This window comes from Hyaloscypha bicolor, assembly GCF_002865645.1.
Source record: "Hyaloscypha bicolor E unplaced genomic scaffold K444scaffold_182, whole genome shotgun sequence".
Taxonomy (NCBI): domain Eukaryota; kingdom Fungi; phylum Ascomycota; class Leotiomycetes; order Helotiales; family Hyaloscyphaceae; genus Hyaloscypha; species Hyaloscypha bicolor.
In genome coordinates, this window is record NW_020194684.1 from 2,353,586 (window position 1) to 2,425,674 (window position 72,089).

Genomic DNA, 72,089 nt, shown 5'->3' on the forward strand with positions numbered 1-72,089 from the left:
ATAACTTGATTATTAAAATAATACTACTATAAAGATTCTATTACGAATTAAAAGGGGACTTTATAGAATACAAAGCGTTCCTGCTAGAGGCTAGAGACTAGAGGTTGGGATCTATTAATCTGGTAGCTCTCCTTATTCTACGGGGTTTATATTATTAATAAACCGGGGCTATACCTAATTAGGAGTAGTAGTTCTCGTGAGTTATAATACCCTTTCTTAATATAGATAGGTTACTTGTAAGCTAATAGCTAATAATTACTAGGAAATATAATAATACCCTATTATCTATTACTGCCTTTAATTCTATTTATTCCTTATAAGTTATATTTATTACCTAAGGCTAAGCTTTTTAGTATTGTTTTTTATTAATCTTTTTATTTTATTATATAACTATAAACCGCTTTATAAGTAGATTATATCTTTATTTCTATTAAAGCAAGATAGTCTGATTTCAAATAACTTCCTCTTTAATATAAAATATATTACCTTATTATTTAACCTTTTTAAAATACAAATCCGTATAGTAAAGTTTTAAGTTATAAAGAGATATTATATACTCTCTCTATAATTAGGCTTACCTTTCCTTATTAAGCCGAAATAGTATTATATAATTAACTAACCCAATATATTTACCTTAGTAAACTCAGGCTATCTAATTTATTATTTATCCTTTTATAATTAATTATATTACTAAAAACCAATCTTTCTTAATATCTTTTATATTTATATTACTTGATTCGTATAATTATAAGTAATAAAAGTACTAGTTATAATATAGTAATAAACTCAAGCTTGTTTCTTATAAGTAGGATTAATAACCTTACTTATACCCAGCTATTAATTATTAGCTGTCTAGCTTAATTGAGCTAGTATCGGCATTCCCGAATTTCTCAGGGACCTCGAAATTACCTTATACAGGTCCTGTTATTATACTAAAAGTATATTATTAGCCTCTCTATTCTCATATACCCCTTATTCTTCTAACTATCCTAATTCATCTGACTCTAATCTCATACTTTTCATAAATTCTTTAGTAGCTCTCTTAAATATATAGTCCTTTCTAGCTTTATCTAGTTATAATAGAATTCTATTAGAATCCCCAGATAATAGATTTGTATTTTTAATACTCTCAGGGTTCTTTCCCAGTTCTCTTACCGAGATTTCCGCAAGCCAATCTCTTCTCTACTAATTATTCGGAATAAAGGCATCTACTTAATCCCAGTATCCTTTACTAAATCTTTACTTAACCCCTGGTAATATTACAATAAATACTAATACCGCTTTCCGGCCTATAAAGTTTATTAGCGGTAAACGCCTTACCTTAGAAGGCTGGGTCTCAAAGAGTATATCCGGATTCTTTACCAATACCAGAAAGGATAATACGAGTATAAAAAGGTAATAAACTAGCCAAATAATAGAGCCCCAGACCTATACTATAGGAGAACCAAAAAGGCTAGCTAGTATAGTAGCCTATATAATAAGAATAAGGCTTATAAAGTAAGAGATCCAGAAGACTATATACTATTATTTAATTCAAATAGGGATATTAGTTAATATATATAATTATAAAGAGTATCCTATTATAATATCTGTATCTGATATATTCCAGTCTTTAATAATAGTATATATATCTATAGCTATACCTCTACTAGTAGTCAGGGAGGTATCTTTCTTAATAGCCACCTTATTTATAAAGATTAAGGTTGTATTATACTATAGAAATAGAAGTAGAGCCGTATTAATAGCCAAATAGAGGAGAAGAACAGCTCCGATAGGTAAGCCGTATATAAATAACAAGGAGGAAAGACTAAGGATAGTAATAATTTCAGTAGCTATAATTACTTAAAAGAATATAATAGTATAGGATGGCCTGGATTAAGAAGTGGTTGGCAGAATATAAGTAATATATAACCTTATAATTCGAGAATAAAATTCCGTATTATTTGAATCTTTATTTAGTAGCCGGTGCCCGATTATCGAAGCTCGTTCTAAAAAGGCCTTATTAATAAGCGGAAAGGTATTCCCGTATTAAAGACTTGCTACTAAAGAGCCACTATATAGGTAAAAGCCTAATAGTATATCGAAAGGAGAGAGATACCAGATATAGCCAAAATCTTTAATATAGCCCATAAGCGGTATTAGTATTACAAGGCTGCTCCCGAAAGCAGAAATAAGTACAAAATTGAAATAAAGAGACTCTATATATAGTCCAAATGGAATATATAATAGAATTATTATAATATTTAAAGAACTAATAGAAAGAAATATTTTTATACTAGTGAATTTGGATAATCCATTATACTCCCGTATAAATATTTAGATATAGAATTAATAAGAAGAGTAAAGAGAGTAAAATAGTATTAAGAGCCGGGAGCTGCCTCTACTATAGTTGGTTAATAAGCTCGGCTATACTTAAGGAAGCCGTAGAACTTGGGCAAAAATCATATAGAATCCAATATATATAGCCCAGGGATTATAGTTGGCTTCTATTATATCTACTAATTATAGTATCGAGAGAGTAACTACGATTCAGGTAGTAGTAAAGGATATCGTCTAATAAATATTCTATATAATAGCAGAGTTTACTTTTATCCCTGGAGGTTACTAAGGCGGTTATTAAAAAACAAAGACTTTAATTTCACCCAAAAATACCTGGAATATTAGTAGTAGCTTATAAGTTAGACCTGTAAGCCTAACTTGCGGCCCGATTATCTCTCGTAAATATCCTACTATTAATAAACAAGTATTATTAACTATTTTAAGAAGAGTAGAAGAAGCTTAAACCAAAGATTTAGCAGTTATATATTAAAGAGGATAAAAGCTTATAATATGTGGTTAAATTGCTTGGTAAGAAGCAGGGTTTCGTTTTTATATAGGTTCTTCCAGATTCTTATCTTTCTTTACTATTTGGCTTTCTGGTATTTTAACCTAATAAGTAATAGGAAAAGACAATTAACTCGAAAAATAAATAAATAGAGATTCAAAAAGAATACCCGTATAGTTAAAAGATAGTCTTTTATCTATAATGGATCTCTATTTCCAAACTCATTACCTTATTTAATAATGGGTATTAAAGTTACAAATACTAAAATCAAGTATTAGAAGCGGAATACTAAAAAGGAAGCTATTAGGGCAGATAGTAGGAGTTATTCAAATCCAGTAATAGGTAAGAAAAGCTTTCTGTAATTCTATAATATTCCTAATCTTTAAGCAGGTATATTTGATAACGAACTCCTATTACTAACGGAACTTTCTTACTCTTAAACTAAAGACTCGCTTCATTTGGATAATAACTATCCAATTATAGATATCTTGCTCCGAAGTCCCGAGAGTAGCGGTATTTCATAGCCGTTTTCCCCCAATATAATAGATCCAGGTCCTGTTTTCTTATCAAGACTCTTTTTGGCCCTTTCTATTATACCTCCGGGTAATCTCTATTCCTATACCATGCAATTTCCGAAACCCAAGACCCCAGATCCTGCCGAATCCCAGTATTTATTATCGACTCAATATAATAACCTTACTAATAGTAATAATACATACCAGGGGTTAGTACTATATAACCGCCAGATAGTGAGTTTTACTACTTTATAGTCAGTTTTAATAAGTTCCTTTAAAGAAATCTGTTTGTTTTTATTATTTGAGCCGAGCCACTTGTCTTTATAATATACTCAAAAACTCTACTACTTAACGGAAATAACTATTAACTAATACTGGGTTCTTGAGTTTAAAGAAAGATTATTAAAGCTTTAAGGACTATTGCCTGAGACGCATCCTGCTATATTTGCAATTTTGGAAGGTCTCCGTAATATAAACGTATTAATGGGAATATATAAGCTTATAGAATACTAGTACTAGTATATTATTTCAATAAGATAAAGGATAGAAGAGATCTATTCTCCTTAGAACCTGCTTAATTATTTGAATCTTATATAAGTTCTTACTACTCAAGGAAGGCCTAAGGAAGCAAAAGAGGTATATAATTAGGTATATCCTGATATTAGGCTAAATAATTCTTTTATTTCTTTACTTATAGCTGAATCTCTTATAACCGAATTACTTAAGACCCAGATCCGAATAGCCTAGAGATTGGGATCTTATAAGAACCTTATAAGCTATTATAGTTAACTAATATAGTTGAGATTAAATACTCTTGGCCCGTATACTAGGGAATTACTATCTGCTATATTATTACTTACTAAGAGTTTAATCTTTTAGAGTATTTATAATAAGGATATATAAATTCTTTATTTATTATTTCAACTTTAAATATAATATAAATAGTTTTCTTACCTAAGGTAATATATAGGAATAAGAAGATTAGCTCTAGTACTTCATATATAAAAAGACTATAAAGAAAGTATAACTATTATATAACGGTCGGTAGAGTTAGTAGAGGAGTTCTTGGAAAACAAACAAAATACTATATTATATAATATAAAGGAATTGGGCTTATATCTCTATATAACAGGATTTCTTTTAGAAAGCAAAACTATATATAGAGAGGTTATAGCAAAACGAGCTGCCATACTTGGCAAAAATGATTTATATACTATAGATATAATAGAAGCATTAACTAGTATTCTTATAGAAAATAGCCATTATAAGGAAGCAACTATTTAGTATAAGAAAGCATTTCGCAGGCTATATAAAATTTCAGACTGGAATTATTATATAGCAGTTACCTGTTATAAATCCCTATAGAGGTACTATAAGATATAAGGATAATATATTAATAGTATAGCTTTATATAAAGAAGTTGTTTATAGAAATCAAACTTTAAAAGATATGATTCGGAATCGCAAATATTACTATTTCTTTATTTATTATCTTATAAAATACTACCTGTATAAGAGACAATATCCTCAGGCCATATATATATATATATAAACACCCTATAAGAGATTAGGGATATAAAGTTCCTATAAGGTCAAGACTAGAAGAGATAGATCTCTATTATACTTATAGAGGGCTATAAATATAAAGGGCAATATAGTAGTATAGCCTCCTTATACAAATAGAATATAGCCAAAATTCACGGAATAGAGCAATAGACCTATAGAAGATACATATACTACTCTTGTTATCTGGGAGTTTGCTACGAGAAGTTGAAGCGATATTATAATACTTTGGTACTTTATAAGCGGTTAATAGAGGAAATTCGGGACCTAAATGGGCCCGATAATCCAGTAATTACTGAAATTCAAGGCTGGATTAATTTCGTTTCCAATCAAATATCCGATACAGAGAGGGAACTGGATATGGGCAAAGATAGCTCGCCAAAGAATAGAGAAGACAACTAAGAAGCTGGGAAAGAAGAGGACATAGTACTAAATTAATTACGAAATATACTCTCAGATCGAAAATTCGATAAACTCTTCCAAAATCACTCAATGGCACCTCCAAAAATCTTCCTCTAAATAGGGTCTAAACAACTCGAGTATAGGGTGAGGCGAAGGTCAGTAGTACCCAATAAAGCGGTAATAGTAACTAATTGCACTAAATGCGAAGTAGGTTAGGTTTTGTCTATAAATACTAGAATATTTTATTTAATAATATTGTCTCTTGAATAATTCATAATCTTTAAGATGAGACGAGTAGCTAATTCAAAGATGTTTTAATTAATTTTATATCTCTTCAAGTAATTCTATATCTTATTATACCTCTAGAGATATCTATAGTCTCTCGGACAACTTACTTTATCGAATCCGTACTAGTTCTTGTAATAATAATTCAAATCGGGCCTCCTTAAACAGCTAATAGACTAGGATTCAAGGCATTAGATTAATACTTTATCTAGTATATTTAATTCTATTATTCATAAAATCTGATTATAGTAACCAGCTATAAATATAGTCTTTATTTATTTCGGGCGCTTAGTATACAGACCAGTAATTAATAGAAATACGGCCCTAACCTTATAAGGCCATTCCCCTGGTTCCTTTGCAGCCTTATATAATTATAGTATATGGCTATTTATAGAGGTATATATTAAATATGACCCACCCCAATAATGCTTTATCCTAAAAGGCAAGATAGTATATAAAAGAATTACTATATAAAATAGGGCTAACTTTTTAATAGATATAAACCACTCGTATTAGTAACTATTACTATAGGACAACTATAAAGGCATTAATAGTCTCTATATCATCCAAGTAATACCTTATATATATTCTTATAAATATAAGCGGCGATTTATATAAATAGTCTGGCTTAGTTACTACTACTTTCTCTATATATTCCTATATCAAGTTTGTTTTAAGAAGCGTGTGGCAGGGTTAGAGTTGCCTCCTTAACTCTACTATATCTTGAGGCTAATATAGTATTAGTCCAATAAATCAACTATAAGTACCGGTATTCGGTCGGTTATTAATACTTCTATTAAAGACATAATAAGGAATTTGTAAATTATCTTTCGGAGAGATAGGTCGGATACTACTATTACTACTGGCTACTTAATATGGGCGCAATATTTATACCCAGAAATTTATACCCATAGTTCTTAAACAAGCTAAACTTATAATATTCATGATAAGTTAGAATATTCGGATAGTATATAAGAGAAAACAGAAAAGCTATATAGTCTTAGCGGGTATACCAAATCACGGCCTATAATAGGCTAAAAGGCAAAGTCCCATTTCAATAAGCAATTATATAAAGCCCAGGATTCCAAATAATACCAAGCTCTACTAGTTAAGAAGTAGTCTTTCAGTCTTTTCTATTAAGAGCTGGTATTGAATTACTACAAGATATATGTATTCTGTTAACAGAATTTCTTTAGCTTATAAATTACCAGATTATTAAAAAATCAATACTATAAGGAACTTTTACATTTAGTAAGATCCCTGCTAAGGGATATTGAGAAGCCTTACTAATAGGAGTCGCCTGTATAATCAATAGTAAACTAATAGCAAAATTGCCTCAATAGCTGAAGCCTGCCAGAGGCTATATAAATAACCCCTTTCCTACTATTTCCATATAACTATACTCCTCCTTTCAATACTTCTGGTTAAATTCCTTGCAAGATTCCAATAAAACCTTTATTTCCTTTATCCTTTAACCTTATTTACCTATATATCTTCGATTTTACATTTTCCGAACTCTCTATATATTTACGAAGCTGCTATACCTCTCGCCTCTCCTTCTCTTACTCAGTCTGAATTATAGCAAAAATAAAATAGAGATTCTGCCCAAGTATACTTTATTTCCGCAAAGAGTCTTACTATTTAGAGAGTAATCATTTGGTTCGGATAGAGCTAGAGGCAGAAACGGATACCTTCTATACCTATAACAATAATCAGAAGCTCGATATTTCATTTTAATACCGAGATATTATAAAGATATTATTTATTAAAGATGATCCCCATTTCTCGTTTAATATATTAATCGACGAAAAGACAAATAGTATAGTTACCCTGGTGTTTCCGTTATATGATAATACAGATGTCTTTATAGAAATAGCAGGCAAGTATCTTGAAGCTTCTCCCTTGTTATTAGGACAACAAACTCCTCTCAGTATAGATGATTTGGATGCTATTCGGGAGGAATGCCGCCAATACGAGCTCGAGATAGAGTTTGATAGTACTACCTTAAAAGGTAGCGACTTTGGAGCCATCTTATGACATATTGAGAAATTGCTCCAGTATATCGACTATTTGGAGAACAAGGTAACATGGAATGTCTTTTATCAAGGTAAAATTAACTAATCAATTATTAGAATAAAGTCTCTCTGTATACTCGGATGCGGGAGGCTATCGCATTCTAACCTTGAGCTTACTGAGCTTGCTAAGCTTACTAGGCTTAATAAAGACCAGCTATCAAGTATGCCTAGAGGAAGTCTGCCGGTGGTTACTCAATTTGCTTCCGTCTTTGGCCAGCCGGCCCTTATACCTTTCGGGGCTACCAATATACGGCCATAATCAAGACAGATCCCGATGAACCGACACTCTCTGGCGACCGTATTGGCGAAATCATTAACCGGATGGGCTATATTTGGGACTGGGATATAGACGAGATAAACTGCAATATCCTGTCACCAAAATGGACCGCAGTAACAGGCATTCTATTCGATCCCACTATTGGAATATTTCCTAATACTAATTCGATATCAAATCTACGTCGCTAATTGTCTGGTGTTTGAGATTTCCTATATAAGGCCACTATTAGCATAACCAAAACACCTCCAGAAGAAAGAGACGGCAGTATACAAATGAGAGGAGTATATCAAACCTTATAAAAGAATTTGAGGTGCGTTCAAGACAATCCGACTGAGGAAAGAGTAAGGTGCCTTTGATCGAATGTCGGAGGCATTAAGAACGAGAAGAGGGGGAGTTGTTTGGAAACGCGGCCACGAGCTGGCGGTCTTTACGGCCGCAGATCCGCTAGGGTTGTATAGACGAAAATGAGTATAGTGGGTGGTAGGGTTAATGTTTGGGATGTGGATAAGGATAAGGTGAGATATTGAATCAAAACGAAAGCAAACGGACTATCGGCTTCACTGGTAATAATTATAACGGAGGGGCAAAGCTTGTACATAATTCCACGTCCTTTACAAAGTAATTTGTAAACCAGGTAAAAGAAGCTTGGAGCGACTCCTTTAAAAGCACAGTTTTACGAGAAATCTATTTAAAGATCGAACCATACATCTATCAATCCCATAATACTATCGCCTATAGATATTAACCCTGACTCTTATAGCCGGACAATTTGGAACCTGGTCCTAAAGGACCGTCTGGGAACCCTCGCTTATCTCTTGAGTCTTTTGGAACTATGACTTGGCTCAAGAACATGGTTCTGAAGGCCCTCGGCTATCTTCTTACGTTTCTTGGAAAGGGGACTTGGCTGAAGAGCATCGTTCTCAAGGAACGTCTAATAATCCCCGACTACCTCCTTGATTACCCGGTCTGGATCCACTTCGTTATCCTAACTACTAACTGGGAGTTTAATTATTTACCGCTTAGTATTATATATAACTATTAGGCTATAACTTCATCCGTCTTTCTACTAGGGAGTAGGCTGACCGCCAGATTAGTATACGGTAATATATTAGGGCTATATACTTACTGCCTCGGTATATCCCAAACCAAAGTACTTAAATTCCTCTTATAGTAGATTAGTACCGTCTTTTGAATAGTCTGTCTAAATCTACTTATCTCTACTACCCATCTTACTGGAATAGACTTTATTTTGCAGTAAATAATCCCATAGCTTGCTATTAAATTATAATAATATATTATCTTTATTTATTTATTAATCTCGAGTAATATAAAATAGTCGGTATTAATATTTAGCAAGTAAATATATACCTATAGGCCTTTGAAATTGCTCTTGCCTTCGTACTAGTCGCCGATCTGCTTTCTCTAGTAATATAAGGGATTTAAAAGAGGTATAACCTTGCCGTTTATATTTTTCTTATAAAATAAGATACTAAAACCGAGTCTTACAAATACTAGTCTATTAGTTATTTCTAGAGTAACTATAATATTACAAAAATTAAGCTATTCCCTGGAACGGAGCTTATTAAATATACTATATAAAAGTTCGATTATACTATTTACTATAATAGAATTATTATTACTGAATATATACTTACCGAGAATATAGCTAATTCCTTTAATAACTCGGTTAATAGTAGTATCCAAGTAGTCTTATAGTACCGGTTTCTATTAGTGAAATATATTACATTAGTATATATATTCAAAACCTAACTAGGGTACTAGCTTATTCTCTCGAGATTATATTTAGCCTATAGGCTTGAGATCTTTCCCGATAGTATAATATAATATAATTTAAGTGAGTTAAAGAAGTAAGAGAGGTCCGGCTACCCTTTTTCGGCTAATAGCTTTACCTATTTATTGAGGATAGAGAGAAACTCTATCTTTTGCGGATCTATTTAAAACGGTTTGGCTACCTTATTAATATTTTCTTTACTCGCTTTTATATAGCTCCTGGTAATATACTTAAGGTTAGTAGATATTATAATATATATATTATAGGATATATTATATATCTGGATTAAAGAGAATTCCCAGACAGGTTATCTGGATTAGTTTATATAATATTTGCCCTTAATAGAAAATTTTATTAAGCTTTTTCTTTCTTATATTAAAAATCCTTTTTTGGATTCCGGCCGAATTTGGTAATAAGGGATAATCTTTATTATTTTTTGAGGCAAGTTCTCCTGGGCTCTCTATAGCCCTAATATTATATAATTTTTTTTAGGTATTTATCCAGAACTATAATAGCTAGCCGTTTTCTAGGCATTCCTTATTTCGTTAGAAATAGGGCCTTCTTAGCTTATTCAAGCTCGGCATTATATTACTCTAAGGCGCCTATCTACTTTATTATATTAAAGATAGTTATTTCTTTAGAACAAGTATAACCTGCTTCTAGTATATTAATTTATATAGAGGCTAACTATATTATTGGGCTACTTGTGATTTATATAGAACCCGGCCGTTCCGCTATAGTAGTTATTACCGGTATTCCACTAAGGCTAGGTTATAGTATACTGAGGATTCCTGAATAGATTTCCGTTAGTATTTCCTGGTACCTGCTTATCTTATAAATAATATAAATTACTTTAGTAACCATATTAGCTAATATAGATGCCTCTCCGGGTAGGGAAGAGGGCAGTATAGTTTGGCTAGCTTAAGCTAGAAGCGGCTATTCTTTATTAACTTATTATACTTATATAGAAGCAGTATTATATAGACTTACCTGTTACTATTCCGTCTTGGATAGTAATAATAGGATTTTTCCTGGCAAGGTTATTTCTACCTTATCTAGTAGGGAGGCAGTTTAGTTATCTTTGGTTAGAGGTAATAGAACTTCTCCGTATACTATGGGTATAAATAGGGCCATATGTGGTATGGCGATTTAATTATTAGATAGAGGTAACTGGAATCCTCTGCCAATCTGTCCTACGGGTATAGAGGGGGTAGGACCTGGCAAGATAGCCCCTTGCGGTTCTGTTATATGTAGTAGGGAGGGGGCTAATATAGCTCGATCGTCGGATGCTTTGCTATCGATTTTTGGCAAGGTTATCTCTTGTTATTCTGTCTTGTTTGGCAAGGGAGGGTTGACTATAGTTTGACTACCTTTGGCCGACTTGTCGATGGCCACCGATAGTTGTCTGTAGATGGAATTCCTGTTTGCATTATCGCTATTATATATAGCCTTTAGCTAATACAGCTGTGACTCGCTATCCATGGACGATACTGAGTGGCCATAGGCAGAAGACTGGCCTTGTACTCCTTCTTGGGGAAGTTCCTTGACGGCGATCTCCGAAAGGTCTCCCTCGTATTTTAGAAGGGGTTTCTCTATCATGAGACTATTGCTGCTTTGGTTAATAGTTATCTCGTCGTAACCGGTTCGATATGTAACCGGGTCATTACTAACTAGGAAGTCGCCGGAAGCTCCATATAAATCTTCGGCTCCGTCTTTGCAAATATCCACCCGCGCCCTGGAGGACTTCGGAAGCCGATAAGTGGGGTCTAATTGCTTCCTTCTCCTTGATAGTCTTTTAGGGTTAATGCCTGACCCACGTTCTTGGGAGCCCTGAACTTCAGGTTCAGAGTCATCCCCAGAGTGTTTGAGGATTTCTTGGGCGAGAAATTGAGCAATAGTCGGTGCCTTCAAGCATAAATCCCGTACAAGTATTTCCTGAATAATCAGAATAATAGCTTTCGACTCACCTAATAGGGGTTGGATGTCCTCCAAAGCATCAGAAATTACAGCCGAGACAAATCGTCCAAACAGGCGTATAGGATCTTCGATCACCTTGCCAGATTTGACGATCTTATCCGGCCGAGAGCGGCTTGATAAGTTTTGCTAGACGTTCATTGTATGAGAGATGTCGAACCAAAATTCAGTAGATGAGGTGCAGGTTGTGCCTGTTCTGAAAAGAATGGTTGAGGCATGGCCACTGGGGATTTCCTGACATTATGTACTCAAGCCCCTTGGTCGGTAGGGTTGGATGCCGCGTTATCTTGCTCTCGGGCTGAATACTGGACAGGTGTTGTGGCCCAGCCTCTCAAGGCATCTCGGATCGTGATGCATTCCTTTGGGCGGACGAGATGGGTTTGCCCAATGCCCGAACCCCCCTGCAGACAATGCTCTAGTTGAGGTGAGGGTGCATGACGCCAGGGAGCTGCGGTGCCGAAGGAGGTTGTGTGCCGTCATTGGCTCTCTCTCGTCATGACCAGGACGCGGAAGTGTTGGTTCTGTCTGGTCCATGGTCATGCTGGTCGAATCAGCTGAAGTTGCCAGACACTCCTGTCGTTGTCGGATAACATGGATATATCTCATCACATGGATGGCATTGGATATACGGGGCTGATGGATGTGGGTTCCGTGGGGTTGATGGCCGCGAGACCCCCATGACAGAAAACGATAAGGCAGTTTCCGAGAGCCTGCGACCCCCTCTCTTGCTCCGATCGTCACTCCCTTCCCTTCCCCCTCAGCTTTTCGCGGCTTCGCCGACGATCGAGAGATGATGCTGAGATCGGCTGATTAGGATGCAGAGCGAAGTGGAGGTGGTGGTGGTGGCCGCGGATGGGCGTATTGCGGCATAAGAGCGCAGGATCAACTGTATCAGGGCCTTGCAGCTGCGGTGGAGATCTCTGCTCGAGACAGGAAGCATTGATGCCGAGGCGTTTTTCACGGAGGGGGCGTCAGAGGGGCATTTCGATCCTCTAGGCGGCCGAAATGCACAGCAAAGAAAACCAGGCAGGTTTGACACTCCATCCCACTGACGATCGTTTCTGAGTCTCCTAGATTTCCCGTCTTGAACGTGGACGAAGGACCAGACTCGATTGTTAAACATGTATCTAGGAAGGGTGGTGAACCTTTCGATCGTTCAGCCTCTTCCCTAATCGGTCTGTCAACTCTCGGATCAGCGTCGATATCGTGCAAAAAAAAAAAAAAAAAAAAAAAGGCGCCTAGTACGGAAAGCCGTAAGGATCAGAAGACCAAGCGATTTTCGAATCTGGTTTTCGACCTTCAATGTCTAATTTGTGGCACGTGCGCACCCTACCAAAAATCGCCTGTAACCAAAATACTATATTCTATAGGTATAACTATACCTAACTTAAGTCCCTTTATTACTATCTATTATAAGACTTATATATATAATTAAATTATATTTCTAAGTATAGATAATTTATAATATAATTAATTATAATACTTCTGAATTATTCTTATAAGATTATACTAGCCCTATATTATTACCTGTAATACTTCTTTGCTTCTTCTCTTTACTCTTACTAATATATAACTAGCTTTATATATATATAATATATATAAAAGGACGAAATTATATTAGATTAGAGAATTAATTATAGAGGATATACTTGGAATAGCTAGTTAATAGGAGGCATATTCAAAACCGGCAAAAATAAATCAAGATATATAAAGTTACTAGTTTATAGGAGGCATACCCGAAACCGGTAGTATTAAATAAGAATATATTTAAAATAGCCGGCCAGTAGGAAATATATCCGAAATCGGTAGTAATAAATAAGGATATATATAAAGTTATTAGTTAGTAAGAGATATATCCGAAGCTAGTAATAATAAGTAAAGATATATTATAAAATAACTTAGTATAAATCTATACCTAAAATAGAGATAAATAATCTTACTAATTCTTTAATATAAAGGAGTTTTCCTATTATATTCTTATTCTCTAAATTACTATCTTTATTTCCTTTTATTCCTATTTTTAATCTAATTTTTTTAAAACTACCTTATCTAAGACTTTATATATTATAATATTATGGCCTATTATAAAAAGTACTAAAAGTAAAAGGGTATTAGCTCTTTTTATAGCTACTATAATACTATTTTTCCCTCCTTAAGCCCGACTAAATTCACCTTAGAAAAGAAGTATTTATAGAAGGCCTATAAGCTAAAGCTAAAGCTAAAGCTTCTTACTTCTTGTTTTTCTAAGAATAATAAAAGGAATAATAATAATAATAGTATTAAAAAAATAAATACTAGAAATTAGTATACTTATTAGGCCAAGTTCTAAAAAGATAAGAAGAAAAGAGAGAAAGAGAGAAAAGAGAAGTAGGTAAAGAAAAAGAAAAAAAGTTTTTAAAGAACTATTATTAGGAATACTTTTTATAGTATATAGGAAGATAACCTCGCCTTTATTAGAAAGAAAAAGAAGAAATCGAGGCTTTAGGGAAATACTTTAATTAAAGCTTATAGTTAGCAAGAATTAAAAATAAAAAAAGATAATAAGAGAAAGTATAATAAAAAAGAACTAACTAGTAAATATTACTATAATCCTACTAATAAGCCTTTACTAATAGGCTTATTAATAATTATCTATTACTATATTAGTTACTTTAGGAAGCTATTTAAGCAAATTACCTCTTTAAAACTTCTATTTTTTCTTGATTCTTATGAGATATTTGTAAGACTTAGTAGCTAGATACTTAATTACTTCCTAGAATCTAATATCTAGAAAGGTATTAGAAAAGCTAAATATTATAAACTTAACCTTAAGAATTAAAGCCTAACTATAAGCTACCTTACTAGTAGAATTACTTGTTCTAAAGTTCCGAACTTCCCGGTTTTATTTAGAAAAAATCATATTTTTAAATAATTCCTTAAATATATAAAAAAGATATATCCTAGTATAAACTATTAAGAGCCCAAACTCTACTTTCTTATTTCCGTTAAAAAAAAGTAGCCTCTATAGAATTATTAATTATATAAAAAACTAATAATTAATTTAATAATAATCCCTAATACTAATAACTTATTAAAAACTCTTAATACTAATAACTTTAATAATAATATAATTAGAAATAATTATATATCTAAAGGAAAGCAATATTAGTATTAAAGTACTAGTAAATAACTTAGTATTATTTATTAAGAGAACTATAAGAGATCTAAGTTTCTATAAACTCTAGCTAGTAAGCCTATTCTAGTTACTAAAACTCTAGCCCGTAAGCTTATTCTAGCTATTAAAACTCTAGCCTATAAGTTTACTTTAGCTACTAAGCCTACTCTAGCTAGTAATTTAGAGAAGCCCTTTAATAAGATATTTAATAAATAATATAAGTAGTTAAGGGAATCTATAATAAAAGATTATATTAATAGGTATTAGTATATATTAAAAAAGGAGCTAGTAAATCTTAAGAAGGAAAAGAAGTAATTTAAGGCACGAAAATAGAGCTTTAAAAAAAAAAGAAATATAGTAATTAAAGAAAGTAATACCTATATAAATAGGCTTAATAAGGAAATATAGCTTTTAAAAGCTATAAGAAAGGAATTTAAAATTAAAAAATAAAGTCTTACTAAAATCTATATAAAGAATCTTAAAGAGCTAAATATAAAAATACTCTCTTTCTTTTTAGGAAATTCTTAAGGTAAGATAATTAAAGGAAAATAATTATTTATAAGTTTAAAGTATTTTAATAATCTTATAAAAAAGAATTTAAAGATTACGGACTTGCGAGAAAAGGTGAGGCTTATAATAGAGGCTCTTTAATAGAGTCTCGACTATATAGTATAAAATAAGAAAGGGCTTAGTAAGCTAGTTATTTAGTAAAATAAGAATAAAAACTTAATATCTATTATATAGAAAGCCTTTTAGGTAGTTATATAAGAGATCTAGGGCAAAAGCTTGGGGTTAGTAATACTAGTAATTTAGGAAGCTTAGAATAAAGGCTCTAGATTTCTCGAGATAGCTAGGCCTAATATTAATAAGAGCTTTCTATAATTTATTAAGGGTAAGGAAAAAGTATATAAGTAATAAGAAACTATCTAGATTTCCTAGTATTATTAAATTAGTTATATTAAGAATCTTATTATTCTAGTAACTAGTTAAATTAGAAATATAAAAAGTAATATTTACTTATTTCTAATTAACTAATTTCTAGTTAATTTCAAGAATTTAGGAATTATATAATTATATACCTTTTTTCTCTAGCTATATAATATCTCAAAAAATAGATATTATATATTTATTATAATAAAAGGCTTTATTATTAACCTAATTAGGTAAAATATAATACTATTTTATTATATTATTAGCTATTTATATAGCTATTTTATAAGTAATTCGAGTAAGCTTTAATATTCTTGAATCTTTATATATAGCCTAGTCTATAAACTAAAATAGCTTTATATCTAGTAATATTATAATTTAATTTTTAATATAAAAATAATTATCTTATTTTAGTATACTTAAATATATTAGGTTTAGTTTTTTTAATAGTATTATTATTAAATTATTATTTCCTAAAAATACTAAATAATACTTTTTCCTAAGAAATATATATTCTTAATAAATAGTAAAAGTAAATATGAAATTTAATAATATAATTACCCTATACTAGTATCTTTTTTTTATTTTTATAAAAATATAACTTTATTTTATTTTTATTCTAAAACCTTTATTTTTCTTTTATATTTTTTTAATTTTATTATTAATACTAAGAGCTAGTATCTTATTACTCTTTACTAATACCTTTATTAATACTAAAAGCTAGTATCTAACTACTTATAACCTCTCTTTTTTTCTCTAAATTCCTCTTTTTTCAAATTCTTTCTCTTTTAAATTCCTTCTCTTTTAATTTCTCTTTCTTTAACTTCTCTTTTTCTAAACTCTTTCTTTTTTAAACCCCTTCTCCTTTAAATCTCTTCTTTTTTAATTTCTCTTTCTCCGAATTTCTTTTTCTTTAATTCCTTTTTCTTTAAACCCCTTTTTCTTTAAATCCTCTACTAATAATACTAAGAGCTAGTACCTAACTACTACTTCCGGGTTACTTTTATTCGGAACTCTTATACTATAAGTCTTTAACTTACTTACTTCTTAGAAAGCTAAATTTTAGATTTCTTTTTTTCTTTTTTAATATCTCTTATATTTTTAAACTCTTTAGAAATACTTTTTCTTAAACTTCTAAAAAAAGGCTAACTTCTATTTAGATTTCTCTAAACTTTAATATCTTCTTTCTTTCTCTAATATCTTCTCTTCTTCTTTAATACTTATAAAAGCCTTTAGGCTATTACTAAGTACCTTTATTCTTTATCTTGAAATATATACTAATTTATTCTTATAAGAAATAGCCTTTCTCTTTCTAATCTCGATTTCTTTAATATATATTTCTTGCCTTTAGGCTATTTAAATATCTCCCTATTTTCTTTTATAAAATATATACTAACTTATTTTTCTTGTCTTATTTCTCTTACCTTATCTTTTCTTTAATATTACTATATATATATCTAGTTAGTACTAGTTCTTATAACCTATAATTAGGCTTTCTATTTATTAAATACCCGGATATTTTATTTTATTTTTATTTTATATATTTTATTTTATATATTTTACTTTCCTTTTATTATAAATTAAAACTCAAATAATATTTACTTTAAATACTTATATTCTCGGATATATAAGACTTTTATAGATTTTTCGGGATTATAAACTAGCCTATTTTAGTTTAGGAAAGCTTTCTTAAAAGTATTTCAGGAATTATAGTATTTATTATAACCTTTCCTAAAAATTAATATAATATAAGTAATTCTAATCTATTCTTTCTCTATAAAGTAAACCGCTACCCTAAGTCTATATAAAAGTCCTAATTATTTCTTAAGTTAAAGTATAGGCATTTCTTATTCCTATTAAATTAGGTATAAAAAATAGCAAGTACCTTTAGGCTAGACTATAGTACTAGTTAAATACTAAGACTCCCTATATTTTGCGAGATATTACTTATAGCTCTAGATATATTATATTTAATAGGGCTTCTATATCTAATTACTTTATATTATAATAAAATATATAATATTATAATTAGGGAAGTTCTGCTTTATAATCTTATTTATTACTTATAGATTTTCTAGCTAATAAGTCTTAGCTAATAGCTAAGAAACTTATTAGCTACTTTATCTAAAGCCTCTAGAAGCGGAAAGTTACCTTAATAAAGACTTAGTATTAAAAATAAGTTTAACTAATTAATCTAAATAAGAAGTTTATAATAGGAGTTTCTATATATAAGTAATTCTATATAATAAACTCAAGTCCCTATTTCTAGTTATATAAGTAAGCTATATAAGAAACTCTTTCTGGCCTATTAAAGTAGTTCCTATTCCTGGTTATATGAGTTATAATATATAATAAACTTAAACTTTTCTTGGGTTATTTTTAGAAGAATTAGTAAGCTTTTCTAAATAAACTTATTAAAGCCTTAGTTTTTAAAAATATTAGTTTAGCCTTCTTACTTTTTTTTTAAGTAATAATTTAGCTTTTAGGAATTATATATAAATATCGGAATAAATAAGAAGATATATTATATATACTTTCTAGATAAATTAGAATAAAACCTATAGGATTCCCGTAATGTTTATATTAAATCTATAATACTAGCTAGTAAAGACTTTAATAATCTTAATAAGACTTGAATTACGAGCCTAGCCCTTAGATTTCCCGCTTAACTTTAAGGTTAAATAGTTTATAATAAGTTACTTATTATGAAATATATTATACTTTTTTCTCAAAAAATACTAGATACTAGTAATAATTCAGATATCCTAAAGCCCTTAAGACTTTTCGTAAGTTTCCGGCTTTAGGGTATTTTTATAACTAGCTAATTCTATAGAGTTACGTGACTACGTAATCTCTTATATTAATTTAAAGGAATTATATCTTTATATATAGCTATAATATTACCTTTAAAAAGCTTAGTATAAATAAACTTTTATAGCCTAAATATTAGTTATTAAATAAGTTATCTAAGATTTCCTTATTCTCTAAATTCCCTAAATTATTCTTATATTATCTCTTATTATTTATAGAAATCTTATTATTAAGATTATTTTCTTTAATATTCCCTAGTTCTTAATTTATTATAATTATATTCTCTAGTCTTTATTTTACTTCTTAAACTATTTCTAATTACTTATTTTTCTTATAAGAAGGCTTAATATTAAATAAGAGCTTTCTAACTTTTTTCTTATAAAGTTTAAGGATATAATAAAGGAACTAATATACCCTAATATAGTCTTAATCTAGCCTTATTTTAAGCTTATTTATAGTATATATAATACCGGTATTTTTAAGGAAAGTTATATAAAGCTTTTTAATTTCGGGAATTTAATATACTATATAATTATATCCTATAATTTCCTTTTTAAGCTCAGAAAATAATTACTTAGTTACTTTTATTAGAGAAATACTATAATAATAAACTCCCTAGTAATAATTATATAGCTTTTCTAGAACTCTAGGCTAGAAATAATTAGTTCTTATTTACTAAAAGCAAATTAAACTAATATTATAAAAAAGAATAAAATTATTAATCTATTAGTAAAAAATATTTATATAAATAAATTAAATAGTAATTAGGTTATAGTCAAACTTCTTATTAAAGATACTTATATTATAAAAAGATTTAAAGAACTATTTCTAGGTCTTTATAAGCCTACTAGCTAAAGTATTTTATTATATCTCAATATACTAACTCTTTATTAAGGGCCTATAAGTAAAGGCCTTTTTCTATAATAAATTATAACCTTTTACTAACTGCCGGAGCTCGACTTATATAACTACTATAAGTAGTATCTCCTAGCCTTTATTAGCTTATAACTTTTTTAGAAAGTAATCCTATTTCCTAATATAAAGAAAATAAAACTTTAGAATAATAATTTATATATAATTTAATATACTAATAAAAATACTAATTATTATTCGAGAATATATATTAATAATATTATAGATCTAGAAGCTATAATAAGATAACTTATTATACTTATTTATAGACTAATATTAACCTGGCCTTTTAATAGTAAATCTCTTATATTTCTAATTCTTATATTTATCTTATATCTTTATTTCTATCTTATCTAATATTCTAAGTATTTATTATATCTTTTTATAGGATATAAATTTACTAGTATTTTTTTGGACCTAGTAATATATTCTTTTATAGCTATACTAGATTAATTAATTACTTTTTAGTTTCTTAAGAATAAATTCTTTAGCTTTCTTAAGAATATTAATATACTTAATATTAAATTAATTTCGTTTTAGCTAAAGCTTATAATAGTACCGAATTATTTTTAGAATATATATATTAAGCCTAGAATAATTGAGTTTATAATTAAAAATCCAAAATATATATTTAGGTAAATAATTCTAATATTAGAAATAATATATTATCTTAACTAGCTTCTTATTATAGAAATATGCCTTATATTTTACTTATTATTAATTCGGAAAAGGTTTAATATTTTATTATTATAATTAAATAATATAACTAGTCTTACTAGTATTAAATCTTTATAGTTATAAGATATATCTAATATCCTAAAAAGTTTTCTCTTAAATATAATAGAGTTTTTTAATTTGAGCTTAATATTATTTCTATAATTAAGAATTAATTCTATTAGTTCCTATAATATAATATAGTTTATAAGTTATAATAATAGTAATTAGAAATAAAGAATAAAAAGAAAAAGAAATATATAGTTTTTAAATATTAGTTTATACTAGTATAAAAACCCTACTTTTATATTTATATAAAATATAATATTATAATTACTAAAAATAGTCTTATTTTTATATTATATTATCTAGATATATTATATCTAGATTGTAAAATAATACTAATATTTTATTTCTTATATATAAAAAAAGCTTATTTTTAGTATTATATAATTATATAATTTCCTAGATCCAAGAAACTAATATAAAATTTAGAGAAGATAACTTACTATTTATATAATTCCAAAATTATTAGGCTTTCTAATCTAATTCTATATTTTTTAGGTTTAACTAGGAACTCTTTATTTATATCCTAGTATTATACTAGTAATAGACTCGTAAATATAATTTACTTAACTTGCTTATTTAGCCCGGGAATTATATTTTATAATTTCGCTTTATAAAAGTAATATTAATATAATAAATACTATTACTTATAAAATTAATCTTATTTTCTAATTAGCTTATTAATTCTATTATTATCTCTATTTGCGAATTTATTATTACTTTATAAAAAAGAAAGTTTAGGAAAGTTAATCTAATTTTCTAGTTTATTTATAAATTTGTTCTTTTATATTTTTTAGGCCTTTATAATATAAAAGTAATTCCGAATTCATAATTATTTCTCGAGAAAAAAATATTATAAAAAGGCCTTCTTTTTCTTCTAACTAACTCTTTTTCTCTTAATTATAATACTATATCTAATTTTTTTTTTTGCCTTTTTTCTTTTTCTTTTAAGTATTATTTAAGTCTTTTTTCCTATTATAAAATAAATATAATTCTTTATTATATTATTAAAGAAGTTTTTAAAAAAAGAGAAAAAATATAATATATATAGTATTAATAATATTAATAACCTATACTTATTTAGTAAAGATAAATAATATAATATAGCTTAAATATAAAGGCTTAAAGATTTAAGATATTATAGAAAAATAGTAAGTTATATTTTTCCTATATAAAAAGCTAGAATATAATACTAATTAAATATTAGAATAATAATTTATTAAATTTATTAAATCTTCCTTTTTTCTTAAATACTTATAAGGCATATAATAGTAGAGTAATATATAAGTAGTTAAGGTAATTAAGCTATAGAATAATACTTATAAATATAACTAATTCTAAGAATTAATTCTAATAAAAGACTAATTAATATCTCTTTCCAAAGCTAAGAGTATTTCCTTATATATTCCCTAGTACTTAACCAGGCATATAAAGCCTTTTACTTAATTAGGAAATCCCATATAATCTATATAATTCCGATTACAAGCTATACTCAAAATAGGAAACTAAATCTGTAATATCTAATACCTATTTATATACTATTATATATACCTATTATATTAATTCCCCCTCTAGACCCTTATTCCCAAGAGACCTGGGAAAACTGCAAATAGCTTTATAAAGGTTTCCCTGAAACTTTCCTAGCCACTGGCTTTCCCTAAAAACTCCCTATAATTATCCTATTATTATATTAGATAATAGAATTAAGGATATAGTTTACTAACCCTTCCTAGCTAGTTTGTAAATTGCCTCTGGCAATTCCTCCTTATAAAAGTAATATAAATATAATATATACTATTGGATATAAAGCTTATCCGACCTCCTAATTAGTTTATAAATCCTAACTTAGCCTTTATTTGCAAATAAATTATTATTTTATAGGCCCAAGAGCTTGGAAAAGTTAATCCGATCTTCTGGTTCGTTTATAAATCTCTTTTTTGGAATTTTCTGGATATTCCTGGTATAGAGCCGGTTCCGAATTCGTAATTACTATTCGGGGAGAGAATATTATAAAAAGGCCTCCCTTTTCTACTAACTAACCTTTCTTTTCTTTAACTATAATACTATATTCAGCTCTTTCTCGTTCCTTACCTTTCTTCTTTAAGCCTTCTTTAAGCTCCTTTAAGCCTTATTTAAGCTTTATTCAAGTTCCCTTCTAATTCCCTCTTCTATTTCTTTATCTATTAAGATAAATATTTCTCTTAATACTTATTAGCCTATTACTATCCGTTTGGCTAATACTCCTATATCCTTAATTTACTCTTACTATCTTTAATATTCCAAGAATATTACCAAGTTTCCTAATCTTACTTATATTAAAAGTAATAATTATTTAATATATAATTACTACTATTCTAAAAATAAGAAATATAATTCTATAAATTACAAATTCCTTCTTTTATTTCTTATTCTAATACTATTCAAGGTTCCTTAAATATATATAATATAGTTAAACTGCCTTTTTTAAATTATTAATATATATAAGTATCTTCCTTATTCTTTATCCAAAAGAAAAAAGGCTATTATTACCCTTTTTCTATATTAAACTATATATACTTCTTATATTAAAGCTATTATTTGAGGCTAATAGATTCCCTTAATAATCTAAGAAATAGGTTAAGTAATTCTTACTAGCTTAATATAAATATAAAATACTCTTAATAATATAGTTAATATTCTTCGGTATTAAGTAAACTTACTTCTTTCTTGTTTCTTATTAATAGCTAATAGCTTTATAGGCCAATTTACTATCTGTTTCTCGAAAGAATCCTAATAAAAATAATAATAAGAATAATAGAAAGTAGTTATAAGAGTAGAGTATTTATAGGATATAGAAATTAGAGTTTTTAATAATTTTTATATAGTTTTTCTAAGAATAAATATATGGTTTTTTAATAATTTCCTAATAAAAGCATTTATTTTTTATATTTCCGTTTAGCTAATAGTATTATAATATTATTCTTTTTCAAGTATTCTTGTAATTCTTAAACTATATTCTCTAGATTACTTAATAGTTCCTATATATTATCCGCTAGTAAATAGCCCTTCTAATAAATGAAATACTTCCTTTCTTTTCTGTTTTCCCTATAGGCTATAATAAATTCTATTTCGAATTCCTTTTTACCTTTAATCTCAACCGGCTCTGGTTCTACTATAGTACTAGTTTACAGGTACTATAGTTCCAAGAGAGAAATATAGAAAATATTATAGATCTGATATAATAGTAATAATTCCAAATAGTATACCTATCTATATATTCCTATAACTTCCAGAATTTTAAAAGGGCCAAAATATCTATTTACTAGCTTTATACTAGGTTATAGCTATTAAATATTCTTTATATAAAATATGATTTTATTATATATTTTAAATTTTTTATTAATATATTTCTTATTATAATACTTTTTCTATATATTTACTACTTCTTACTATTACTTCTCTAGTACCTTCTGTTTTATTTGAATCCTTTATACTCTTTCCTATATTACTAGTATTTCTTCTTTTAGAATATTATTTTTAATATATAGTTTAATACTAGAATAGAATCCGTATAAGATATAGAATAAGAATATTTCTATTATTAAATATATAGAATTATTATATATAAATTCTATAAGAGTAAGTTTTATTACTCAGTTATCCTATTAATAGCTAGTATAATACCTCAAATATTATTCTAGAGTTTGGTTTAGATTCTCTATTTATTTATTAGTTTATAAATAGAATACTATATTTAGCTATTATTAAACCTTTAAATAAAAATATAGACTTAACTAGAACTTATTTATAAAAACAGATCCTTTATTAAAGATTATACCTATAGGTATACCGAAGTCTTTAATAATATAGTATATAAATAGCTCTACTAGCTTAGAAGCCGAAACCTCCTTAATAGTCGGAATATATTATACTATTTTTATATATCTATTAATAATAATAAATATAGAATTATATATTTTATTATAAAACCTAGAAGGAAGTAGCCCTATAATAAAGTCTATAATAATTTCTTACTATAGCTTAGAAAGGAGGGGAAATAAATTAAATATACTATATAATAGATATCTCTTTACTTTAGTCTATTAATATATAAGATAAATTCTAATATAGTCTTTTATATTCTTTCTTATATTTTACTAGAAGTATTTTCTCTAGAAGATCTCTAGTATCTTACTAATACTAAAATACTTATCTATAGGATTATTATAATTAGCTTATAGTAATTCTTCTTTAAAAGCCGGTTTATTTAGTATATAGATAGTATTCCGATATCTTAATAACCCAGATATATTAAGTTCCCAAGTCTTAATAGCTCTAGTAGAGGTCCCTTTTAAGAACTATTTATACTACCGGTATTATACTAATAAATCGAGCTTTTAGTATTATAATAGTAGTTTAAGTAATATCTTTCTGTTTTTCTTATATATTATTTTGGACCTAGCTACCCATATAACTAGAATCCGTAATATATACTATTTATAACTAGCTATACTAGTAATAGGCTCAAGTAGTAGTATCTCCGGTACTATTCCGTTACTAAAATAGATTTCCTTTTCGGAATTCCTTAATATCTTACTAATTAAGAAATACCTATTTCCTCTTTCCTGGGCCTTATATTATAATATTACAGGAATAGTATAATATCCTATTACTATTACCTATAGGGTTCTCTATTCTGTATTCTATAGCTTATTATAAAATATAGGTAATAAAGTATTTTTTTCTATACCTACTATAAAGTCTGGCCTTCTTAATAGTCTATTAGTAGAATTACTATACTCCTGTTGGTATTCTAAGATAAAGTCGAAAATAGCTAGTTCCTCTATTTATCTTATCTATTAACTATTTAGTTTTCTTTTAGTTATAAAATATTTCAAGTTATTATAATTTATTTTAATAATAATAATATACCGGATATATATTAGGTAATACTACTAAGTATAGAATACCAGAATAATAGCTAAGAATTCAGAATTATATATCTTATATCTATTTTTAATTATAGTTATCTTTTTTAAATAGAAAGTAATAGGGTATTATCTGGCTTCTATTTCCTTACTAAAAAGCTAGGAAATTATATCTATAATTATAAATCCTAAAATATTCGTTTCTATATAAATCTTTAAGGCTAGATCGAAATAATAAAGGATTAGTACTATTATAAATATAATTTATAGCTCCCTAAAAGCCTTATTTACCTTATTTGTTTAGCTAAAATAATATTATAGGTTTCTATTAGTTTTTAATAAATCAGTTAATTCTTTTACTATCCTAGAATATCTATAGATAAACCTCTAGTAGAAGTTAATAAAACTCAGAAATACTTGGACTTCCCGGATATTATTCTTTGAAACCAGTCATTTCCTAATAGCTATAACCCGGCTTACTTCTATTTTTATATTATCTGAACTAATTATAAATTCCAGAAATTCTATTCTTTCTATATTAAACTTATATTTTACTAAGTTTATAAAAAGCTAGTATTATTATAACTATTCGAATATATATCGGATTACTATTATATACTATTCTGGGTCCTCTAAATAAATTAAAATATTATTCAAATAGACTATATAAATAATATCTATAAGGCCTATTAGTATATAATTAATATATACCTGAAATATTACCGGAATATTAGAAAGTTCAAAAAATATAATATAGTATTTAAAATATTATTTTTTACTTATTATTTTTCCGGATTTATAACTAATAATAAATATCTTTTAAATCTAGCTTTATATATACCTTTACTTTATAAAGCCTATCTATTATTTTACTAATAAGTAGTAATAGTATCTAGTTCTTAATAATAATCCTATTTAGATTCCGGTAATTAATATATAGATATAGGCCGCCTCTTTTCTTTGGAATAAATATAATTGGGATATTAGCTAAACTAGTAAAATAACGGATCTATTTCTTCTCTAAGCTAGTATTAAAATATTCCCGAAGGACTTTAAACTCTCTTTCTAATAAAATATATATAGTACTATATAATAGTTAGAATCCTGGTTCCAGATCTATATAATACTCTATTATATAATAGTTAGGTAATATATTTATAGCCTCTATAGAGAATACTTAGAAAAGGTTCTAATACTTCTTGGGAAATATAGCTGTCCTATTTATAGTAATAGTAGTAATTCTTCGGCTATCCGTTATAGGATAAATAATTAATAGAAAAACATATATTTTATACTTTACTATTTTAGTAAACTTTCTGGTATTTAGAACTTTAATCTTTTATAGTCAAATCTGATATCTCTATATTACTTCCCTAAAGGAAATCAGGGAATTAACCTAATAAAGCTATAGGAATCCAAATATTATATTAATATAGTTTAGATCGAAATTATATAATATAAAGTATATATTAGCCTTTTTTTGGTCTCCTAGTATATTTTCGGTAATAATCCCAAGAATATAATCTTTATATAAATAGATTCTTTTTCTTTCTAGTAAGATTAAAAGAGTTATTCTTAATATTAATAGAATACCTATATCTAAAGCTAGTTTTCTTTTTATATAATTAGCCTCTATACCCGAATTAACTAATACTCTAACCCTTTACTTACCTTTCCTTATCTTAATAGTAATCTTAATTACTATTCTCGTTTTAGGGGCCTTATTCTCTATAGTATAAATAAGTATAACTACTATAAAATATATCCGTTTCCCGGCTTCTTTAGTTCTAGATATTTATATATTTTATAGCCAGACTTATTATAGTTATAGTAAGTCGGTTTTCCCTAATTTAGGCAGGTAGTAGTATAGTAACTCTCCTTCTAATAGGTAAAGCAAGTTATATCCGGTCTTATAGATTCTAATATAAATATTATATTAGATCCTATTACTATATCTTTACTATCCCGGTTATATAAACCTTATAATAGGGATATACTTTTCTTCCGTTTCCCTTTATTATCTCCTTTTTCCTTTCTCTAATTTCCTTTCTTTTATTAACCTATTAGCTTATTATTATATTTCCGTTAAGTAAACTGGTTTAAGTTATTCTCGATTCTTATAGCTATAGAAATAAGCTTTTTCCTTTCTTATAGAATATTCCCTTAGTAATTAATCTCGTTCCGAATCTCCTATCTCAAGCTACTAAATAAGTCGTCCCGCTCTTATAATAAACCTGTATATTCCAAGTTATTTAATAGGCTATCCAAGTAGGATATAAAGCTTTGGATACTCTAACCTGGCTACTATTTTATATCCTTGAACTTAGTAAAGGTATTATTATTATAGTTCTCCGGATTTAAGATAGAATCTTTTATAAATTTAATAAAGGTCTCCCAATCCGTAATATTAATACCTACTAATTACTTCCTATATTTCCAGATATCCCTGGCTATATTCTTAAAGCAGGAAATATAATATATAACTTTTACTATATCTATAGCCCAGGTAATCCTGCTATTTTTATACTATTTTAGCTCTACCTAGTAAAAGAAGTTCTGGGCTTCCTTAATATTCTTCTCCTTATAAGTTAGTAATTCTCGGGTTTTTAGAGTTCTATAAACCAAATATACTACCGGTAATATAACAGGTTCTATAATAGGTATCCGAATATTCTTAAGATAATAAATCTAAGCTTCTATCTTCTCTAGATCCTCCCTCTATTATATCTCTACTTCTAACTTAGTAATATAATAACGAGCTACTACTAGCTTCTCTATTATTATTATCCTGCTAGCTAGTTCTGGGGATATCTGAATTCTATTTCCTTCTCCTAATTAGGTAATAGCTAGAGTAGCTAACTGGGTACTCCCCTGGATACCCGACTGGGTTACTCCGGCGGTAGTAAAAACACTTCTCCTGGTTAATACTCCAGCTATTAATAGTTTTATCTATTAATAGCTTGACTACCTTATAACGAACTGCTTTCCGAAGGTTGGATTAATTAGAATATAAGGTATATAATAGCAGGGTAATATATAAGTAGTTAAGGTAATTAAGCTATAGAGTAATACTTATAAATATAACTGATTCCAAGAATTAATTCTAATAAAAGACTAATTAATATTCCTTTCCAAAGCTAGGAGCGTCTCCCTATATATTCCCTAGTATTTAGCCAGGTATATAAAGCCTTTTACTTAATTAGGAAATCCTATATAATCTATATAATTCCGATTATAAGCTATACCCAAAATAGGAAACTAGATCCGTAATATCTAATACCTATCTATATACCATTATATATATCTATTATAATACCTTATAGCCTTTTCCTACTATTATTAATAAATAGTATTATTTCGAGCTTTTTAATATTTCTAATAAGATAATATAAGTTATAAAAAATATTTATAAAATACTAGAAATTTGAGATATAAAGTTTTATTCTAGAAAAAAGCTAGCTAACTTAGATAATCTAAAGATTATAGTAAATCTAGAAATAGTATATAATTAAACTTAAGGCTATTTAGTATTTATATCTTATATTAATTATATAAAAAAAGAATTCTAAAGGCCTATAATAAGAATATATATAAGTTTAGGGCAAATTTAACTAAGTCTATTATAATTATAGATATAATAATAGTAGTAAAGTATATATCTTATATTACCTTAATATAGTACTAAAAGATCTAGCTTCTTTTAAGTTAGCCTCTATAAAACCTTAATTTTTAAAATCACAAATACCCTTAAAATAAAGTAATAAAGTAAAGAAACTAATAAAGAAAAAGAGAAAGAAAAAGAAAGAAAATAAGAATAAGAATAAAAAGAATAATAAAAATAGAGATATTTCGAGTATTATAAAAAATAATAGTAAGAATAATAATAGTAAGAAAGATATACCTTATAATCTATAGGATTTATTATATGGATTATATAAGTTAAAAAAAGGTTAATAGTAGTTAAGAAGAGGGGGCAGAGGCAGGGGCGGGGATAGAGGAGATACTAGAGATATTATAGTAAAGATAAATAAAAATATTAGTATATTTAGTAATTGCAAATAGCTTTATTTTGGCTATCTCTATATAAGTTATATATATGAGTATAATAGTAGTTGCGCCCGCAGAATGCGGTATTTTGGTTACGGGCGATTTTTGGTGGGGTGCGCACATGCCACAAATCAGACATTGAAGGTCGAAAACCAGATTCGAAAATCGCTTGGTCTTCTGATCCTTACGGCTTTCCGTAGCCTAGCCTCGACCAGCCAGCATAACGAGGAACATTGCCACATGCGCGTCTTGATATAACCACCTGGGGAGAAACCGCTCCCACACCTCTTCCCTCCCTTTTCTTACATCACGATCGCCAAACTCCTTCCGTTGCCATCGCCGTCTCATGCCTATGGTATCGGCTAGGATTCCGCCAACCTGTGGTCATTGCCAGGCCTCTTCACAGCTGTTGGATGGGTCACCCCAACCGTGTAAGTGTGGCGCGTTCTCCTTCCATGCTTGTAGACTTCCGCACCTCCTGGGAAGTCCGTCGTTTATGTGTAGGTGGATCCACTTTCTTCTGCCATAGATCATGCTTATGGTCTGCAACTTCCTCCAATATTATTCTCTAAAGGTAGTTTACTGCTGCAGGCCACGAGCTTCCTCTTCTTTCCCCTTTTTATTCCAAAAGAATATCCTCAACAGCTAACTCGAGCCTGGCCAGCTCGCCTCTCATCAAGCCATGCAGGTAGCATTCGCCAATCAGGCGGTATCGGTTCCCAAGAGATCGCCTAAGAATGAACGGAACCCGCGCACCCTGAATGAAGCATATGAAATCACCTGGCTTCGCTTGATCCGATACGAGGCCAGTGTAACCGCGATCAGATACGCAGAGGTTGTTCCCCGTTCGATTGAACTCAGTGTGGTACTCGCATCGAATAAGATCTGCATTCATTGCCATCGTGTCCATAGTCAAGGCTGGTCTAGCTCCGGGTTGAACCGTTCCAGATTTTGAAGCAGTCTCTAACAGTTTGTTAAGTTGCTGCTTCACAATACTTATTGCCTCCCTAGATGGCAGGATACCTTCTCTTCTGGCTAGATGGTCATACCATATATGAGAAGGCCAGACGGATTCGTGGTTGATATGCGACTCCCGTTCGGCGTGGATATATTTCGTAGCCATGGTATATGCGATGAATTGACAAAAAGAGTTTTGGGCATCGTGGGTGGCTGGGTCGCTGAGGTTGTAGCGATCTGTGATAAGTGTCCTCCAGAGAATCTCTGTTCGGGAAGTTGGATAGGGCCACAATGGCTTCTGAACAATCCGACACCAAGAGTCAATCACGCAAGGCTCTGTCCAAGCAAGTGCAATCTCATCAATTCGACAACAAAGAATTGCCTTGACTCGGAGCAATGCCGATGAGGGGAAAACTCGTGCTACAAATTTGTTTCAGGATTACCTCGGTTTGGTGCTCACTATTACGGAAAAATAAGAATAGTTGGTCTTACCTTCATGATGTGGTCGATCTCCTTTATACAGAAAGTCGGTCGCGTTGAAATTCCTACGTTCCATCAAATATCCCATGCCTTTCGTATTATAGTCAGGAATCCAAGAAGGAAGGTTTGCCAGATCCGAGAGAGCATCTCCATTCACTTGCGATAATATAGCCAAGTCATCAGATGCGGTGATCATGAAAGTGGTGAAAGCGGTGAATAGCTGCTGTGGGGTTGACCGGCAGTCCATCAACTTTATCAGCTCCGTCTTCATTTCCGGCTTGACGCCCCACAAAAACTTGACTGCTAGTGAAAGGGGGGCCAATATCTTATCTGCCGGCTTCGTAACTTCTCGTATCCGAGTACACCGTATGAGTCGGTCGATCGTTCTAAGCCAGATCTCCTCTGGAGTAGGCTCACGAAATTCTCCAGAAGAGGTAATAGGTATAAAAGTCAGCATACCAAGCCCCTTCCCCGGCCAGTTGCTCCCTATCCACTCTAAAAGTGAAGCTGCTTCTCCAAACCCATTATTCCTTCCAAACGGCAAATGTTCTCCCATTGCGTATAAGTCTTGCATCCATCCGGATTTTATAGCAAAGTTGGCGAAGGATAGTGCGCAGCTAAGATCAAACTCTTCAGATCCGCAAATTGCTCGTGTGTTAAGTGCCAGTGATGCCTCCTGCAAAGTCCACACCCGCCTGAACCATCTGCGACGAAAGAATATCAGGATCGCTTTCCATTGAGTTTCGCTTAGTGGATACAAGCCATGGCTTTCCAGGTAGGTCCTATCATTGAAAGGAATGTGAGGTCCTTGTGCGAGCAACAATTGACGTCCAAATTTCTCAATGATAGGAATCGCCTCCTTCGATTCATCGTCGCCACATCCCAGCCAGATGATTACCTCCTTCGCCTTCGAATAAATGTCGGCCATCAACTGGATCTGCTTCGTCCTTTCGGAATCATCGCTCTGGTCAATACAGATAGCATCGATCCAAAGGTCCACAAAATATCTTCTTGCTGCAAGTTGAAGCAGGGCTTCGAACAGGTTTCTCTTGACCTTTAGTGGAATGCCATCACACACGATAATGGGGGATTTTCCGGTTGATGTTAGTTCAGTGCCATCTTCAGATTCGCCATAAGGATGGCCCCAAGTATATGAAAGAGCATAATACCGGGAGTCCCGTCGATCAAAATCCAGTGAGCAGACCGTAAGTGAAACACGTATGTCATCTCCAGTGCAAGTCTCGTGAAGCTTCAGAAGTCGGCATTCGTTTGGTCGAAGAGGCTTGTCAGTATAAGTGACCGACGAGAGGATATCGACTACATCAGCTGTAGTCTCAGCCATGACTTTTAGGTGTATTAAGAAAAGTGTGGGTGACCCTTGTACCACCAGCCTCCTTCTCAGGAGACAGGACAGAGAGGACAGGTTTGAGTTATCGTTTGGGAAATTAGTTGCTACTTCTAGCCCTGTAGATTTTGATTCGCGAAGAGAATAAGAAGAGCTCGATTGCGCCGCGCACAGGATGAAGAGAGTGGATCGAGTCACGTGCGGAGACGAATGCGCTTTTCCATTTTGGGCAAAGCTTGATCTTGAGCGAACTTAGCCGCTTTCCGTAGAGTACGCCTTTTTCGCAACGTCGCGTACTGTAGGAGTTTGGGATGGGTCGACATTTACTTCAGCGACTCTCAATTTAGCAGCTCATGCTCGTACGAAGTGCGACCAGTCATTCGGTAGCAAGCCCTCGAGCAGCATCTCAACTCACCAGCTCACATCTTCGAGTACGACGATCGGTCACGGCGGCAACATTCGGGTGTATCAATACCATTTGCAACAAATAGGATCATATCAAGGGGGAAGGGATATCCTGAAGGATTTTGAGGATGGCGTAATGGTCAGGAGAACTGTTTTTCTTTCAAGTCAATTTGCTACAAGACACCATAGGACGTGGAAGTATTCACTCCAATCTCTCCCACCTCTTTGTGATCCTCGTCTCTTTGGCCCCGCAACATAAGATATAATCCTTCAAATCTGCCAGCGTATCTTTCTGCTTGAGCAGTAGCTCGATGACTTGATTGAAATCAAAGCCCACCATATCCTCGAGCATCTCCTCATCCTCTAGCAACCCGAGAGCTTTCTTGTTAGTTTCCTCTGCAATTTGAATACCTTCCAAGGTGTTGCCCATCCACAGATTCTCAGTATTGGCATACGTCTTAACAGAGAGCTTTCGCAATTTGCGGGGTTGGAATGCTGGATTGATATCGCCAGTGCCCCCTCTGTTGTCGACAACAACAGGAACAGCTAACAAAGTGAGTTTTTATATCATAGTAGACGAATGATCAACATACCAGCACTTCCAACGTTCTTGCTGTCAGCACACTCCAAGGACGCCTTCCGCTTAGGCTGGCCATTGCTAGTACTGCGACTTGGACTCTGCCCATCTCGACTCAGCTGCTCCTCCCCTTCACAAGGCCGAGAACCTGTAGCAGGTTCGGTAACGGAATTGGGGGGCGGATCGTTTGTCGCAATGCCGACTGTGACTAACCCACTTACTTCGCCTAGAATAGGGTTGAACCCCCTGTCAACCCCTCGAGTGACCAGTGTCACGTGGCTAGCAAGAGCTCTGGGCTTGGATCTCGTCGATCCTGCGTCGTGCAAGCTCGGAGCAACCGTATCTGCTGGCACAGCAGCCTGGGACCCCTCGCTGGGCTTGTCTAAAGCTGACTGGTCGCCTGACCGACTGCAAACAGCGTCAAGGTCGGCACGGTTTGCAACAGGTGTCTTCAGCTTGGCTTTTGGAGGCTCTACTACTCGTGATGATCTGAGTAATACTATTTTTTCTGAGTTGGTTTTCGTTGCCGAATAGGAGTGATTGAAGTGTGGGAGTGGAAGGGTATGGAAAAAATAATGAAGATGAAGATGGTAAGTCGAGGTGATAATGGAAATGTCTTCGTACTTATACCCCTCTCCTGACCAGGCTGACCTGCTAATGCATAACCGACAGGTTACCCATGATCTTTTGAGAGGCCACTTGCCATTCATGGATGTGATGCTGCGCCTTTATCTAGATGTGCTCGATGCGTTCGTATCGGCTCACCGTCCCGCAACACCAATGAAAGCCCTGCAGTGTGAACAATATTCACAGCCGATCTGCTCCGCAGCTGGGATCCCCATATATAATAGCAAAGGGAGTATGCCCTCCGCCCTCCCCTTTTGCTCCACTGCTCTCAGAGGTATATCCGTGCTCGAAGCTGAGACAATCAGAATAATAAAACGGAACGCATAATGGTATGGCGATTGGCATGTGAACGAGGAGGAGAAGCATGGTTGCCCCTCGAGCCTGAAGTTGGAGTGCCTTCGCCGACCCCTTGGCCGCCACTCAACTGTATGAATCAAGAGAATGCTAGACTGCAGCAACCCCAAAGGCAGTCAATAGATCCACAGCTGAGCGCCCGTTTATGCATATGACCCCTTCAGACACGAGGTATGGGCCACTGCGGCGTCCCTACTGGTGTGTATGGTCAAGATGGTGCTATCATCAGGGGGTGAACGCCGACGAAATGGCCTGGTCCAAGGCACAGCGCAGCTGCACAATACCTGTGCTGCGTCAGCTGCTCAAGGGGGGAACACAGCAACTACCATAAAGCCTGTATGTGCATACGCATGGAGGTGATGAACAGGGGCGGAAGGTTTGAAGGGGGTTCAGCAGTGGAAGCCAGGCCCAATCTGACACCTCAAGGCAGACTCGATCCTCGGCAGAAGGGTCTTCCAACAGCATAAAAAGGAGTAGACTCCCGTGTCATATATATGTTGCTTTGAGTTCTGGGATACAACCATCTCACAAGCCGGACTTCGAGCCGGGACACTCGCGATGATCAATCTGATCCCACTGTTTGCAGTTCCTCACCTTAGTACCCTCGCAGATCTACTAGGTGTGACCCTCAGCACGTTTCGGCAGATCCATCGGTCGGCAGGCGTGATGGCGGTTATGCTCACCATCTTCCACCTGTTAGTCATGATAGCCTCGCAGCCCTCCTTTCCTTTGGACCTGCCCCAGAACAAGTTCGCAGTTATCGTAAGTAGTCTCTTCGCCACATGTCTCCGCTAACGCTCTATATAGGGAGTATCATTACTAGGGTTCATTATTCTGCTCTCTCTGTCTCTCTTCCGCTGGCCCTCCTACGAACTCTTCCTCCGCACCCATCAGGCCTTGGCTACGCTCGCTGCCTATTCCATCTGGCGACACCTGCCCTCCGAGAAGGCCTTCCCCCGCATATACCTATACATCTCGGCAGGGCTGCTTCTGTTCATGTGCATTGCCCAGGGTTATATGGTCATCCGCCGAAACGGTGTCTTCCGTTACGGTGGCGCGCGAGCCCACATTACCCACGAATATGTTGCGGTCAGGGTCCGCATCCAGCTTCAGAAGCCACTTGACGTCAAAGCCGGGCAGGCCGTCAACCTTTGGATATGGATGCCTTCCGTCAGTTTCTGGTCCTTCTTATAAAGTCATCTATTCGTAGTCATCTCGTAGGCAGAGAAGCCGCAAGATCATCTAGATCTCTTTATCGAGCCTCGGAGAGGCCTGACCCGAGAACTCTTATACCATACCAAGAGTGGGCATGCCATGAACCCCTGGGTACTGTTCAGTGGACCTTACGGGAATAGCATTCCCATAGACAACTGTGAGAACATCCTTATGGTAGCTAGTGGCTTCGGAATCGCAGTACATTTGCCATACCTGAAGCAGCTCATTCACGGGTACAATGCCCGTAAGGTTCGTACTCGTCGAATCCATCTGGTTTGGCAGGTTCGGGACATCGGTAAGTCGTGACCCCTCTCACCTCCTTTAGAACAGAGATCTGACCGAGCCAGACGTTACAATCGCGGCCCAGCCGCTCCTTAACGGTGCATTAAACGAGGATACGCTGGATAATGGCTGGGTACGTCTTACAAGGGCTGTCATCTTCTTGGTCTCGCTAACAGCAGAGAACAGATTCTAGCCATCTCGATCTACTGCGAATCAAGCGATATTGGCGAAAAATCCTTTGGGAAGCGTGCAAAGGTCTATCCGGGCAAAGCTCCATTGCGAGAGATCCTTCAGGCAGAAGTTGCAGGAGAGCATATTGAGAAGAAGCCAGTAGACAACATTGACTGCGATACAAAGACGCCCGTGGAGGGGGAACTTGAATCTCTGGCAGTATGACTTCACCGGGGCAACAGGAAACGGGGCCTCTCTCTCACGGGCCTCCCCCTGAATCATCTATCACGGTAAGTTATGAGTGGGACTCGAGTACAAGCATGTGAGCTAACCGGATAGGATTCTGCCTCAGCAACAAACGCGGCGATAGATCATGTGGAAGATGATTCTGCCATCGCGGCGTAAGTCGACATCATCTAATTCATATGAAGCAAACCTTTAATCCGCATGGACTAACATCTCTTCTAGTAGTATACTTCAAGGCCTTGCTCAAGGTCATACTCCAAGCAGAGAGACTGACCCCGCCGCTGAGCCGGTTCAAGGTAATGACGGGCAGAATCCCATACCATCCGGGGACGAAGATTCTCAAATTAGACGACTCCGAAGTTAATACACTCTGTTCTCCTTATCTCACCCTTCACTGATTTTTTTAGTGTTATCTTCAGTGTTGAAGATGTTTTGCGAAATGCTAAATTTGAATGCCTCCGACGGCCGTTCAACTGTTCAAGTTGAGACCCTAGAGCTCCTTTCCAATATCATGGAAGGCGCCTTTCGTAGGTTCCCCCTGCTACAAAGCTCCAACTGGGTTCTAGGCTCACTTCTCGCAGAATGTTCTGCGAACCTACAAGCAAATAACAGACAAACGCAAGGCAGGTCATTCGGATATCCTGCAGAATCTTCATATTAACTGACTTTCATTCCAGAACGTATAAACTTGCTCCAAATGGAGAATCAAAGGCTACATGGTATGCAAGATATATTCCTTGTGAAGCTGTGAGGATATCATGGCTGAAATATCTCTTCTACAGAGAACATCAAACAGCTCCGCGAAGAGAAAAAGGAACTCAATGGTATGGGCTTCTCTTCTACCATCTATCTGTTTATTTACATTGGACAGGTAAATACATAAGGCTCGAGCATATCGCAATCCGGGTAGAAGCCGACAATCGAACGCTAAGAATGGAGAAGGAAGTTTTGCAGGGCGAGACGGTTGCTACAGATCACGGATCTATGACGGAAGCAGACGAGGAGGGCCCGAGTAAGAAGAGAAGCAGACGAGGGACGTAAGAGATCTTTTGTGATTACCGTATTTCTATTTCCTATTTTACTGCTTGCTTTGAGAGAGCCGATATTTCTTGGTTAGATTTGCTTGATTTTGCTTGATTTTGCTTGCTTGGTTGTCTGTTTTCTACTGATTTTTTACTTGCTCATATCAGCCGTCACCTATATATCTGTCTCACACTCCACCCAAGTTTCCACTATTCTTTCTTGCAACGGGAATTGCCGCATAGCCAGACAAACCCTCTGTCTTGTCGTGATCCTTCGAATTGCCTTACCACTTCCCCCTTTCCAATTCTGGTCTGGCCTTCGGCACGACTACAATGGCCTTAGTACCTGAGGTAACACAAATGGAGTCTACGTTATTACATAGGGTGGTCTTATGTAGTCACGTGGCCAAACTCACTTAATGCGGATCATCTCTTGAGGCCACCTCACTGTGGATCATTCACCCGAAACGACCTCCATTATTCCAATACATTGACCCGAAGACCTTGAGTAACCTTAGGGGATGAGTATTAGGCATACCTCGGGGCGTAACAGAAACGTTGCGCTGTCGGGCGTGTATCGCTTGGCCGTAAAATCGGCCTCCGCTACGATTGGCTGTTGCAGCAGGTGTGGTTATATACAATAATACATCTCTACATTATACAAAAAAACAAAAAGGCGTAATGATACAAAGAATAATCGCTTTGTTGATTCATGTATAGCTCTTGCCTGTTACAAACGGGTTCATTAATCTATATATCGTCTCGTCCTGTTTTACATCTAGACCACAGTTAAAGCAAAAATAGGAGTATGCGTTCTGGGTTACTCTGAACATTGATCCGTAATAAATGTACTGCTTGTTTGGGACCTTAAGGTACTTCGATTGCTATAAATGTATTTGAAATATTATCATCTGTGTAGTACCCCAAATGGAGAGAGCTGCCTTGATCTCGATTCTGGACGGTGACAATTCATCTACCGTAATAATCGAGTGTGAATAGTGAAACTCCTTTAACCCCACCCTCTTGGCCAAACCAATCCTTATTCAAGCAATCCCTGAGCCCGTTCTAAGCTACCCTTTAAGGCGGACAAGGTTGCCTCCGAGACGTCAAGCATACCGTTGATATCAAGTAACAAAACATGGTCCGAGCCAAATTCGTCAAGCCTTTGGCATATACAAGAATTCAGTTGTGAGGCCGTTTCAATTATACAGCAGGCTCGGCAAAAATTCCTTAATTTCCGGTATCGATAGGTATCGATGCCAGAATCGTAAGGTATCGATAGTATCGATAGTAGTATCGATTCCCCGAACCCAATTCCCCCCTTTAATTGCAATTAACTTTAGAAACACTTCTCTTATAAGAAAACTTTTGGTAGCGCAAATATTCTACTTGATTTAGGCTTTCTATTTAGCTACTTATCTTATATTTTAGACCAAAACTTATCTCAATGCGGCTATTTTAAGTAAAAATAAGCTTTTGAGATTTTCGTGAGGCTCGCTTATATATTTAGCGTCTTGATAAGAAATACGAATACGGGGCTTAATTCTCCGAATACGAGGGCTATTTTAAATTTAAGATATTATTAACTTTTATTAATAATAGTAAGTATTTCTTTTAATAGAAAGACTAGAAATTAAAGGAATTATATAATTTAAATAATAAAAGAAAGAGTTAATTTTTGGGGTAAGAATCGATTCTGGTATCGATACTATCGATTCCTTGCGATACCTGAAAAATACCTCTACTATCGATACCGGTATCGATGCCTCAGGTATTATTGCCGAGCCTGTTATACAGAGATGAAGCTTCGGCCGGGCAGAGAATATTGGCCTAGTGTACTCGTACCCAGCTTCGTCTCGGAGTTTATTATTCTTGGGCTGAGTTGAAGTGTCATCCTTATTCCTGCCACACTTTGGATTGGTCTTAGGCACAAAAATCCCAGATTGGGCTCCCGATGTCAATATCGGCGAAGTCTGATGCTGGCTGTGCCTTGGGCGATGACTTGGTATAGCCTGGGAGACGTGGGAAGGCATGGAGACTCTAGATTTCTGTTTGGTCGTTTGAGAGACTTGGGGTGTTCCGGAGGCTCGGGTTGTTAATATGCCCTTTTGTTTGACTGTTTGAACTCGACCTGTCGTGGAGTTTGTACTATCATCGACGGTTGCCCCATCGTCTTTATCTTCTTTGGTTTTGCTAGTGATGGGAAAAATGTCTTCTTGGCTGCCGTTTTGGCTGAATGAGAAGCAGCGAGGCATAGTACCACAGGATTTTATTGCGGTTCGTTTAGTGGTAGTTCCGTCATCGTATGTAATATAGTTATTGCTGCCGTCGCTATCGTCGCTGCCGTCGTCTCCGCCGTCGTTATTGCTGGTATTTTCTACGGAGGTACGAACTTTAATACCTGTAACGGCAGTACTTGAAGTCGTTGAGTTCGTAGAAGGGAGTTTGACGCTGGCAACTGAGTTCCGGATGCTACTACTAATTCGAAATACAGGGTCGTGTGACATTTCCGTACTAATAACTTTCGACTGAAGGATATCAAGTATCTGTTTGAATACCGTCGTATCAAATGATTGAGGGGAAGATTGATAATAGGGATAAGAGATGGGAGAAACTTTGACCTTGATAATTCCATCGGAGTACTGGGGCACTGGTGCACCTTATAAAGGTTGGGTAAGGGCGGGTGTATGGTAGGCAGCTACTTTATTTGAGGAGGTTCCAAAGGACCCTATATAGTACTAGTGAGAAGTCGTAGAAATTTTCGGGACTCCCGGTCCTTGAGATCAGTATTATCATTCGGTCTCTCTGAAAAGCCACGGTAATCGTTGTATGGCGGGGCGATCTCCGATTGAGCCAGTACCTTTGGCTTACCTCAAAATCATGGTAAGGTATATATATGGCCTCTAGCCAGGCAGATTTGGATATTGCTAATACAAACTGCTCCTTCCACCCTTATACAGGCGCAGCTCCAAAATAAAACGACTAGGGGAGCGTATATAGGAGGTGCTTTAGCTCAACCCAATAAAACCTGTAGCAGGAGGAGGGAACATCTCGCTTAGAAGAAAAGGGGGAAATGTTAAAAATAAGGTAATAAGGCAGTACTTTTCTTTATATACGAGGGTGTTATTATATTTCGACTCCTAGTAGAGTTATTATCAATTGTGTAATAAATAGTGTGGGAGGGAAACTGCGACAAGACAAAAACCCACATAAAGTACACCAGAGCGCAAAACGTGACTTGATAGCAAAATAACAAATCAAAAGCGTAAATAGTAAAGCATAAACAGTATGTAGTGTGCAAAAGCTCAATTAATTAAATACTCATGAAGGATTCTTCTCTAAGTCTACAGAAAAACCAGCTTTCTTATGTGATTTCCGCAAGTCACGTGCAAAAGGCCGCGGCCTTTGCCATGTGACCTAAACCTCAAAACCGCCAAAACAACATGATTTTCGACGAGTACGGCCTGCCGTACCACAATAGGCAGGTTCTTTGTATTAAAGAAAGGGACTTACAATATCATTTTTTGGTATAGGATGGGCTATATCCCTACTTCCTCACACCCCAGAATGGCGCCGAATCTTGCAGAGTCTCAATACCCAGTGATTGGCGATATGATCCATAGTAAGTCATTTAAGGCTGACGAGACATTGCGGTATTAATCCAAAGATTATGGTGCTTGAGGAGACACATAAAGAGCTGGAGACAGTATAGGTATAAGGTCGTTATTATCCAGAGCCTGTAGCGAAGTAAGTATACTCGCCTTAGATGCGAGAAGCTTTGTAAAGTGGAGGCTTTATTAGATACGGTAGGTTAAGGCGATCGTGAGAACGATCGCTTCGCAGTATTACCTGCAGACTGGCGAATACAGCTGTAACGGATCAAGAGTATAGAGGTACTGGAAGATTGTTAGCGTTTCTGCTATATAGTACGCCACCCGGTTACTTCCATTGATATTAGGCCCGATCAGGATACCTTGGAACGAAGTGGAGGAACGGACAAAGTCCCAACCTTGGATCGACGGCTGAAGCAGCTCAAATTCCTAATTGAAGATGGGTGAGAAAAAGAAAAGTCTCTCAAGGCACCGAAATGGGTTCTCTAAGTCTCAAAGAGAGTATACCTGGCGGAACTAAGAGCCAAGTATAAGGAGGAAATTGAAGCCGAGAAAGCTATACCTAAAAAGCGAGGCACACTATCTATTAAGCAGAGATTTACTAACCTCCTCTTCCCCTATACGATTAAGTATAAGAGGAAGAAGGCTGGGAAGGGGAAGAAGGGGAAGAAAGGGAAGAAGGCTAAGAACGGGAAGAAAGGCAGGAAGGTGAGTAATCAGAAAGGTTAGCAGGTGAGTAAGGAAGAGGTGCGTAAAAGAGCAGAGGATATATTCGAGTATTGGATACGGGTGGGAAAGCCGCTATAGAGAATGTCTCAGTACTACGGCCTCCCCATCCTAGTTATACTTCCTAAGGAGGTAACAGAAACGAGGTAGGTTCTTGCTTCCCTAGTCCGGATGGAACTCGTTACTCTGGTTTGCTAATTATTAGTCTTTATATACTTAAACTCGGGAAGAATCAGGATCAAGATATCATCGACTACATTGACTTATATTATCCAGGGTTAAAGGAGCAGATTAGCAATCTGTCCTCCCTTCTTCCAGGTATAATTGCAAGTGGGCTCCCATTAAAATGGCTAATAATCGAAATAATTCCGTATTACGAATTATCAGATTATCCCTTCGAGGAGCTATTCCAGTTCTCTAATAATCGCAAATCGTTATAACTCGGTAACCTCCCCTCGGAGGAGCCATCTTAGCTATCTCAGATACCTATAGAGACTATTAACGCCAAACAGGCGGATACGGCAGCTGGGCCTTCTAATCAGGAGTATACTAACGAGCAGCTATCTTATACCCAAGGTACCATAGAGTTAGTCCAGAGTATGCATCCGGACCATACTTCTGAAAACCCTTAGTCATACTCCCTCAGTATTAAAATTGAGGATAGAAATCCATCTAATTCTACTACGGATTATAGCAAGTTCGTATACCTATTAGCATATTACGAGAAATTCGGTTATTACCAAGAGCTTAATAAGCAATTCTAGAGCTATATAGAAAATCCCTCTTATTTTAAGGGTACTAATCCGTCTATACAAATATAGCCAGGTTATGGTAAGGGATTTCCTAATCCCTAAGACTATTATATCCAGGATAATAATTGGTATATATAATAGCCGTTTACTAATTGCAAGAGAGAATTTCCCAACTCCCAAGATAGTAACTTACAGAGATCAGGTCCAAGTAAGGCAAAGTTCTCTGATTTAGATTCGTTAATTAACTGTTCTCCCCAAATTATACCCAGTATTATATTAACTACTTATTCCATTCTGGCTACTGAGCCTAATATAAAACCCCAGCTCTTATTAATATCTGGCAAAATAAAGACATAACTAATTATATAATGGTATGAACTGCTTATAATCAAGGCACCGGAATAGTTAGTCCCAAAGATCTCTTCCGAGTATCTGTTTAGTATTTAGTACAAAACAAATAATTTTTCGGTAAAGCTTTAGGCTCCAAGAATATTATAAAGAACAGTAATATTATATAGCATTACTTATAGTAGCGAATACGGTATTAGTATAGGCATATACAATTTGTTTTGACTTTTGATCCTCTGCTTCTTGGGATACAAGCAAGAGGCACTACCCTAGTACGGCAGCTAGCCTGCCAAGGGTGCAAAGACAGGGTATAGAGACAGGGGGCAGAGGATAGTACAAAAATTTACTATTGATCTGGCTCCCCTATATCGGCCTAATTATAGCCTGGGGATTTGCAGGGAGCCGCATCGGGTACTATAACCGTTAAATTCTGTATTATGTCTCTATACGTATCGTAAGGCTTTACTATAGTATATTTGATATAATAATATCACTAAATCCCCTAACCTGGATTTCGCTATTAGACTCTCTTCTACTCTCTCAAGCATTTTATAAGGGAAAGAAGGGGTTTAATTAAGATTTTTTTTTTTGGAGTTCATACTTTCTAGTATAGCACCTGACTAATATAGGTACTAGATATGCGAACGAATAAAATAAAATAAGAATTAAAGTCTGGAACATTTTGTAATTTAATAAAAGTATAATTTAATAAGTTTTTGGATTCAATATAACTTCTATTACTAAATCAGGAATTACTCTTTTAGTATATACTTGTAATATCCACTATATATATAGAACTGGGCCAAAGATATAATACTAATAAGTAACTTCTTCTGGTATAAACGACCCAGGAGTAGGTACTACAACTATTAGGGTAGATCTCTTAGAGAGTCAAAAGAGTATGAGAAATAACATATCTTAAGTAGCTCTATTATAGAGCTGGCAGATATTATTACAGAAAGGAATTTAATAGCATCTGAGTTTAAAGGCTAGTAATCTAGATTATTAATACTAATAGCTCTATTCTCTTTAATATACTTCTGTATTAATTCTATTATAATTAATAAGAGGGCCTTAATATTATAAGGTTTACTCTTTAACTCTAATATTATATTAATTTATTATAAGACCGGATTAACTTATATATTACTTATATTAGGAGAGCTACTTACTAATCTTTATATTACTATCTGTATTTAGTAGAATATTCGAGTAAGTAAGAGACTCGTATTTGAATTCTTCTGCTATAAGATAGGCTATACCGGTTATAACCTGCTATAATTAGTATATATTCTTAAAGGAATTACGGAAGCTTACTTATCCAAGAATAGCCGCAAGTTATTATTTATTGAAATAAGCTAGTAACCTTATAATCTGTTTAAGAGAGAGGGGCATATACTTGAGGATAATATAGAGGCCGTTATTAGTTATAAAAGCTTTAAGGGCAATAATAATATTTTGGTACTAAAGTTATTAAAATAGGTATAGTATCTTTGCGGCCGCCTAGGTTATAAATACTCTTATATAAATAAGTTTAATAAGAGAAGCCTTTTAAATAGCTACTTTTATAGGGCTACTAAGTTTAGTATTATAGATCTTCTCAAACTTCTCCTATAGGAATTCCTATATTACTCTGAGTTAGAGGGGGCTACTTATTATAGATCTAATAGTCCTTAATAATACCTTTTTAGTTCTGGTTAAGGTATTTAAAGCACCTTTTCGAAAGCTAGCTCTCTTCTTACTTAAGGCATCTATCTTGGAAGTTGAGCCAAGTAAGTTATATATAATAGTATATTTCATAACCTTATTTAGTAATTTGGCCTCTACTAATATAAGTATATTAATCTATATATAACAATTATTAGAAAGATCTATCTTGAGAGACTAGGTAATTAATAAAATTAGGGAACTCGGTACTAGTATAAGGTAAGGTATATATAATAAGGATATGAAAGAAGAAGAGGTTAAATAGAGAACCAGATAAGAAATAGGTTATATAGTTTTATTATATATAATTTAAAAAGTATTTAAAAACTCGAATAGGTTAAGAGGCTTTAACTAAATAGGCTTTAACTAAATTAAAGATAGAAGGTAATAGAATTTAGCTCTCTTATCTTACTTTAAATAGATAACCCTACCCTATATCTATTTCTTTTTACTCTTTCTCTAAATACTTTCTATTACTATCCCAGGATATAATAAACTTCTATTATAGCTGAAATAAATATTTATAAAATATATTAATCTCGGTTCTCTAAATAGAGGCTCGAGGCAGAGTAATTTATTAAGTATAGAGATACTATATATATTAGGCTCAAAATATTTAATTTCTAATAGAATAAGCCAAGAGAGCTTAATTAGAAGAATATTAATAGGCTAAAGGAAATCTTCCGAGAAAAGAAGATATTATATAAGGATATTTATTAGCTAGATCCTCGAAACTATATTCTTGCTATAGTTAAGTAATCTGACCTTAATAATACTATTCTTGCTTCTAAGATATTATTAGAAAAATTACTAAATAATTCTGATAATAACTCTCTTATACTAAAATTTGCCGAGGGTTATTACCTAATATATTTATATAAATATTACTATATTTAGGCCGCTCGAGAGATCCTATTTCTAATAGATATATAATAAATAGTTAATTTATATTTTATAGGTATAAGTATTTTATAAAGATATAATAATAAGACTTACTAATACTTTTCCAGATATTAATAAGAAGCTCAGAATAACCCTAGTTAAAGAATATTTAAATAAGGAGAAATCGTCTAATAAAGAAATCTATTATAAGATCTAGTAATATAAGCGAGAAAGTAATATCTGCTTTAAGAAATAGTAGAAGGCTTTTCTTTCCGACTACGGGCGGCAGGGCCTTTAATAGCTCTATAACTATAGGAATAGAGAGTTCATTATTATATTTAATAAGTTACTAGATATTTCCGGGATACGGAATAATATAAGAATTAGTATACTATATAAAATACTTAATATAAAGTATAATAAGGTAAATCTGCTCTCGCTTAGGGCTTTATTTACTTATACTATATATAGGAGGCTCTATAATATCTCGAGCTTATCCCTAAGACCTTATATAGAATCTTTAAGAGAGTTTTTTATAGAGATAAAGCTGCCTTTTAGAAAGTAGATTAGATTACTATTAAAGTATTCGAGCTTAAGGCTCCGAAATACTCTAAGCAGGATACCCGAGACTTATAAGGGAAAATACCAAGTAGCCAGATCTATAGCTTATTTAGCTAAGAAAAGTATAAAGTAATCTAAAATAAGTTGTATTCTATTAACTATCTTATTTCTTTATTCTTTATTTTTTTTAAGAATTTCAAGTACTTCCGTATATATATTAACTATTTAAAGTAGCTAGTAAAGCTATTATATAGAAATATAGTCTATATAATACTAAAGCGGAAATTCTCTTATAAGAATAAGGCAAGTAACTAATATATTATTGAGATTACCGAATCTACTTTTATAAATAGATTAGGATAAGCTATAAATTATATTAATTTAGGATATTAGTACTTATAGCTCTTTATAATACGGGATTATATAGAGATACTAAGGGATACTAAAAAAAGTAATAAAGACCTACTTACTAAAGCTAGAGTTTAGAGAGCAAATAAGGAGATCTTATTAAGAGTAGTAAACTTAGCTAACTAGATAGGATTTATATCTAATGAGATTAATGCCTTAAAGTAATAATTATTAGATAAGGAGATTATATATAATACTTTATTTAAGGCTCGGAAACCCGATTATTACTAGTATAACCAGACCGTCTTAGAAGCTAATATAATACAAATTATAAGGTTATTTATAATAGCTATTTTGCTTTCTTCTAAGTATTTGAGCCTAGCTCTCATTTATAATAATCCTAATATAGCCAGAAAGTAATACGGGTTTCTAGATAAGAATACTTAGTAATAGAATAATAAGTATCTCTTTATACTATATATATATTATAAGAATAAGGAGTAGGGCAAGGAGATTATATTATTCTTTATATATTAATCTATATACTTGGCTTTTTTTAGTAAATTAGTAAATCTCGGTATAAATAGTAGTCCTAATCTCTCCTAATTCCCGTAATACCGTATTTAATAAACCGGACTATTAGTATCTTAAGAATTAAATATAAATGAAATAAAGTAATTTAGGTAATAGGGGCTTAATTAAAAGAGGCTTAAACGGGAAAGGCTCAAATAAGAGAGACTTAAACGGGAGAGGCTTAAATAATAAAGACTTAAATAAGAGAGGCTTAACTAAGAGAGGCTTAAATAAGAGAGGCTTGAATAAAAAAGACTTAAATAAGAGAGACTTAAATAAGAAAGATTAAAGCTATAGAGAATAAAGAAGATAATAAAGTAGAAAAACTTATAAGAAAGATTAATATAAGCTTTATAGGTATAATAAAACTTAGAATAAGAGAAATTATTATAAAACCGGGCTCTGGGCTTGGAAAGCAGATAAAGTAGCTCTTAATCCGAGGATTCTAAACTAAGGAGGAAAGCTCTAAATATAGGAGCTTTAGTATTCTAAATACTAGCTAGCTATATATGTTATTATATAATTACGTAATACTAAATTTCCTAGTAAAGTAGTAAAGTATAATATTACCTTTTCTTTTTAAGAAAGCTTATTCCGAATACTCGAAAATAAGCCCTTTATAGCTTCTATAAATTATATAATCTTATATGCCCTTATATGCCCTACTTCCGGTATTTCTTATTTATATAATCTACTAGTTCCTAATATACTAGTTTCTCTAAATCTGAATCTGAATTAGAATCGGGGCTATAAGATCTAATTAAGTAATTAGAATTATAGCTACTATTAGAATTAGATTTATTAATTATATAAATTCTAACTTTTCTACTATTCTTACTTACTATAACCTTTAGTTCTAGTAAAGGCACCTTTTTCTTATATGATTTAATATTATAGTTCTTTATCTAGTATTTATTACTTTTATAATATATATACTTGCCCTATTTATAAAGCTATTAGTACTTTACTAGAAATATAGATTATACTTAACGATTTATATAGAAAAGAAAGAAGAATTATAAAGGAAAGTATTATAGAAAGGAGAATTATAGAGTTTTAGTAATTATACTAATAGTATTAATAATTAATATATTTATAATATTATCTTTACTTAAATAATAAGGCTTCTTTTTAGGATTATAGTATTTATATATACTAGAGTATTTAGCTAGTTATTATATTATCTTAATAAACTTAGTATAGGTATAAGAGAGGTTTAGCTATTAAGCTAGCCTATTCTTAATTATAGTATTAAGCCCTTAGTAGAAAGCTATAATTTTATTAATATTATTCTAGTTTTATTCTTATATCTTATATAGAATTCGTTTAAACTTAGTAATAAATATATAAAGCGAATTAGTATCTTATTTAAGAGAATATAGCTTGTCTTCTGCCTTCTATACCTTATTTGAATTCAAATAAATACGAGAGAATTAATTAAGAATCGAGAAATAGAATCAGATTTAATTATTTTTAGCCTGGAAAAACTAAGAAAGAATTATAGCTTAAATATAAGATTCGAGATTTAAGTAAATATAGTAGAACTAAGTAGTAGTATTACTAATAGCCTTATAATTAACTTATAGCTTGACCTTAATTAAGAAAAGCTAGGTATTAAACTTATAGACTTAGTTATTGAATTTTTCGGGATATAAAAAAAAGAATTTTAGTTTCATATTTATAAAAGGGCAAGTTTATAAAAAAACAAGCTTATTACCTTATTACTAGATAATCTTAGCCTGTTTTTATATCTTTATTTAAAGCTTAGTAATTATATTAGTAATCTGGGTTTATAAAAATTACTTTATAGTATTATAATCTTAAAATAAGAAAGAGCCTAATAAGCTCTTAATCTCTCTAGTAAATATATAATTCCATAACTATATATATTAATAGTACTATTATTAAATAAATTACTATAAAATTATACTTATATATAAGATATAAGAATGGTTTTACTTTTTTTATAAGAATAAAAATAAGTTTAGAATAATATTATAAAACCAGGTTCTAGGCTTAGAAAGCAGGTAAAGTAGCTTTTAATTCGAGGATTCTAAACTAAAAAGAGAAGCTCTAAATATAGAAGCTTTAGTATTCTAAATACTAGCTAGTTATATATATTATTATATAATTATATAATACTAAATTTCCTAGTAAAGTAGTAAAGTATAATATTATTCTCTTTTTTTAGGAAAGCTTATTTCAAATACTCAAAAATAAGCCTTCTATAGCTTTTATAAATTATATAATCTCATATATTCTTATATATTTTATTTCCGGTATTTCCTATTTATATAATTTACTAGTTTCTAATATACTAGTTTCTCTAAATCTGAATCTAAATTAGAATTAGGGCTATAGAATCTAATTAAGTAATTAGAATTATAGCTACTATTAGAATTAGATTTATTAATTATATAGATTCTGACTTTTCTATTATTCTTATTTATTATAATCTTTAGTTCTAGTAAAGGTATTTTTTTCTTATATAATTTAATATTATAGTTCTTTATCTAGTATTTATTACTTCTATAGTATATATACTTACTCTATTTATAAAGCTACTAGTACTTTACTAGAGATATAAATTATATTTAATTATTTATATAAAAGAAAGAGAAGAGTTATAGAGAAAAGTATTATAAAGAGAAGAATTATAGAATCTTAGTAATTATACTAATAGTATTAATAGTTAATATATCTATAGTATTATTTTTACTTAAGTAATAAGGCTTCTTTCTAGGATTATAGTATTTATATATACTAGAGTATCTAGCTAGCTATTATATTATCTTAATAAACTTAGTATAGGTATAAGAAAGGTTTAGCTATTAAGCTAACCTATTCTTAATTATAATATTAAGCCCTTAGCAAAAAGCTATAATCTTATTAATATTATTTTAGTCTTATTCTCGTATCTTATATAGGATTTATTTAAACTTAGTAATAAATATATAAAGCGAATTAGTATCTTATTTAAGAGAATATAGCTTATTTTCTGCCTTCTATATCTTATTTGAATTTAAATAAATATAAGAGAGTTAATCGAGAATTAAGAGATAGGACTAGGTTTAATTATCTTTAGTTTAGGAAAGCTAAGAAAGAACTATAGCTTAAATATAAGATTCGAGATTTAGGTAAATATAATAGAACTAAATAATAGTATTACTAATAGCCTTATAATTAACTTATAGCTTGGCCTTAATTAAGGGAAGCCAGGTATTAAACTTATAGACTTAGTTATTGAATTTTTCGGGATATAGAAGAGAGGATTTCGGTTTTATATTTATAGAAAAGCAAGTTTATAAAAGAATAAGCTTATTACTTTATTACTAGATAACCTTAGCCTGTTTTTATATCTTTATTTAAAGCTCGGTAATTATATTAGTAATCTGGATTTATAAAGATTATTTTATAGTATTATAATCTTAAAGTAAGAGAGAGCCTAATAAGCTTTTAATTTCTCTAATAAGTATATAGTTCTATAACTATATATATTAATAATACTATTATTAAATCAATTACTATAAAATCGCATTTATATATAAGATATAAAAGTAATTTTATTTTCTTTATAGAAATAAGAATGAGTTTAAAATAATATTATAAAACCGGGCTTTAGGCTTAAAAAGCAAGTAAAGTAGCTTTTAATCCGAGGATTCTAAACTAAGAAAGGAAGCTCTAAATATAGGAGCTTTAGTATTCTAAATACTAGCTAGCTATATATATTATTATATGGTTATATAATACTAAATTTCCTAGTAAAGTAGTAAAATATAATAGAAATAATATTATTAGTAATATAAGAAGTAAAAATAAGAAAGGCAAGAGAAGAAAAAGTAATAGTAAGAGACTCGGGAATAAGAAAGGCGGGAATAAGAGATACTATTATAAGAGAAAATACTTAAGGATTTAGAATAGACTAGAAAGTAGTATATATAAATTAATATAGAGAATATTATTATTAGTACTATTAGAAATTAGAGAAGTCTCTTTACTACGGGCCTATAATTAGGTTAAGAGCTAGTAGTAGTAAATCCTAGCTCAAATACTATTTGTAATCTAGAGGAGAGGTTAGAGCAGGAAAGATAATAGAGATTAGAATAAGAGAGGTTAAAGTAAGAGAGATTAGAATAGGAAAGACTAGAGTAGGAGAGACTAGTATAGGAAAAATTAGAGTAAGAAAGACTAGAGCGGGAAAGATTAGAGAGATTAGAGCAGGAGAGACTAGAATAGGAAAGACTAGAGAGGCTAGAGTAGGAAAGACTAGATAGATTAGAATAAGAGAGACTAGAGTAAAAAAGACTAGAGTAGGAGAGGTTAGAGTAAGAGAAATTAGAATAAGAGAGATTAGAGTAAAAGAAATTAAAGCAAGAGAGGTTAGAGTAAGAGAGATTAGAGTAAGAGAAGTTAGAGCAAGAGAGGTTAGAATAAGAGAGGTTAGAGCGGGAGAGACTAAAGCAGGAGAGATTAGATTAGGAAAGACTAGAGAGGCTAGAGTAAGAGAAACTAGACTAGGAAATATTAGAGAAATTAGAATAAGAAAGACTAAAGCGGGAGAAGTTAGGAAAAAGCTTTATATAGAAGCTATAAGAGCAAGAAAAATTAGATTAAGAAAAGTAAGAATAAAAAAAGCAGGAATAAGAATAAGAAAAGCGAGAACTAGATAGGTAAAAAAGAGAGAAGTAGTAATAAAAAAGGCAAGAATAAGAGAAATAGAAATAAGAAGAGATAATTAAGTTAGAGGGAGGTCTAGTAGCAGAAAATACTAAATCAAGACCTAGGAAGTAGTAAGTAAGGTTATATTCTCTATTACTTATTTTAGTAAGCTTATTTCTATAAGATTTGACTTTATTAGCTCAGATACTAGACTTTATCTAGATTATATTCAAGATTTAGGAATGAGGTATTTAGAGAATTATTTAAAGTTTTTATATTTATTTTATAAATCTATTTGAGATTAAGTAAATAGTAGTAAAATATATAAGGAAAAGAAAATAAATAAAAATATATAATACTAACTTAAATATTTTAATCTTATAAATATATTTTCAAGTTATAATTACTAATAAAAGTAATATATTACTTTTAATACCGAAAAAAGAAATTAATATTAATAAAAAGCTAGAGGCCTCTATTTCTTAACTATTATCTAAATTAAACTCGTAAATAAAAGCTAGTATTAAGTAAAGTTATTAGGTTATATTAGTAGTAAATAAATACTTTTTAAAATTAGTAATATATAAATAATATATAAGATATTTATTAATAAGTAATAAGATAATAGAATAAATTAATATATTATAAAACTATAGTATTAAATTTAGTATAGAACTAATTTCTATTTCTCCTATAAGGTTTAGGAAAGCCCTTTCTAAATAGGAGGCCCTAATAATATATATATAATTAGTAATTTATAAGCCTAATACTTATAATATAAATAGTAATTAGTTATAAAATTAAAGAACTACTAATCTCTCTAATTAATACCTGTAATATCTAAGGTTTATTATATATCCTTAAGTTATATATAATCCTATATATATTATAATTATATTTTCTTTCTAGGATCTTATTCCCAAGATCTATTAATCTATTCTAGTAAATATTTAATTAATTAATTATTTAATTAAGATAAACTTCTAGTATTTTAGGAAGTAGTTTTACTAATATAATCTAGATAATAGATATAAAAATTATCTAATTAGATTAGGGCTAAGTAAATAAGAAAAAAGGATAATTATATTTTAGATATAAAGGCTAGCTAGTAATTATAATTTTATTTAGGATCTAAGTATTCTAATTAGCTTAATCCAAAGTATTAAGGTATTATCCTATAAAATTAATACTATTTATTAGATCTTATATTAGAATAATCTAAATAGCTATATAGAAATAATTTAATAAATATTTATATAAGAAACCCATATAAATATTTCTGAAATTCTAGAGATTATTTATAGGCTTCTAGAAGTATATATTAATTAGTTATATTAATTTCTAATTAGGACTAGTATAAAAACTAGTAATTAATTTAGGTAGTTCTCTATTTCTATAAAAGAACTTCTTTATATTACTATATACTTTCTTCTTTTCTAATAATTATATATATAATAACTTTTTTTATTATTATTTTCTAGTTTCTTTTTCTGCTTTTCTCTAAGTCTTTTTTAATTATTTTTAATTAATTTTATAATATTTTCTTTTAGCTTTATTATTTATTTATATAATAATAAGTATAAAAGTAATCTTATAGTCTTTTTTTCTATTACTAGTAAATACTTGAAATATTTTAAATATTTACTTATTAATTTCTTTACTTTATATATTATAGTATCTAGTAAAAAGAATTATAACTATTATAATAAGGGTTCTAAGTCTTATATATTAGTAAGTTCTTTAGCTTTAATATTTATTAAAGCTAATATAATTTCAGGTTCCTTATTACTTATTAGAGGCTTACTAGTTCTAGGAAAATACTATTATAATTTTTAAGAAATTTCTTATAATATATCCTAAATAGTATTATACTAATAAGAATAATATTATTAATTAGGTTTTTAAAAACTAGAAAAATACTAATAAGCTTTAGAATTCTTCTTCTTATCTTAATAAGGCAAATAATAATACTACTTGGGTTAGTATTTTAAAAATAAGTTTTTTCTAATATATTTAGGTATTTACTAATTTCTTAAAGAAATATTATAATATTTACTTTTAAGATATTAATCTTATTATTAAGATTATTACTAAGATTACTAAGTAATCTATTATTAGTACTTTAAGTACTAATAATATAATATTTATAATTATTTAAGACCTGATTTTAGAAGTTTGGGCCTTTTATAAGATATATATAGCTATTATAAGTTCCTTATTTACTTTTCTTAATATTCTTAATACTAATATTATTATAGTATAACTATATCTTATTAAGAAATAAGCGAATTCTAGAAAGTATTAGCTAATTCTTTACTAAGTTCTAAATAGGGCTAGTATTTAGTATTCTTGCTTTAGAAATTAGGAATTTATAGGAATTAAAGTTTATTTATTTAAGATATCTATAGCTAGTTTATTTATAATAAATCTTTCTTAATTCTAAACCTTTTTCTAATAATTTAAATATAATTTTTATAAGCCTTAATAAAATTCTAGAAAACCTTTATAAATAAAAAAACTCTAGAGAAAAAATATCTCTATTATTATTCCGGGCCTTTTCTTAGCTATCCAGGTTCTTTCTTTTTTTTAAATAGCTTTTTTCTTAGTAATCTAGAATTCTTTTTAATCTTAAAAGGCTATTAAAAAGTAATTTTGGATTCTAAATTATAATTTTAGTTATATAATTTTAGAAATTCCTTAAAATTTTTAAGATTAGAGAAAATAAATAACTAGATATTATAATCTTTAGGCCAGGCTTTCTATTTAATTAAATATTATTACTTCTTATTTCTATTATCTTATTAGTAATTAATAATAGCTTCTATTTCTTATTTTTATTTTTTATTATTATTTACTAATTTCGGAAATTCTTTAGAAAAGTATAAATATAGCTTCTAATTCTTTTTTATTATATATTTTTTAAAGAAAGAAATATAGAAAGTTAGATATAAATAATTATATATATTTAGTAGTTCTAACTTATATACTAAATTACTAATATATTTAAGAATCCTAAATAAACTTATAAATTTTGATTTAAGCTTCTTTATTTTAAGTTTAATATTTTTTATTAATAATATTATTTAGGCTCCTTTAGAATAGTATTTAGCTAACTAGTACTTATTATAATAGATTTCTCGATTATTTTATATATAATACTATAAATCTTTAAGCTTTCTCTATTTTATTTTAAGAATTTCTAGCCTCTTATATATAGCTAGTACTTCTTTTATAATTCTATTCTCAGGATTTTATAGAAATTAAGAGTAATATTTATAATATATATAAAAAAGTATATTCTATAAAACCTAATATTTTAAGTTATTATATATAAATTCCGTAAAAAATAACTTCTTAAACTAGTTATTTTTTTAGATATTATAATAATATCTTAGGTAATATTTTAGGGCCTAGTTCTATTTTTCTATCTAACTATTTATCTAAGAATAATAAGCTATACTTAAATACTATTTATATATTAAGTAAAAATAAAAAGTAAACCAGAACTAGCTAGTAAATACTATTTCTTAATTAGAAATAATTTTATTAGAGGAACTAAAAATTAAGAAAATATATTCTTATATAATCTTAGTAAGCTCCAGAAAGTTAATAGTCTTATAATATATAATATATCTTACTATTTTAGAATACTAGTTAATAATTATAAGAATTATATTAAAATCGGGATCTTTTATTAGGTTCTTATATAATAGTAAACCTGTAATAAAATCTATAGAAATCTCATTTCGAGGTCTTTTAGGCTATAATAAACTACTAAGTAGATTATATAGTAAATACCTCTTTACTTTAATTCTCTAGTAAATATTATATTCTTAATAATAATTATAAATATTTCCTTTTATATTTTTCTAATACTAAGATTTTCTAAGAAGCTCGAGAGTTTTCTTTACTTTATAATATCCTATTATTAGGTTATTATAATAAAGCTTTATAACTTCTTAATATAAAGCAGGATTATTAGATATAATAATTCTGGAATAATACCTAAATAGGCTCGAATTATTTTTCTAGATTTCTTTTTTCTTAATATCTTTTTTACTAAGCCTCTATTTTATAATATTCTAATATTAAGAATTATTTCTTTGAATTACTTAGATAATATCTAGAAGAAATTTAGATAAAGGAGCTAGTATTATAGCTTTTTTAGTAATTATATATATCTATATATAGGGAATTAGATATTTATAATTATCTAATTCAAAAACTCAGGAAACCAAGAAATCTTTAGTTTTATTAAATAATATAGTTATAGATATTTCTATTACCTTAGCTATAATAGCAGAGCCTTTAAGGCATTTCTCTATATTTTATTTCTTAACTAATTCTATAATTAGGGAATTTATAAGATAATTTATTTACTTGTCTTATAATAAATATTTCTTCTTAGCTATTATAAATATAATAAGTATTAAATAATACTTATTTTAAAGAGAAAACTTTTTAGACATTTATAAGAACCTCTAAATTATAATTATAAAAGCTTTCTTTAGCTTATTCTAAAAGATTAGAAGCCAAGTTATATTAATAGGACCTTTTTTATAATTAGATCTTTTATTAGATTTATTTGCTAGATTTGAGACACTTCTATAATAAATAATATTAAAATTATATATTATAAGATATATTACCTAATATACTTAATAGCTTTCTAAATACTTTATTTTTATAAAATATTAGAGATTATTATAGTTTATAATAACCTTAATTATAAACCTGAACTCTTTAAGGTAATAATACTAATATTTAAAGGCTTTAATAATTATAAGTAGTTCCTTATTATAAGTATTATAGTTATATTTGGCTCTAGAGAGTTTCTGTAACTAGAATACTACTAGATACTAGTATTTTTTCGGGCTATTACTAGGATTAACTTATTATAAAATAGTACTAGTAATTACGAATTTTAATATATTAGTTTTAATATAAATCTTCTTAGAAAAATTAAAATAAACTAGAATAGGTATTATAGTAAAAGCTTTTTTTAAAGTTTTAAAGCTTTTAGCCGCTTTATTTATTTATATAAAGGAACCGGATTTCCGGTTCTTTTCTATTTCTTTTAAAAGATCTATTAAGCCTATAGTTACTTGAAAATAATAGTAAATAAACCTATAATAGAAATTAGTAAATCTAAGAAATACTTAAATATTATAAAATAATTCTGGTTCTAGCTATTTAATAATACTATAGATTTATTTAGGATCCGTATAAATACTTTCTATTCTAATAAAAAAGCCCAAAAATTCGATTTCCTTAATATTAAATTTGTATTTATTAAGTTTATAAAACAGATTATTTTTATATAGTCTAGTAAGTATCTAGTAAATATAATTATAGTATTTACTTTTATTTCGGGAATAAATAAGGATATTATCTAAATAAATAATTACGAAATAATTTAGGAGTCTTATAAATATAATATTAATATATATTTAAAATATAACTAGTATATTAGCTAGCCTAAAAGATATTATAAAATATTTAAAATAGTTATAGTAGATCCTAAAAGCCGTTTTCTATTTATATTCTTTATAAATTCTTATCTAATAATATATATTCTTAAGATCTAGCTTTATAAAAATCTTGATTTCTTAGAGCTAGTTAAGAGTCTTATTAATAAGAGAAAGCAAATACTAATTCTTAATTATAACTTAATTAAGTCTATAATAATTAATATAAAGATATAGCTCTTTATCTTTCTTAAAAATAAAAAGAATAAGTATTCTTACTAGGCTTTTACTAGGCCTTATCTAATATTTATAAAGTATATCTTATAAATATAGATATAATACTTCTAATTAGGTCTCTAATAGATTATATAAAGACCTATATGAGATTATATTATTTATATTAATAAAATATTTAATACTACTAAGATTAGGAAGTTCCGAAACTTTATTAGAATTAAAAACTTCTAAGAAGTCTTTATATTTATTATTTCGGAAATAAATAGATATTTTTAAGGCCTCTTTCCGGAAGATATTAATTTACTATATTAGGAACTCTAATTTAGTATTATTAGAACTATATAATAAAGTAAAGACCTAGTAATTATTATAAATATATAAAGCCTATTATCTAGAATAATTATATTTGCCTTTAGTTAAGAATAAGACTTAAGATACTAGTTTAGAATACTAATTAAGCTTTTTATTAAATTCTTTTAGTATTAGAATCTTAATATTATTAGGCTATATAGATATATATATCTATTATTTCTTAATATAATTTATATATTATATAAGAATTACTTTATAAAATTTCATATTAAAAATAAGGCTATAAGAGCTAATATTTTTATATTTATAGAACCGGAGCTTAAAAGAATATATTTTATTCTAATTATCTATAATAAATATTTTAAGATTATAGGCTTAATAAACCTTAAATCTATTTCTATAAAAGGTTATAAATTCTTAGTTATATTTAGCTAAGATAATAAAGCCCTGGCTTTAAATCTAATTATTATTAATAAAGTTATAATCTAATCCGGTATTACCGAATTTACTATATATCTCTAAGGTACTTATTTCTGGCTATATTAATCTTACTTAAATAGTTATATAAAATAATTTTTTTTTATTATAGCTAAAATTATTAATATTTAAGATTTGGCCTTTTCTTTTCTTTATTTCTTAGAAAAGTTTTCTCTAAAGTACTTCTTTATAATAATAATATTAACCTGCTTCTATAGATATCTTAGTTCTTCTATAGTTTTAGCCTTATTAGGGTTTTACTAAGCCTATTTAGTATATTTAAAATACTTTATATTTCCTAAAAAGTACTCTTTCTATTTATAAGTTTAATAAATTATATTTAAAGTAGAACTAGTATTTTATTAAGGCCTTAAAGAAGCTAAAGTATTATCTAAAGGTTTCTTATATAATTTTCGGAACTTATTCTTCCTTTTTTAATAGCCTTATAAATTAGAATTTACTAAGTTAGAGTTCTTGGAAGCAAAATTACTCTTATTAGACTTCTCTGCCTTTACTTTCCTTAATTTAGAATAAGTAGTATATTCTGCTTTCTAAGCTTTCTTAAGCTATTCGGAAATAAATACTACCTTATCTCCTAAGAAAATAAATATAAGTATCTAGTAAGTTTTATAATTAGATAAAGTAGTATTAAGAGTCTAAATCCGGTCTCTCTTAGGATATAAGTCTTAGTTAATTTCGAGACTAATTATCCGAGTATATAACTTAGTAATTATCTTACTATTTTTCTAATAAAGATCTTGGAGCTTCTTAAAAATATCTTATTAATAGATTTAAGATACTTGAAATATATTAGTCAAATAGGCCTTAAATTACTTTTAATAGACCTTATATAATAGTAGGCTTTATTTTATTATAGCCTCTTAAATATTATAAGATTTGTTCCTAAGAGTACTTATAGTAAAGTTAACTCTAGAAAAGTATTTATTATAAGTTTAAGATTAGGTTCTAAAGACTACTTTCTAGGAAGATATAAATATTCTTTATTTCTTAAGAGACTTTCTATAATATAAGTCAGATATCCGGACCTTAAGAAGTTTCTTTTAGTTTAAATATATTTTTAGAATATTATATAATAGCTTCTAATAAATAGTATTAAGATTATTCTTAAAGCTTATTATATTAGGAAAGGGAATAGGTTCTAATCCTATTTTAGGAAGTTTTCTAGTAGGAATTACTAAGGAAAATAAAATAAACTTATAAATAGAGTTTCTATAAGATATAGTAAACCGTAAGGTATTTCTGAGAATATTCTTATATTACTCTAGCTATAGGATATATTAGTTAATTATATTTACTAATTCTCACTTTTATTAGAGTATTTCGATTTTAGTATATAATTTCTATTCTATAGCTTGGGTAATAGTAACTTAAATATTAATTTTGGTATCTTAATTATTGCCGGGATTATTTCTATTATTATTACTGGCTCTCGGAGGCTCCTAAGGGGCCCTGTTAAAAGTATTAGACGAGCCTTTACTATTACCCGTATTAGAGTTAATCTAGTCGACTTCCTCTATAGGAATAGCTCTAGTAAGAGATTATATATTTTGCAGATTTCGAGATATAATTACTTATTAAACTACCTTCTTTAATAATAGAGAGATTAGCTTATAAGATATTTATTAGTAAGTAATAAGATAATAAAATAAATTAGTATATTATAAAATTATAGTATTAAATTTAGTATAAAACTAATCTCTATTCCTCCTATAAGGTTCAGGGAAGCCCCCTCTAAATAGGAGGCCCCGATAACGTATATATAATTAGTAATTTATAAGCCTAATACTTATAATATAAATAGTAGTTAGTTATAAAATCAAAGAACTACTAATTTCCCTAATTAATACCTGTAATATCCGAAGTTCGTTATATATTCTTAAATTACATATAACCCTATATATATTATAAAAAGTAATAAGCTATGTTTTTTATATAATAATATTATAAATAGAATAATTATAGTAATAAAAGAATGAAATTTGAGGCTGGCCGAGGGATAGGCTTCTAATAGAGGTTATAGACTTTTTATTTAGCTATGAGTTATTTATTAGCAAGGTAATAGTTTCCAAGATACTTTAGGTAATAACTTATATAGCATATAAAAATATATATAAGGTTGCGGTACTTACTAATGAATTAAATAGGCAAAAGTAATATTAAGTAACGGGTACTAATCCTATTAGATAGTAAGGCAGGAATACTTTATATTACTATACTTTATATAATAACCTTAATTTACTCGACCAGTTAACTAATTTCATTATATCGAGGTTTCTGCAGGGCTCGGTCGCCTAAACTATACCTAATTTGGCCAATACGGCTCCAAACCACATAGAAAAGTAATATGGGTTCGAATTATACTAATATTAAATAAAAACATCGGAATCCTCTTCTAGACTCTCCCTCCAGCCATTTCTCTTCCAGTTTCCCAAGTCCACCCTCAACTAATACAGCTTCTAAATTACGATAAGGGTTAGAGAAAAGGGTTTCACACATTTGCTAATAGTTATAAAGGTATTACGAAAATAATTGAGCTACTATATTATCTTTATATTACTATTACGCTTATTATAGGAGCTTCTGCTCTATATCTTAGGATATCTTGGGTCGTCCTTTTTCTGTAAAGAAACCCGTTGTCTGGCAGTCTATAAGTAATAGTTCGCATTAGTATATATTATATTTCTAGTAGATATTTATCTCTTATTAAATACTCTAGAACGGCTTCTAAATATATAGACAGGAATGAGACTATCCTAGCTTAAATATAATTTCCGATATATTAGCCTATATCTCCAGGGATTTACAGACTAGGAGGCTAGAGTAACGGGCGATCCGATTAATCTAGAGACCCTAGATATATAGATAACTAACTTGAATTATAAGATTACTGACTTTATTAATATTCTCCGAAACTATAAGAAGTTAGAAGCTATCTAGCTTAAAGCTTTCCGTAAATATTATCCTTAATTTACGAATTATCCCTAATAGGATTACCTATATACCGGAATATTAGCTAATCTCCTAGTAATAAATAACCTTACTACTCTGGAACTAGATATATAAAGCACTTACCTTATTACAAGAAATAGTAATAAAGAAAACATTTATATCTATTTATCTATAAGTATTCTCTTAGCCAATTTATATTATTTATAGTTACGGATATATAGTATTTGCCCTATTGCCTTATATACTCCTCCGAGTAATAGCAGTATATACCTTACTAAGCTTATAATTAACCTTAGCCTCTATAGAGATTTACTAACTAATATATTAATTATATTCTTGAGGCAATATAATACTATAGGTAGAGGTTTATTCTAGCTCAGGAGGGGTATAGAGGAACGGACAAATATACTAGTTACCTATATAAGCTACCTAAAGATTATAAGAATCTTATTATATTCTTTCCTGGCTCTATAAATATAGTCTTGGGATGCCTTAATAGAAAAGCGAATAATCCTTAGAGATAGTATAGCCTGGGATAATAATAGGAGAACCAAAGAAACTAGAGGTTCAGACCAAAAAACGGATCTTTCTAATAATAAATCCTCTACTTCTGAGGAATAGAGAAAATATATAAATATATTCTTATAGTATTACCGGATTCGGCTTCCGGTACGGCTCTTTATAGAACTTAAGACAATCTATAAAGATAATACAGAAGAAGGTAAGGAAAAAAATAAATAATTAGATACTTAATAGAGCCTTTATATTTAATATACTATAGAAGCGACTTCTTTGGTACTTATATTACTATAAGCTTTAATAGAGAGAACTGTCCCTAGACCCAATATTAAATTATATAAGAGTTTTTAATATTTAATAGCCTGCTATAATATATAGCTATATCTCGGCGAGTTATATAATACTATTTATAACTAGAAACCTCGATTAGTATTAAATCCCACCTCTTATAAATAAAGAAACTGTCTACTATAATCTTTTAAAGCCATATTATAATTTCTATCTTTAATTCTAGCCATTTCCAAAAATATACTTTATTTAAATCAAGGTACTAATTACAAGATTTTAATCGTTTTTATATAATATTTGTGAAAAAGGTACCCATATATTACGGGACTATATATTATAGTTACCTATACTATATCTTATATCTAGAATTAATATATACCTTAACTCAAACCCTTATAAGATACCTATAAAAAAAGAAGTACTAAAAGAATATTATTAGGGAAGCCCCTGCCTATTAAGCTATAGACGTTATACCGAAACCGCCTAAACTTTTTTTAAGAGCCGGTAATACGGAAAGCAATAAGAATTAGAAGACTAAGCAATTTTCGAATCTGGTTTTCGACTTTCGATATCTGATTTGTAATATATATATATCCTACCAAAAATCGCCTGTAACCAAAATACTGGATTCTATAGGTATAACTACTATTATACTTATATATATAACTTATATAGAAATAGCCAAAATAAAGCTATTTGTAGTTACTAAATATACTAATATTTATATTTGTCTTTACTATAATATCTCTAGTACTTCCTCTACCCCTGCCTCTATTCCCTCTTTCTTAATTACTATTAATTTCCCTTTAACTTATATAATTCATATAGTAGATCCTATAAATTATAAGGTATATCTTCCTTACTATTATTATCCTTATTATTATTCCCTATAATACTCGAAATATTTCTATCTCTATTATCCTCTTTATTCTTATTCTTATCCTTTTTCTTTCTTTCTCTTTTCCCCTTTATTAATCTCTTTATTTTATTATTCTATTTCGAGAATATTTATAGTTTTAAAGATTAAGGTTTTATAGAGGCTAACTTAGGAAAAGCTATATTTTTTAGTACTATATTAAAGCAATATAAAATATATATTTTACTACTATTATTATATCTGTAATTATAATAGGCTCGGTCAAATTTGCCCTAAACTTATATATATTTCTACTACGGGCCTTTAGAGTTCTTTTTTATATAATTAATATAAGATATAGATACTAAATAGCCTCGAGTTTAATTATATATTACCTTTAGGTTTATTATAATCTTTGGGTTATCTAAGTTAACTAGCTTCTTTCTAGAATAAAACTTTATATCTTAAATCTCTAGTATTTTATAAATATTCTTTATAACTTATATTATCTTATTAGGGATATTAAAAAGCTCGAGATAGTACTATTTATTAGTAATAATAAGAGAAGGCTATAAGATATTTGAGAGAAAAAAAGGTTTAGTAAATTTAATAAATTATTATTCTAATATTTAATTAGTACTATATTTTAGCTTTTTATATAGGGAAAATATAACTTATTATTTCTTTATAATACCTCAAGTCTTTAAGCCTTTATATTCGAGCTATATTATATTACTTATCTTTACTAAATAGATATAGGTTATTAATATTACTAATATTATATATATTATATCTCTTTTTTCCCTTTAAGAACTTCTTTAGTAATATAATAAAGAATTATATTTACCTTATAATAAGAAGGAAGACTTAAATAATACTTAAAGGAAAAAGAAAAGAGATAAAGAAAAAGTTAGGTATAATATTATAATTAAGAGAAAAAGAATTAGTTAGAAGAAAAAGAAAGCCTTTTTATAATACCTTCTTTTCGAGAAATAATTATAAATTCGGAATTGCCTTTATATTATAAAGGCCCAAAAAATATAAAAGAATAAATTTATAAATTAATTAGGAAATTAGATTAACTTTTCTAAGCTCTTTCTCTTATAGAATAATAATAAATTTGCGAATAAAGGTAATAATAGAATTAATAAGCTAATTAGAAAATAGAATTAATTTTATAAATAATAATATTTACTATACTAATACTATTTTTATAAAGGGAAATTATAAGATATAATTCCCGGGCTAAATAGGCAGATTAGATAAACTATATTTATAGGTCTACTACTAGTATAATACTAGAATATAAATAAAGAGTTCCTAGTTAAATTTAAAAAATATAGAATTAGATTAGAAAGCCTAATAATTTTAGAATTATATAAATAGCAAGTTACCTTCTCTAAATTTTATACTAGTTTCTCGAATCTAGGGAATTATATAATTATATAATACTAAAAATAAGCTTTTTTTATATATAAGAAACGAAATATTAGTATTATTTTATAATCTAGATATAATATATTTAGATAATATAATATAAAAATAAGACTATTTTTAGTAATTATAATATTATATTTTATATAAATATAAAAGTAGGATTTTTATACTAGTATAAACTAATATTTAAAAACTATATATTTCCTTTTTTTCTTACTTTTTATTTCTAATTACTATTATTATAACTTATAAACTATATTATATTATAGGAACTAATAGAATTAATTCTTAATTATAGGAATAATATTAAGCTCAAATTAAAGAGCTTTATTATATTTAAGAGAAAACTCTTTAGGATATTAGATATATCTTATAACTAGAAGAATTTAATACTAGTAAGACTAGCTATATTACTTAATTATAATAATAGAATACTAAACTCTCTCTAAATTAATAGCAAGTAAAATATAAGATATATCTCTATAATAAGAAGCTAGTTAAGATAATATATTACCTCTAATATTAGAACTATTTACCTAAATATATACTTTAAATCTTTAATTATAAACTCAATTACCCTAGGCTTAATATATATATCCTGAAAATAATTCGGTACTATTATAAGCTTTAGCTAAAACAAAATCGATTTAATATTAAGTATATTAATATCTTTAAAAAAGCCAAAGAATTTATTCTTAAAAAACTAAAGAATAATTAATTAATTTGGTATAACTATAGGAAAATATATTACTAGGTCCGAAAAAACACTAGTAAATTTATATCTTATAAGAAAATATAGTAAATACTTAGGATATTAGATAAGATAGAAATAAAAGTATAAGATAAATATAAGAATTAGAAATATAGGAGATTTACTATTAAGGGGCCAGGTTAATATTAGTCTATAAATAGATATAATAAGTTATTCTATTATGGCTTCTAAATCTATAGTATTATTAATATATATTCTCAAATAATAATTAGTATTTTTATTAGTATATTAAATTATATATAAATTATTATTCTAAAGTTCTATTTTTTCTATATTAGAGAATAGAGTTATTTTCTAAAAAAGTTATAAACTAATAAAGGCTAGGAGATACTACTTATAGTAATTATATAAGTCAAGCTCTAGTAATTAGTAAAAAGTTATGATTTACTATAGAAAAAGGCATTTACTTACGGGCTCTTAATAAAAAATTAATATATTAAGATATAGTAAAATACTTTAGCTAATAGGCTTATAGAGACCTAGAGACGGTTCTTTAAATCTTTTCATAATATAAATATCTTTAATAAGAAGTCTTATTATAATCTAATTACTATTTAATTTATTTATATAAATACTTTTTACTAATAGATTAATAACTTCATTTTTCTTTATAATATTAGTCTAATTTACCCTTAGTAAATAAGGGCTAATTACCTCTGGCCTAGAATTTCAGAAAAGCTATATAATTATTACTAGAGAATTTATTATTATAGTACTTCCCTAATAGAAGTAACTAAGTAATTACTTTCTAAGCTTAAAAAGAAAATTATCGGATATAATTATATAATATATTAAATCCCCGAAATTAAAAAGCTTTATATAACTTTCCTTAAAGATACTAGTATTATATATATTATAAATAAGCTTAAAGCAGGGCTAGATTAAGACTATATTAGGGTATATTAGTTCTTTTATTATATTCTCAAATTCTATAAAAAGAGAATTAGAAAGCTCTTATTTAATATTAAGCCTTTTTATAGGGAAAATAAGTAATTAGAGGCAGTTTAAAAGGCAAAATAGAAACTAGAAAATATAATTATAGTAAATTAAGAACCAGGGAATATAAAAGAAAATAATCTTAATAGTAAGGTTTCTATAAATAATAAAGGATAATACGAGAATAATTCAGGGAATTTAGAGAATAAAGAAATCTTAAATAACTTATTTAATAACTAATATTTGGGCTATAAAAGTTTATTTATACTAAGTTCCTTAAAAGTAATATTATAGCTATATATAAAGATATAATTCCTTTAAATTAATATAAGAGATTATATAGTTATATAATTCTATAGAATTAGCTAGCTATAAAAATACCCTAAAACCGGAAACTTATAAAGAATCTCAAGGACTTTAGGGTATCCGGACTATTACTAGTATCTAGTACTTTTTAGGGAAAAAATATAATATATTCTATAATAGATAACCTATTATAGATTATTTAACTTTAAAGTTAAACGGGAAATCTAAGAGCTAGGCTTATAATTTAAGTCTTATTAAGGTTATTAAAGTCTTTACTAGCTAGTATTATAGATTTAATATAAATATTATAGGAATCCTATAGGTTCTATTCTAATTTATTTAGAAAGCATATATAGTATATTTTCTTATTTATTCCGATATTTATATATAATTCCTAAGAGCTAAACTATTATCTAAAAAAGAAGTAAAAAGGCTAAACTAATACTTTTAAAAACCAAGGCCTTAATAAGTCTATCTAAAAAAGCTTACTAATTCTTCTAAAAATAACCCAAGAAAAGTTTGAGTTTATTATATATTATAACTTATATAACTAGAAATAGGAACTATTTTAATAAGCTAAAAAGAGTTTCTTATATAGCTTATTTATATAACTAGAGATAGGAACTTGAGTTTATTATATGAAATTACTTATATATAGAAACTCCTATTATAAATTCCTTATTTAGATTAATTAATTAAATCTATTTTTAATACTAAGTTTTTATTAAGGTAACTTCTTATTCTTAGAAACTTTAGATAAAATAGCTAATAAGTTTCTTAGCTATTAGCCAAGACTTATTAGCTAGAAAATCTATAAGTAATAAATAAAATTATAAAACAGAACTTCCCTAATTATAATACTATATGTTTTACTATAATATAAGATAATTAGATATAAAAGCCCTATTAAATATAATATATCTAGAGCTATAAGTAATATCTTATAAGATATAGGAAATCTTAGTACTTAACTAATATTATAGTTTAGCCTAAAGGCACTTATTATTCTTTATATCTAATTTAATAAAAATAAGAAATACTTATACTTTAACTCGAAAAATAATTAGAACTTTTATATAGACTTAGGGCAGTAGTTTACTCTATAGAAAGAAAATAAACCAGAATTATCTATATTATATTAATCTTTAGAAAGAGTTATAGTAAATACTATAATTCCTAAAATACTTTTAAGAAAGCTTCTTTAAACTAAAGTAGACTAGTTTATAATTCCGAAAGATTTATAAAAGTCTTATATATCCAAGAGTATAAGTATTTAAGATAAATACTATTTAAGTTCTAACTTATAATAAAAGAAAAATAAAGTATATAAAACAAAATATATAAAGTAAAAGTAAAATAAAACACCCGGGTATTTAATAAATAGAAAGCCTAACTATAAGTTATAAGAACTAGTACTAACTAGGTATATATATAGTAATATTAAAGAAGAGATAAGGTAAGAGAAATAAGGTAAGGGAAACTAAAAAATAAGTTAGTATATATTTTATAAAAGAAAATAAAGAAATATCTAAATAGCCTAAAAACAAGAAATATATATTAAAGAAGTTAAAATCAAAAAAAGAAAGGCTATTTTTTATAAGAATAAGTTAGTATATATTCTAAAACAAAAAATAGAGGTATTTAGTAATAGCCTAAAAACTTTTATAAGTATTAAAGAAAGAGAGAAGATATTAAAGAAGGAAAGAAGATATTAAAGTTCGGAGAAATCTAAATAGAAGTTAGCTTCTTTTTAGAAGTTTGAGAGAAAATACTTCTAAAAAACCTAAAAATATAAAAGATATTAGAAAAAGGAAAAAGAAATCTAAAATTTAGCTTTCTAAAAAATAAGTAAATTAAAGACTTATAATATAGAAGTTCCGGATAAAAGTAACCCGGAAGTAGTAGTCAGGTACTAGCTCTTGGTATTATTAGTAAAGGATTTAAAAAAGGAGGGATTTAAAGGAAAAGAAATTTAAAAGAAGAGGAATTAAAGAAAAAAGGGTTTAAAAAAAGAGAAATTAAAAGAGAAAAGGTTAAAAAAAGAGAAATTCAGAGAAAAAGAAAAAGGTTATAAATAGTTAGATACTAGCTCTTAGTATTAATAGAGGTATTAGTAAAATAATAATAAGATACTAGCTTTTAGTATTAATAGTAAAGTCAAAAAAATATAGAAAAAAAATAAAGGTTTTAGAATAAAAATAAAATAGAATTATACTTTTATAAAAATAAAAAAAGATACTAGTATAAGATAATTATATTATTAAATTCTATATTTACTTTTACTATTTATTAAGAATATATATCTTTTAGGGAAAAGTATTATTTAATATTTCTAGGAAATAATAATTTAATAATAATATTATTAAAAAAACTAAACCTAAGATATTTAAATATACTAAAATAAGATAATTATTTTTATATTAAAAATTAAATTATAGTATTACTAGATATAGAGCTATTTTAGTTTATAAACTAGGCTATATATAGAGATCCGAGAATATTAAAGCTTACTTAAATTACTTATAAAATAGCTATATAAATAGCTAGTAATATAATAAAGTAGTATTATACCTTACCTAATTAGGTTAATAATAAAGCCCTTTATTATAGTAAATATATAATATCTGTTTTTTGAGGTATTATATAGCTAAAGGAAAAATATATATAATTATATAATTCCTAAATTCTTGAAATTAACTAGAAATTAGTTAATTAGAAATAAATAAATATTACTTTTTATATTTCTAATTTAATTAATTACTAGAATAATAAGATTCTTAATATAACTAATTTAATAATACTAGGAAATCCAGATAGTTTCTTATTATTTATATGCTTTTTCCTTATCCTTAATAAACTATAAAAAGCTTTTATTAATATTAGACCTAGCTATTTCAAGAGATCCAGAGCCTTTACTCTAAGCTTCCTGAATTACTAGTACTACCGACCCCGAGCTTTTGCCCTAAATCTCTTATATAGTTACCTAAAAGGCTTCCTATATAGTAAATATTAAGCTTTTACTCTTATCTTACTAAATAACTAGCTTACTAAGTCCCTCCTCATTTTGTGCTATATAATTAAGACTCTATTAAAGAGCCTTTATTATAAGCCTTATCTCCTCTTATAAATCTATAATCTCTAAATTCTTTTTTATAAAACTATTAAGATACTTTAAACTTATAAATAATTATTCTCCCTTAATTACCTTACCTTAAGAATCTTTTAAAAGAAAAGAAAATATCTTTATATTTAGCTTTTTAAGATTTTTTATATGAATTTCGGTAAGACTTTATTTTTTAATTTCAAATTTCTCTCTTATAGCTTTTAAAAGCTATACTCTCTTATTAAGCCTATTTATATAGGTATTACTTTCTTTAATTACTATATCCCTCTCTTTTTTAAAGCTCTATTTTCGTACCTCAAATTACTTCTTTTCTCTCTTAAGATTTACTAGCCCCTTTTTTAATATATACTAATACCTATTAATATAACCTTTTATTATAGATTTCCTTAGCTACTTATATTATTTATTAAATACCTTATTAAAGGGCTCCTCGGAATTACTAGCTAGAGTAGGCTTAGTAGCTAAAGTAGGCTTATGGGCAAGAGTTTTAGTAGCTAGGGTAGGCTTAGTATTACGATACCGGGCTCTGGGCTTGGAAAGCAAAGTAGAGTGGCTCTTAATCCGAGAATTCTAAACTAAGGAAGGAAGCTCGTAAGTACAGGAGCTTTGGTATTCTAAATACTAGCCAGCCGTATGCGTCATCGCGATCACGTGACGCTAAATTTACCAGTAAAGCGGTAGAGCGTAATACTTAGTAGCTAGGGTAGGCTTACTAGCTAGGGTGGGCTTACTAGCTAAAATAGGCTTACTAGCTAGAGTTTATAAAGACTTAGATTTCTTATAGTTCTTTTAATAAATAATACTAAGTTATTTACTAGTACTTTAATACTAATACTATTTCTCTTTAGATATATAATTATTTCTAATTATATTACTATTAAAGTTATTAGTATTAGAGATTATTATTAAATTAATTATTAGTTCTTTATATAATTAATAATCCTATAGAGGCTATTTTTTTTTAACAGAAATAAGGAAGTAGAGTTTAGGCTCTTAATAATTCATACCAGGATATATCTTTTTTATATATTTAAGGAACTATTTAAAAGTATAATTTTCTCTAAATAAAACCGGGAAATCCGGAACTTTAAAATAAGTAACCCTACTAGTAAGGTAGTATATAGTTAGGCTTTAATTTTTAAGATCAAGTTTATAGTATTTAGTTCTTCTAATACCTTTCTAGATATTAGACTCTAGAAAGTAATTAAGTATCTAGCTACTAAGCCTTATAAATATCTTATAAGAATTAAGAAAAAATAGAAGTTTTAAAAGAATAATTTACTTAAATAGCTTCCCAGAGTAGCTAATATAGTAATAGATAATTATTAATAAGCCTATTAGTAAAGACTTATTAATAGAATTATAGCTATATTTACTAGTTAGCCCTTCTTTATTATATTTTCTCTTATTATTTTTCTTTACTTTTAACTCTTACTAACTATAAGCCTTAGTTAAAGTACTTTCCTAAAGCCTTAATTTCTTCTTTTTCTTTCTAGTAAAGATAAGGTTATCTTTTTATATATTATAAAGAGTATTTCTAGTAATAGTTCTTTAGAAACTTTCTCTTTTTTTTCTTATCTACTTCTTCTTTTCTTTCTTCTTTCTTTCTTTCTTATTCTTTTAGAACTTGGCCTAATAAATATACTAATTTCTAGTACCTATCTTTTTAATACTATTATTATTATTATTTCTCTTATTATTCTTGGAAGGGCAAGAGGTAAAAGGCTTTGGCTTTAGCTTATAGGCCTTCTATAAATACTTTTTTTCTAAGGTAAATTCGGTCGGGCTTAAGAAAGGAAAAATAGTATTATAGTAGTTATAAAAAGAACTAATACCTTTTTACTTTTAGTACTTTTTATAATAGGCTATAATATTATAATATATAAAATCTTAGATAAGATAGTTCTAAAAAAATTAGATTAAAAATAGAAATAAAAGAAAATAAAAATAATAATCTAAGAAATAGGAATATAATAGAAAAACCCCTTTATATTAAAGAATTAGTAAAATTATCTATTTCTATTTTGGGTATAAATCTATACTAAGTTACCTTATAGTATATTTTTACTTATTATTACTAGTTTCAGATATATTTCTTACTAATTAATAATTCTATATATATTTTTATTTATTACTACTAGTTTTAGATATATTTCCTACTAGCCGGCTATTCTAAATATATCCTTATTTAGTATTACTAGTTTCGAGTATATCTCTTATAAACTAGTAACTTTATATATCTTGACTTATTTTTACTAATTTCAGATATACTTTCTATTAACTAGCTATTTCAAATATATTCTCTATAACTAATTCTCTAATCTAATATAATTCCGTTCTTTTATATATATCTTATATATATAAAGCTAGTTATATATTAGTAAAAGTAAAGAGAAAAAGCAAAGGAATATTATAGGTAATAGTATAGAACTAGTATAATCTTATAAGAATAATTCAGAAATATTATAATTAATTATATTATAAATTATCTATATTTAAAAACATAATTTAATTATATATATATAAGTCTTATAATAAATAGTAATAAAGGAACTTAAATTAGAAGTAATTATACTTACAGAATATGGTATTTTGGTTATAGGTAATTTTAGTAAAGTATATTATAGTATAGCAGGTTATACTTATTAAAAATTATGTTATTTTAGTAATTTTAAGGTTTAGGTTATATAATAAAGGCCATAGCCTTTTATATATAACTTGCGGAAATTATATAAGAAAGCTAGTTTTTCTATAAACTTAGAAAATAATCCTTTATAAGTATTTAATTAATTAAGCTTTTATATACTATATACTATTTATATTTTACTATTTATACTTTTAATTTATTATTTTACTATTAAGTTATATTTTATACTCTAGTATACTTTATATAGGTTTTTGTCTTATTATAGTTTCCCTCTTATATATTTTATAGTAAGTAATATAGGAAGGATAGAAACTTTATAATTAAGGTAATATTCTTATAAAGTTCTAAGAAATATTTATAAGGCGGATTATTAGCTTAGTAAGTTAGGAGAAAAAAGAACTATTATAATACCTTAAGCCTAAGGCCAAAATATTAAGGATATATAAGTATTAATCTTAATATTTTATATTAATTTCCGATATATTTAGTAATTTAAATATAGGTTAGCTATAAGATATAATTACTAGTATAATATATAGAAGTAATAGAAATAAAGGCTAATTATAAAAGGAAAAGAAGTAGAGGAAATAGAATAAGAAATATTATACTAAGATAGTATAAGTTAGACCTTAGTTAGAATTAGAC

General features: G+C 29.1%; 8 protein-coding genes across 8 annotated transcripts; 5 read left to right on the forward strand and 3 right to left on the reverse strand.

The window, feature by feature from the left end:
- Positions 1 to 7,680: 7,680 nt before the first annotated feature.
- Positions 7,681 to 8,128, forward strand: K444DRAFT_636652 (uncharacterized protein; the record flags this gene model as incomplete). The annotated part of the gene is made up of 2 exons (XM_024884023.1): positions 7,681 to 7,695; positions 7,835 to 8,128. 2 exons carry the CDS (start codon positions 7,681 to 7,683, stop codon positions 8,126 to 8,128), a joined length of 309 nt encoding a protein of 102 aa, XP_024728242.1.
- Positions 8,129 to 11,013: 2,885 nt separating this feature from the next.
- Positions 11,014 to 12,379, reverse strand: K444DRAFT_669181 (uncharacterized protein). The gene is made up of 2 exons (XM_024887491.1): positions 12,116 to 12,379; positions 11,014 to 11,821 (listed from the first exon to the last, which is right to left on the reverse strand). Exons 1-2 carry the CDS (start codon positions 12,310 to 12,312, stop codon positions 11,188 to 11,190), a joined length of 831 nt encoding a protein of 276 aa, XP_024728243.1. The 5' UTR covers positions 12,313 to 12,379; the 3' UTR covers positions 11,014 to 11,187.
- Positions 12,380 to 12,459: 80 nt separating this feature from the next.
- K444DRAFT_620460 (uncharacterized protein) lies at positions 12,460 to 12,843 on the reverse strand. The gene is made up of 2 exons (XM_024881712.1): positions 12,781 to 12,843; positions 12,460 to 12,736 (listed from the first exon to the last, which is right to left on the reverse strand). The coding sequence occupies exon 2, from the start codon at positions 12,644 to 12,646 to the stop codon at positions 12,464 to 12,466; it is 183 nt and encodes a 60-aa protein (XP_024728244.1). The 5' UTR covers positions 12,647 to 12,736; positions 12,781 to 12,843; the 3' UTR covers positions 12,460 to 12,463.
- Positions 12,844 to 29,277: 16,434 nt separating this feature from the next.
- On the forward strand, positions 29,278 to 29,623 carry K444DRAFT_229517 (uncharacterized protein). Its single transcript, XM_024871215.1, has one exon. The coding sequence runs from the start codon at positions 29,326 to 29,328 to the stop codon at positions 29,503 to 29,505; it is 180 nt and encodes a 59-aa protein (XP_024728245.1). The 5' UTR covers positions 29,278 to 29,325; the 3' UTR covers positions 29,506 to 29,623.
- Positions 29,624 to 31,369: 1,746 nt separating this feature from the next.
- On the reverse strand, positions 31,370 to 32,026 carry K444DRAFT_546184 (uncharacterized protein; the record flags this gene model as incomplete). Its single annotated transcript, XM_024876202.1, has 1 exon — positions 31,370 to 32,026. A coding segment is annotated over one exon (657 nt), but the record flags the coding sequence as incomplete, so codon positions are not given.
- Positions 32,027 to 32,847: 821 nt separating this feature from the next.
- K444DRAFT_229634 (uncharacterized protein) lies at positions 32,848 to 33,915 on the forward strand. The gene is made up of 2 exons (XM_024871216.1): positions 32,848 to 33,601; positions 33,684 to 33,915. Exon 1 carries the CDS (start codon positions 33,015 to 33,017, stop codon positions 33,543 to 33,545), a length of 531 nt encoding a protein of 176 aa, XP_024728247.1. The 5' UTR covers positions 32,848 to 33,014; the 3' UTR covers positions 33,546 to 33,601; positions 33,684 to 33,915.
- A 635-nt stretch (positions 33,916 to 34,550) lies between these two features.
- On the forward strand, positions 34,551 to 36,947 carry K444DRAFT_636656 (uncharacterized protein; the record flags this gene model as incomplete). Its single annotated transcript, XM_024884024.1, has 11 exons — positions 34,551 to 34,754; positions 34,800 to 35,162; positions 35,214 to 35,456; positions 35,533 to 35,622; positions 35,676 to 35,879; positions 36,000 to 36,061; positions 36,129 to 36,202; positions 36,314 to 36,433; positions 36,584 to 36,625; positions 36,689 to 36,730; positions 36,778 to 36,947. 11 exons carry the CDS (start codon positions 34,551 to 34,553, stop codon positions 36,945 to 36,947), a joined length of 1,614 nt encoding a protein of 537 aa, XP_024728248.1.
- A 3,548-nt stretch (positions 36,948 to 40,495) lies between these two features.
- K444DRAFT_636657 (uncharacterized protein) lies at positions 40,496 to 41,560 on the forward strand (the record flags this gene model as incomplete). The annotated part of the gene is made up of 6 exons (XM_024884025.1): positions 40,496 to 40,550; positions 40,641 to 40,675; positions 40,840 to 40,982; positions 41,061 to 41,247; positions 41,359 to 41,411; positions 41,542 to 41,560. The coding sequence occupies 6 exons, from the start codon at positions 40,496 to 40,498 to the stop codon at positions 41,558 to 41,560; spliced, it is 492 nt and encodes a 163-aa protein (XP_024728249.1).
- Between the last annotated feature and the right edge of the window lie 30,529 nt (positions 41,561 to 72,089).

Excerpts from the sequence above, each read along its gene's own strand:
- K444DRAFT_669181 (XM_024887491.1), bottom strand. The coding sequence starts at position 12,312 with ATGAGATATATCCATGTTATCCGACAACGACAGGAGTGTCTGGCAACT. Across the intron at positions 11,822-12,115 it reads CTCACCTCAACTAGAGCATT|CCGCTCTCGGCCGGATAAGA; the intron begins GTCTGCAGGGGG and ends AAACTTATCAAG.
- K444DRAFT_620460 (XM_024881712.1), bottom strand. The coding sequence starts at position 12,646 with ATGCTTCCTGTCTCGAGCAGAGATCTCCACCGCAGCTGCAAGGCCCTG.
- K444DRAFT_229517 (XM_024871215.1), top strand. The coding sequence starts at position 29,326 with ATGCGGTATTTTGGTTACGGGCGATTTTTGGTGGGGTGCGCACATGCC.
- K444DRAFT_229634 (XM_024871216.1), top strand. The coding sequence starts at position 33,015 with ATGATCAACATACCAGCACTTCCAACGTTCTTGCTGTCAGCACACTCC.